General features: G+C 37.7%; 4 protein-coding genes and 1 non-coding gene across 7 annotated transcripts; 3 read left to right on the top strand and 2 right to left on the bottom strand.

The window, feature by feature from the left end:
• Positions 1-7,748: 7,748 nt before the first annotated feature.
• On the top strand, positions 7,749-9,421 carry LOC141696074 (uncharacterized). Its single transcript, XM_074500262.1, has 3 exons — positions 7,749-8,650; positions 8,889-9,026; positions 9,307-9,421. The coding sequence occupies exons 1-3, from the start codon at positions 7,749-7,751 to the stop codon at positions 9,419-9,421; spliced, it is 1,155 nt and encodes a 384-aa protein (XP_074356363.1).
• A 1,839-nt stretch (positions 9,422-11,260) lies between these two features.
• On the top strand, positions 11,261-11,917 carry LOC141696075 (uncharacterized). Its single transcript, XM_074500263.1, has 2 exons — positions 11,261-11,635; positions 11,747-11,917. The coding sequence occupies exons 1-2, from the start codon at positions 11,261-11,263 to the stop codon at positions 11,915-11,917; spliced, it is 546 nt and encodes a 181-aa protein (XP_074356364.1).
• An 8,000-nt stretch (positions 11,918-19,917) lies between these two features.
• Positions 19,918-25,135, top strand: LOC141697056 (isovaleryl-CoA dehydrogenase, mitochondrial-like). 2 transcript variants are annotated; one of them, XM_074501245.1, is made up of 15 exons: positions 19,918-20,136; positions 20,225-20,308; positions 20,453-20,510; positions 22,227-22,351; positions 22,459-22,503; positions 22,697-22,745; positions 22,919-23,028; positions 23,213-23,289; positions 23,503-23,553; positions 23,670-23,734; positions 23,942-24,096; positions 24,254-24,294; positions 24,464-24,518; positions 24,637-24,693; positions 24,764-25,135. In XM_074501245.1, exons 1-15 carry the CDS (start codon positions 20,032-20,034, stop codon positions 24,911-24,913), a joined length of 1,227 nt encoding a protein of 408 aa, XP_074357346.1. In that variant the 5' UTR covers positions 19,918-20,031; the 3' UTR covers positions 24,914-25,135. The 2 variants fall into 2 exon arrangements, with proteins under 2 accessions (XP_074357346.1, XP_074357347.1); XM_074501246.1 differs by lacking the exons at positions 22,227-22,351; positions 22,459-22,503; positions 22,697-22,745.
• Positions 25,136-25,247: 112 nt separating this feature from the next.
• LOC141697055 (auxin response factor 4-like) lies at positions 25,248-31,361 on the bottom strand. Of its 2 annotated transcripts, XM_074501243.1 has the most exons (13): positions 30,787-31,361; positions 30,636-30,692; positions 30,187-30,372; positions 30,003-30,087; positions 29,838-29,928; positions 28,860-29,024; positions 27,981-28,100; positions 27,831-27,906; positions 27,478-27,561; positions 27,220-27,382; positions 26,383-27,107; positions 26,118-26,308; positions 25,248-25,675 (listed from the first exon to the last, which is right to left on the bottom strand). In XM_074501243.1, the coding sequence occupies exons 1-13, from the start codon at positions 31,039-31,041 to the stop codon at positions 25,516-25,518; spliced, it is 2,358 nt and encodes a 785-aa protein (XP_074357344.1). In that variant the 5' UTR covers positions 31,042-31,361; the 3' UTR covers positions 25,248-25,515. The 2 variants fall into 2 exon arrangements, with proteins under 2 accessions (XP_074357344.1, XP_074357345.1); XM_074501244.1 differs by lacking the exon at positions 27,478-27,561 and having other exon boundaries at positions 25,249-25,675; positions 30,787-31,360.
• Positions 31,362-41,690: 10,329 nt separating this feature from the next.
• On the bottom strand, positions 41,691-41,797 carry LOC141699111 (small nucleolar RNA R71). Its single transcript, XR_012565597.1, has one exon. It is a non-coding gene; the product is annotated as a small nucleolar RNA R71 (small nucleolar RNA).
• Positions 41,798-72,089: the final 30,292 nt, after the last annotated feature.

The following is a 72,089-nucleotide window of genomic DNA, read 5'->3' on the forward strand; positions in this document are numbered from 1 at the left end:
TGTGAGGGTGGGGAGCCAAGGGGAGCCCTTGATGCCAAAAGAGAGAGAAAATGAAAGAAATGCAGGTACAGGAGAAATAAGGGTGGAATCCATTACAAGTGAGTCAATGAATACCAATGATGCAGACTTAGAGAAGCTATCTCTGCACAATCAAGCTGTTATAAGTTCATTCTATTTGGATGCTGAGGCATTTACTCATCCTATCCCAGCATATCAAATTTTGGCTGGCCAGGGCAATGAGAATGCAGAAAGGATGCTGAACTTGGTGCACACCACTCAGTTAATGCAAAGACCTAATGATACTATTACAGTTATGCCACCTAAAGGTGATGATGATGTTGACTATGGCACAGGTGAATCTGCTGATTTCTTTGGAGATGCTAGTGCAAGTGAGGAAATTATGAACATAGGGGGAGAAGTAGGCACCAACTCTAGATCTGGCCTTCCCTCATGGGCATTCTCCAAGGATTGTGATCTTCAACATTTTAAGGTCACTCTCATTCATCAAATCCAGGAAATACATAATGCTATTCAATTCACAACAGATAAAGGCACCAAGCATCTTCTACAAGCACATCTTAATTCTCTATATCTGCATCAAATCCAAGGCTTCCAACACAATCAGGATATCACTTCTATCAAAACAGAGATCACTCTAGTGAAGAAGGATATAGCTGATAGATTAGATGCAAAACTTCCAGAAGCTACAATGCTTGATATTAAAAGACAATTAAAGAAGAACACTGATCTTGCCACCAAGGTGGATTCCTTGGAGAAAAGAATGACAGCAATGGAAGCCTCTCTAACAGCTATACATCTACATCAGGCACACAAATAGACTTGCTTCAAAGGCTAGTGGCAGCACAAACCCCTTCTTCTACTCAACTTGCTGATAACAAAAAAGGGGAGAAAGAAACCTCTTCTAAGGGGGAGAAAGAAAGCTCAATTATCTTATTCAGCCAAGGGAAATCAAGAAGTGAGGGGGAGCAAAAAGTGCTAAGCATACAAGTCAGCAAAGTGATTGTGCCAACAATTGCATTCACAAAGCCACCAGTGTTGGATAGCATTGATCTAATCCATCTAGCAGCTGAAAAGCTTGAGTCAAAATCAAATTCTAAGATGCTTGATGTTACAGCTCTAGAGAAGGAAATAAGAGAAAAATGGATAAAAATAGATGCAGATATTCAACAAAAGTTTGGGCCAATTCAGAAGCCAGACAAAGTCTTCAATCATCATTCTAAAGTCATGAAAATTTCTGTGAATGACATAAGTATGAACTATCTGGAAAGAGGTCAAACTTCCTGCATCAAATCTCCAAAGAAAGATCTCATCATGAAGGCCAAAAGAAACTACTCTAAGTTTTTAGACAAGAGTCATATGGATACAGTGTTTGAAACACCTAGGCCAGATGAGAAGAAGCTGCTGGCTAGGTCTATTGCATTCTACAAGGATCCAACTGATTCAACGCTTAAAATGAGAATTGCTAAAATTTATAGAAATGGTAAGGAGATTTGTGTGGTGGTTAGACACCCACTGTATGTGGAAGCTAAGAAGGAAAAGAAAGATAGAATCAGGCTAGAAAAGAAGCAAGCTGCTTTGGATGCTAAGAAGCAAAAGAAAAAGAAAGAATAAGCTTCTATCTTGGTCAAGTTTCAAGCTATAAAAACCACAACAGAACTTCCTGTATAACCAACTGTAATTACTAAACCTAAGGATCTGAAAATGCAAGAAGAATCACAGCAGAAAAGAAGATTTAGATACAAACTCCATTCCAAGAGGAAAGTGAACTTTAATAATAAGGAATTGGAAGACCAATTTCCCCAAAAACCTACAACTACAACTCAGACATCAAAACCCTCAGTGGTATTTGAAGAATTCAAAGTGGTTGATCCAACAAGAAATATTCATGGTGAACCAATTATTCCTAAGGATGAGCCTGTAGACTGGGATAGTTTACCAATTCCTGAGCTAAATTTACCCATCTTCAAGACAAAGAAGACAAAGATTAGAGCTAGCAAGAAAGTGAAGCCTGTATCTCTCAGATCCCAAGCTCTAACCAAATCCCAACCCATAGTCAACAAGAGAGATCTCATGTACATTTGTGATATCAAGGAATTTTCAGACTTGAATCTCTACTTGGATGAACTGGAAGAAATAAGAGTAATTGATGCTTACAGACATCTTCCTGAAAGACTGGTATTTAGATACAAGGGAGGGAAAGAGGTGACATGGCCTCTTCACAGGATTCTCCAAGAAAGCCAATCTGTTCTGATCAAAGTCTACTCATCCTTCAAAAAGAACTTTGGATATAATGTGACTGCAAGAAGAATAGTTCTAAAGAGGATTGAGGAACTAAGGAGTTTTAGAGCCAAAGATGCACTTCCAAAAACTCTATCTTTTCCCTTTATAGGAAAAAGAGTGCATCTAAGGCCCTATTGGCTGATGGAATTCATGGATGACAAAGGTGTTAGAAGATTCTTCAGATTGGAGGATCAATTGAGTATCTCTAGCAATGAGACTCTTTTGGAAATACAGAAAATGCTAAATCTCTCAGAAGCTGATGAACTTAAATTCCACAGACAACTTCAGAATCAAATTGAAGAAAACAACAGAAGGCTTGGGAAGAAATCCAGACAATCAAGGAAATAGATATATCCGCTCAGACTAGAGGAGCATCTTGATAACAATTATGAGCAATTTCTTTGTGTACTTTGTATGTTCAACTTTCAGCAATTTGTAGCACTTATCAGTTTTATCTACTATTTTTCAATCTGTATCTTTAGGATGTTTTTTATCATCAAGTTTCTCTTAATTTATGGCTACAGTTCCAGTAGACATAAATTGGGGGAGATTGCTAGGAATATGTTGTGTACTTGATGATAAACTAAACAAAACACCTTAGTAGATTTAACTTAGTAAATTTTGTAGCACTCGACGGATGATCAATTATAGTCCCGACGGATGATTCAATATAGTCCCGACGGATGACTAATTGATATCCACCGGATGAGTAGCTTATGTAACAATAATTACTGTAGCACATTTCTACAAACAACTTTGTATAGATTTTTTAGTAGCTTATGAATCATGTAGACTGCTAGTAGATGTGTAGAATAGGTTGATTAAATGTAAATATAAGATGTCTTGTAATTCTGCATAAATGAAATAGAGTCAAGTGTTAAATGGCTACCCGACGGATGATCAACAAAGCTACCCGACGGATGATCAACAAGGCTACCCGACGGATAACAAGCATGTACCTGACGGATGATCAATTCAAATATCAGTTGACAGTGACAACATAGTCACATGCGTCGAGTGTTTGCAAAAGGAATGTGGCAGCCTGTTTAGCAGGGTTTTGAGAACAAAGAAGCATTACCATTACTTTGCTATTATGAAGATATTCAAAGATGCTGGAATAAAGTAATGAAGCAGCATGGAGTTAGACTTGATAGGTTTTGTTTTATTATCTTGTCTTATTATCATGTAAACTTGGTGATATATAAACCAAGTGTAGCTAGTAGAATAAATGAACGAAGCAAACACATTTTTTAGCAGAGAAACATTTGTAAGCTGTATTCTGTAGAATTTCTTTGTAGTTTGTTTGTTCACTTGTAAAGCAACTGTGAGCCAATTTGAGCTTCACAGAGTTCTCAAATTGATATATATATATATATATATATATATATATATATATATATCTGGCGGATACTTTCAAATCCACCAGAAAGTTTTAAAGACTTGTGTTTTTATTACTTTGTGTTTGATTTACTTAACTTGTCATTCCGCACTTTGCAAATCAAAACACATATATATACATTGAGTTAGAACATCTTTTGTAATTTAGAAAAAGTTACTAGAATTACATTCAACCCCCCTTCTATAATTCTTGTTGCATTGTTAGGGACTAACAATAACAATATTTGATTTGCTGTAATGTGGAATGAAAGAATAATAGAAATCAAAGGACTAAGTAATAAAACACAAGCTTTAAAACTTTCTGATGGATTTGAAAGTATCCACCATATATATATATATATATATATATCATATTGAGAACTCTGTGATGCTTTGAATAGCACACAGCTGCTTTACAAGTGAACAAACAAACTATAGAGAAATTCGTAACAAGTAAAGCTTTATCTATCTCTCTGAAAAATGTGCTTGCTTTATTAGTTGTTCTACTTGCTACACTTGGTTTATATATCACCAAGTTACATGACCGTAAGACAAGACAATAAAACAAAATAAATCTAGTCTAATATCATGCTGCAACATTACTTTATCCAGCATCTTTGAATATCTTCACATTTGCATGAAAATGGTAATGCTTCTTTGTTCTCAAAATCCTGCTTAACAGGCTGCCACATTCCTTTTGCAAACACCCGATGCATGTGTCTGTGTTGTCACTATCAACAGCTATTTTGAATATGATCATCCGTCAGGATCATGTTGAACATCCGTCGGGAATATGTTGATCATCCATCGGGGGCCTTGTAGATCATCTGTTGGGAGTCTATCTGTCACTTGACTCTATTTCACTTATACATAATTACAAGGCATCTCATATTTACAATTAGCCAACCTATTCTGCGTATCAATCTAGTAGTCAACGTGACTTTAAGAATCCTACAGAATCTACTAGACTAAAACAAGTTGTTTCCAGAAATGTGCTAAAGTACTTATTTGTTACATAAGTTACACTCTCGATGGATGTCAAATTGTCATCCATCGGGATTATAAAGTTCGTCCGTCGGGACTATATTAGAACATCCGTCTAGAACTACAAAATTCACTAAGTTAAACCTACCAAGGTGTTTTGTTTAACTTATCATCAAGTTCACAACATATTCCTAACAATATTCAATAAAAATATTTTATATTTATGTAAATATTTTAAGTAAATATTATAAATTAAAAAATATTATAATTATAAATATGTAAAATATTTAAAAATAGAAAAAATAAAATTAACAAACATTACTTATATAAATTCTATAATATATAATTAAAACATGGTTTATTATATTAGATTTTAAAATTTTTGTTAAGAATTAAATAATATTTGAAAATGATTTGAAGTGATATGTTATATTTTTTTTTTAAAAAGCACATTATATTAGGTTCACAAGAAATTTTAAGCAATTATGTTAGGTTTACAAGAAATTTTAAGCAGGAAAATGACGTGGATTATTTTAAATGATGGCAGTAGAGTCAACTAATGTAGCGTGTCATTTTTACTTAATCTAAAATTATACCTAACAAGAGTATCGTTGGAGTGACTAATATTTTACATATTATGTATATTTTATTGCCATCTAGACAGGGTATAATTTGGTTCAACGGTTATTCCCTAATTTTGATTATTACAAAAATAAATAAATAGTGTTATATATCCAATAAACTACTAGATTGTTAAACTACTAACCATAGTCTACTTATCCTACTAAACTACGAATACAACTTATCCTATTATTAAAAAATAAATAAATAGTGTTATTAGTGTTATATATATGCTAAACTACTAAATCGTTAAACTACTAGAAATAGTCTATTTATTCTACTAAATTACGACCACAAGTTATTCTATTATTTTTATTACAAATTTATAATCATTATATATTTATATAAATATTTTAAAAATATAATATAACGGAATAAATAAAAATTTAAAATATTAACCGGAACCGTGCATCGCACGGGATTTATGCTAGTTATTAATAAGACTTAATATGGATAGAAAATACATCCCAAAGACACATTAAATGTCGCATTAATTACGCTTTGGCTTCTTATCTGAAAAGTCCAATACAGACCTGTCTGGTCCAAGTTTCATAGCAGACCTATCTGGTCCAAAGCTTCGTAACAGGCCTATGACGGCCCAAACATCCAAGGCCCACCAACAGAGGTCGTCCAAGTCCATGAACCTGAGTTGTTCATGGACTAGGCCCAACATGGCTGGAAGAACAGATATGTGTGTGTTCTAAATGGACTCAAAGTCTTACATAGAAGGTTCTGGATCTCCTTCCTTAAGGGGACTCCTAATCACCATCTAAGTTCGAGACTTATCCACCAAGTCTCCTAACAGAAGTCTAACCCTAGACTCAACTCTATATAAAGGGCTCTACCCCTCAATCTAGAATTACATTTTTGGCTTGATTCTCTACAATACAGAGATACGTAGGCATCTTGCAAGGATTGATAGTCCCGAACGCAAGAGCAGCCATTAAAGCTCGAATCTCACCAACCCTAGCATTAAATACTAAAGTACTCAGGTTTTTATTCCACAACATTTGGCGCCATATGTGGGAATCTTACAACAACCATGGTGAACACACGGAGCAGAAACACTAGTGGGACAGACACTCCTGTCCCATCGCGAACAATCATATCAGCAGTAGAAGCAGCACCACACTCAACTTATGCCCCCACCCAAGAAGAAACCCTAGTAGGGGCAACTGAGGCTCAACCACAAGGGACGAATCCCCCGGCTCCTCAAAGGACGAACCCCCAACTTCAGCAGTTGCATGCACCTGTGAACTATCAACCCCTTGGATATGAGTACTCGACAATTGTGACTGTTAACCCCCCTTACGGGATGCCTCTATACCCCGAAGTTGGAGGGAGTAGACACCCTGGTAGGAGTGAAGCACAAGGGCGGACGCCCCAATACATATGTGGTTTGGCTCATATTCCAGAAGATCAAGAATTCTCTGGGCCTTATACTGAAAGAGACTCCGAGTCATCGGACGACGATGTTGCTCCAAGAAGAAGGCGTGCTGGCAAGGAGCCGATGGCTGACACTGAACAACGCTCTAGGAGCACACAAGGGATGAATCCCCAAGATGTTCAAGAGAGGATCAGAGCTCATGAAGCAGAGATCCAAAGGCTGAAGCGAGACCTGGAGACACATCTGGCCCCAAGACCCCCACTTGTTCCAAGGCGGAGAAATCCTCCTCCAATCATAGACCTAGATGGTCCAATACCAAGAAGAGCAGCTGCCCCAAGGGCTGATCCAAGTGATCTTATGCCACTAGGTGATCCTGATGATTCGAACCCACCATTCACTGATGAGATAATGAATGCTCGTATCTCAAGGAAGTTCAAGATGCCCACCATCAAAGCATACGATGGTACTGGCGACCCCACTAATCATGTTAGGACGTTCTCTAATGCCCTGTTGTTATAGCCCGTGAACGGCGTTATTAAGTGTCGGGCCTTCCCTCAAACCCTATCGGGCATGGCTCAAAGGTGGTACAGCCATCTGCCCCCAAACTCTATTGGATCCTTTAAGGACTTGAGTCAAGCTTTTATCAAGCAGTTCATGAGTGGCAGAGTGCACGAGAAGAGCTCAGCACCTCTCATAGGTATAGTCCAAGGAGCAAAGGAGTCCCTGAGAGAGTATCTGAATTGATTTACGAAGGAGGCTTTGAAGGTCCCTAATCTTGATGATAAAGTACCTATGATAGCCCTGCATCAGGGGACTAGAGACGAGTTCTTTAAGATGTCCTTGTCTAAGCGCCCTCCCGAAAGCATGTTGCAGCTCCAGGATAGAGCTGGAAAATATATTAAGGTGGAGGAAAGTATGAAGAAGATAGCTGTGAGTAACGAACCTACTGGAAACAAGAAGCGGAAGACGGATTAGGAGTATGATGCCAAGGACAAGTATCCAAGAATTGGCAAAAACTCTGACTCCTCCTCTTCTAAGAAGAATCAGCAACCAAGATTCGCTGAATATGCAAGGTTGAATGCTAATTGAGAAGGACAAGGACTTCAAATGGTCGAAGCCACTAAGGGGAGACCCCGAGAAAAGAGACAAGAGTCAGTACTGTAGTTTTCATAAGGATGTCGGTCATGATACCGACGATTGTAGGAAACTTAAGGATGAGATTGAGTATCTGATCCGAAGGGGAAAGTTTGGACGTTTCACCAAGGGTGAGGAGGCCGGAGGCCAAAAGAGAGATAATGATCGAAGAGATGATGATCGAAGGGGTAACGACAGAGATCGTAACCCACAGCCCCGAGGGCCAGTAATCAATATGATCTCAGGAGGACCTACAGCAGCTGGTACTACAAGGAACTCCCGAAAAGCTTATGCAAGAGAAGTGATGAGCATAGTTGGAGAGCCATCTAAGCGTTCTAAGTTAGAGATGACGGTTAAATTTGGTGACCCCGACCTTGAAGGTTCGAAATTTCCTCAGGATGATCCTCTGGTTATCACTCCTATAATTGGAAATTTCCCTGTTATGAGGGTCCTAGTAGACAATGGAACTTCTATGGATATTCTGTTCCATGACACATCCATAAGGATGGGCTACAATGATTCTCAGCTAACTCCATCCAACTCACCCATCTACGGGTTTAACCATGTGGACTGCAAAGTCGAAGGAGCAATACAACTTCCCGTAACTATCGGGGAAGAGCCCAGGGAGGCCACACAGATGTTGAACTTTCAGGTTGTCAAGGCAGCCTCTACTTACAATGCTATCATGGGTAGAACAGGGATCCATGCTTTTAAGGTTGTGCCCTCAACCTACCACATGGTACTGAAGTTCCCAACTAGGAATGGTCCTGGAGAAGCAAAGGGAGATCAGAAGATGGCCCATAGTTGCTATGTTGCAGCACTTAGGCCCGATGGAACAGGGGGCAGGTCCTCCCTATAGAAGACATGGATGTCCGAGAAAATGACGAACTACGAGAAAAGACAGCCGAGGACTTGGTCCCAATTCCTTTAGACCCCTTAGACCCAGAGAAGGTCACGTACATGGGGCATCTCTGGACAAGCCCTTGAAGGGTCGAATGACAACTTTCCTCCAGGAAAACAATAATATATTTGCTTGGACAACAACTGATATTCCTAGGATTGACCCAAACTTTATAACTCATAGGTTGAATATTGATCCAACTCGGAAGGCTGTAAAGCAAAAGAAGAGAACTTATGCCCCTGATAGGCTGGAAGCCATTAAGCAGGAGGTCGAGAAGCTTTTAGAAGCTGGATTTATTGAGGAAGTGCAATTTCCTGAATGGTTGGCTAACCCCGTAATGGTCAAGAAGGCCAATGGAAAGTGGAGGATGTGCATTGACTTCACTGATTTGAATGATGCTTGTCCCAAAGACTGTTACCCCTACCAAGGATTGATACCCTGATCGATGCCACTGTTGGACATGAGATGTTAAGCTTCATGAATGGCTTCAGTGGATACAATCAAATCAGAATGCATAAGGATGACACCCCTAAGGTATCTTTCATAACTGACTTTGGTGTATTCTGTTATCTTTTTATGGCTTTTGGACTTAAGAATGCAGGAGCTACTTACCAAAGACTGGTAAACAAGATATTTACCCATCTAATTGGGAAAACCATGGAGGTCTATGTCGAAGATATGTTAGTAAAAAGCCTAATCAAGGCCGATCATATTAGTCACCTCAGAGAGGCATTTGAAGTGCTAAGGCACCACAAGATGATGTTAAACCCATCCAAGTGTGCTTTTGGCGTTGGGTCTGGAAAATTTTTGGGTCACATGGTCTCTAAGAGGGGGATAGAGGCCAATCCCGACAAGATCAAAGTCATCCTACAGGGAGAATTGTAGCTCTAGGGAGGTTCATCTCCAAGTCTGGAGATAAATGCCTGTCCTTTTTCAAAACCCTTAAGAAGGTGAAGGACTTTGAAAGGACAACTAAGAGCCAAGAAGCCTTTGAACAACTGAAAAAGTACATGACTAAAGCCCCGTTGGCTAAACCAAGTCCGGAGGACATTCTTTACTTGTACCTCGCGGTATTTGAACAAGTCGTGGTGTAGTCCTCGTGAAGGAAGAGCAGAAGCTCCAGAAACCTATATACTATGTGAGCAAGGTGCTCCACGGAGCAGAGTTGAATTACTGCACCACGGAGAAATTTGCACTTGCTCTCATCACAGCCTCGAGGAAGTTAAGACCATACTTCCAGGCTCACAAGATCGAAGTCCTGACGGACCAACCCTTGAGGAATATACTTCATAGCCCGAAGGCCAGCGGAAGGCTCATCAAGTGGGCGATTGAGTTAGGAGAGTTTGATATCAAGTATAAGCCTCGAACGGCCATCAAGGCTCAGGCCTTAGCAGACTTTGTGGTCGAATGCACCATCAACAACCAAGAAGTCGGGGACAGGAGATAGTAACCCCAGAAGAAGGAGAGAAGGAGAAGGATGAAGAAACAACCTTAAAAGAGTATTGGGTTCTCTATTTTAACGGAGCGTCCAAAACAAAATCTAGTGGTGCGGGCCTAGTCTTGCAAAGCTCTGATGGGTTTATGATTGAATATGCTTTAAAATTGGACTTCCCAACTATGAACAATGAAGCAGAATATGAAGCATTGATAACTGGCTTAGGCTTAGCTAGAGTCGTGAGGGCCAAAAACCTGAAGGTCTGCGGAGACTTAAGACTTGTAGTTGCTCAAGTTAATGGAGAGTTTGAAGCCAAGGATGAAACTATGGCCAAATACCTGAGAGTCGTAAAGGGAATACTGACTCAGTTTGATGAATGGTATGCAGAACATGTTCCGAGGGAGGAGAACACTACGGCAGATGCCTTGTCCCAGTTCGCCTCGTCTGAAGTCGAGAACTATCCGAGAAGTATTTACTTCCAGGTCTTGAAGACCCCTACTATTCATGTCATAAATCTGATAGCACCGGTTGGTGTGGCAAGCTGTTGGATAGACCCGATCAAGACCCACTTAGAAATTGGGTGGTTCCCTGATGACGCCCAAGAAGCACACAAGCTGTCGGTTAGAGCGTTAAGATACTCGTTGATTGAAGGCCTTCTTTACAAAAGGTCCTTTGTTATTCTGTACTTGAAGTGCTTAAGACCTCTTGAAGCAGAGGAGGCACTTAAAGAAGCCCATGAAGGGATTTGTGGACAACACTTGGGGGGCAGGGTCCTCGCTCACAAGATAACTCGGTTGGGATTTTACTGGCCAACTATGCTAGCTGATGCAAAGGCTTATGTGAAGAAGTGCGACAGGTACCAGAGGCACGCTCTGATAGTACGACAGCCCCCAGAGAGGCTTACGTCGATCAGCACACCCATCCCTTTTGTATGTGGGGAATGGACATACTTGGACCATTTCCTATGGCATCGGGACAGAGGAAGTTCATTGTGGTAGCCATAGACTACTTTACAAAGTGGATTGAGGCTAAGGCACTAGCCAAGATAACCACCAAGAAAATTACCCAATTCTTTTGGGAGAATGTGATATGCCGATATTGAATCCCACGCATCCTTGTCATGGATAATGGGAAGCAATTTGATAATGGAGAGTTCAGAGAGTACTGCAACGATAACAGCATAGAACTTCGCTTCACCTCGATTGCACATCCTCAGGCAAACGGGCAAGCGGAAGTTGCTAACAGGATCATCCTTTATGGACTTAAGAAGAGGGTGGAACGCTCGAGAAACACTTGGGTGGATGATTTGTTGCCTATACTATGGGCATATCGTACCACCTGTAAAGTGACAACTGAAGCTACCCCATTCATGCTGGCTTACGGAGCCGAGGCAGTGGTGCCCCTTGAGATCACTCATGGATCCCCTAGGATCGAAGCTTATGAACCAGAGACAAAAGAGGAAGGCATGAGGCTCGCTCTCGATCTCATTGACGAGGTCAGGGATGAAGCTAACGCCCGCAATACAGAGCATCAGCGAAGAGCCTCCCTCTATTACAATAGACGGGTTAAAGAAAGGTTCTTTCAACAAGGAGATTTGGTTCTGAAGAAGATTGAGGCATCAGGAGTAGGGGAGAGAGGCAAGCTGGCCCCTAACTGGGAAGGGCCTTATAAGGTCAGGAGGACATTGGGACGAGGATCCTACAAGTTAAAGACCCTGAATGGTGATGAAGTGCCTCGCACTTGGCATGCTTTGAACCTGAAGGTTTATTATGTTTAGGACATTCACTACCTGTTCCTAGTACTTAGCATTAGTTATACAAATAAGGTCGACGAAACCATCTTATGTAAGGGTTGAACCCATTTCTTAGAGATATTATCTATTTATGCAAGTTTATTTCTATCATCTTGTCTACCAATTTATTTAAGTGCGAGCATCCAAAGAATCCAAGTCCCGAAGGACCAAATGCCGAAAATAAAAGACAAGAATGAAATGAAATTAAACATAGTGCATAGATAAAAGATCCCGAAGGATCATAAGTTAGAAGTCCCGAAGGACCAATAGGTTACAAACCAATAAAAGTTCAAATAAATAGGTTCTGAAAATAAAAGCCACATACGACAATCAAGGCCATGCAAGGCCATATCATTCACTCATCATAAGAATCCTCCCCCTCTCCATCCGACCCTTCCTCAGAAGAAGAACCGCTGCTCGCCAGAATTGGCTCCCTCATCTTCCCTCGAAGGGCTGCCCTGGACTTAAGGCTACCCGAGGGGGCTTTTCCCTTAGAGCCGGAACCGGAACCCGAGTGGCTGGAGCTTGACTGGGACCTCATACGAGGAGTCGAGGGCACCGATCCGGAAGGTTGCTCAGATAAGTCCATAACAAGCATCTGCCAAGGGCAAAAAAGAAGGCTTGGATCAACCACGTCCGGCCATACGCCTTGAGCATCTTTGACTCCCCTATTCCAACCTATTGCAATGTTAATGGGGCGCATCTCGTCATCATGCTCATCCATCATGGTAGTGAACCTAGTGGATCTATGATAAGCAGCCTCGAGGTCCTTCCATTCATTCTTTCTCTTCCCTTCCGAGCTAGCATACTTCTTCTCCATGATGGCAAGCTTTCCTTCCACCTCATGGGCCCTAGACTCCCATTCCCCTGAGGAAATAGTCATCTGTTTCATGGAAGCTTGCAATGCGTTGTAGTCACCTCTCATTTTCAAATCTTGAGTAGAGGACGCTGCGAAATAGGCATTGGCCTGACAAAGAAAACATGAGTTTAATTAAGAAGGGCCGAGCCCCCAAGGAATGATCCATACAATATTTTCCAAGTTCTAAAAAAAGAGAACTTAAACGAAAATTTACACAAGAAGAAACATACCTGACAGAGGGCTTGAGCTCCCAACATCTCAGCCTCAAGGAGTTTCTCACCAGAAGAGACGAATAATAGGTCGGGAGGAGTGATGCAGTTTTTCCACCACTCGAGAGCAAGGGTCGGGTTGCCGATAAAGGAGTCATTGGAAGAAATACCCCAACCGGGCTCGAAAGGAGTCCTGGCACTCCCGTCAAAATCCTTGGTCCTCTTAAGGCCGAATACTGACGCCTTGAGGAAGGCAGGGACCTTCGGGATATGGTTGGCCTTCTTGATGGCATCCCTAGCCATCCTTCCTGTAACAGCACCGCTCGGCTTGGCTTTGGCGTCGAGAGCCTTAGCAACTGAAATTAGAAGAAAATAAACAAATGTAAGAATAAACTTGTACAAAGTAAGGGAGAACAAAGATAAATACCCTCTACGGAGAGGCAGCTAAGGCCAGCCTCGACAAGCTTGACTTCCGTCACGAACTCCCAGTAAGGGGTTCTCCCCTCATCGTCAATAAGAAGATCTCGAGCATGAAGCTCAGCAGCAGAAAGGTTGAGAATAAAGTGGGAGCTATCGACTGGGCTACTAAAATCACGTCTAAAGTATACACCCCAATCTCCGTCCTTCCACTCAACAACCATGAACTTCTTATTCCAGTTATGGTTTAAGTCATTTAGGGAACTGGTGTTCACCATTTGAGGAATGTGGGCTCGATTTTGAATCACTACCCAACCAGGCCTAGTCATAGGAGACGCATTCAACATGAAGATGCTACGGAACATTGTTACACTCAAAGGGATGCCCAAGTCATGGCATCTCACTATAAATAGGATGATAAAAGACCACCCGTTAGGGTAGAGCTGGCACGGATGGATCTTCAGCTCGGCTAGAAGCCTCGGAATGAAGAGGTGTAGAAGGAACCTTAGCCCGAAGTTAAGGGCCGCCTTGAACACAAACAGCCTCTGGTGGCAAAGATTGCATGCCCTCTCACTTGGCTTGGCTCTACGAACCCTCAAGCAGTCGAGCCATGAGTAAGTCGACTTAATCTCCTCGACGTCCTTCTCACGAAGCACACTTCGGTGATGAAATGCATCAAAATGGACGGTACTAGGGTACTCGTCCGCTCTCTCGTCCAACATACTCTTCAAACTATTCGAGCAACGATTAATTGAGAAGGGGGAGACAAGAGCTTTACCTTGGAGTGAGCGTAGAGTAGCCCTCTTATGCATAGCTTCCTTTTCCGAGAAAGAGGACTTGACAGGGCCTTGTCCACCTGACATACTTGAGAACTTAAAGAGAGTTAAGAGCTTGAGAGAATTTGAGAATTTAAGAAGTTGAGAAATGAAGGTGTGAATGAAAATGAGAACTTCTCATCTCCTTTTATAGGAAAAAGGTCACCTGCTACATCAGGTCGTAAGTTAGCTTGGTTCGCGCTAGCAGGTACCCGTTGAAAAAAAACACCGGAAATGGTGAGGAAAGGCAATAAAAGATGACATGATAAACGAGAAAAGTGATGCAGGACGTCGCTTATCACATCAGTCTTCCGAAAAAAGCCTGGCTGAAACCAAATATGTCACTAGTCTTAACTAAAGGACAATTATGTTAATCATCAAGATTAACAAAATTAATGGGGTTTAAGACAAGATTAGCTTTTCAGTTGAACTCACGAGTACGAGAAGGAGACGTTCTCCTCTGTATCAGAGCCATGACGGCCACAATTTGTGCGCAGGGAAGCCCCGGCCGACCAGGCAACAATTGGAGGCTCTTTGGCCTACCAGGAGCCTCTGTATCAGAGCCATGACGGCCACAATTTATGCGCGGGGAAGCCCCGGCCGACCAGGTAACAATTGGAGGCCCTTTGGCCTACCAGGAGCCTTTGTATCAGAGCCATGATGGCCACAATTTGTGCGCGGGGAAGCCCCGGCCGACCAGGCAACAATTGGAGGCCCCTTGGCCTACCAGGAGCCTTTGTATCAGAGCCATGATGGCCACAATTTGTGCCCGGGGAAGCCCTGGCCGATCAGGAAATAATTGGAGGCCCTTTGGCCTACCAGGAGCCTCTGTATCAGAGCCATGACGGCCACAATTTATGCGCGGGGAAGCCCTGGCCGACTAGGCAAGAATTGGAGGCCCTTTGGCCTACCAGGAGCCTCTGTATCAAAGCCATAACGGCCCCAATTTGTGCGCGGGGAAGCCCCGGCCGACCATGCAACAATTGGAGGCCCTTTGGCCTACCAGGAGCCTCTGTATTAAAGCCATGACGGCCACAATTTATGTGCGGGGAAGCCCCGGCCGACCAACCATCAATTGGAGGCCTTTTGGCCTACCAGAAGCCTCTGTATCAGAGTTATGATGGCCACAACTTACCTCCGTAGTGGCCTTGGCCTACCAGCCAACAAATTGAGGCCTTTCAGCCTATCAGAAACTCCTGTAGGATAGCCATGAGGCCTTCAAAAGATACCTCAGAGACCCTCTAGAGAGATCCTTGGGAAATTTCTTGAAAATGATATTCTCACCGGAACCAAGTTTCGTGAAGACTAGAACGTCTACGAGAACGGGGAGGTTGAGGGGCATAACATCCTACAAGAGAAGTTTGGATTAGTTCAAAGAAGTATAAGGCTTCCTACAAAGGGAAAGTTCAGTAGAACATAGAGCGTTCAGCAAGAACGAGTACAGAAAATCCATCAGGATGAGTACAGAACGTTCGTTGAAACAGCCATAGTAGAACCCTGAGGAACGCAAAGACAACTATGAAATTAATTCCATAGAAAATCAAAGACCACGAGAGCATGATAAGATATGTAGAAACCTAGAACTCTTACTTAGAAGTTCAAAAAAAAAGTGGGGGGCAGGAACCCCTGGGCAACCACCTCCAGGCCAACCAAGAACTGGCCGACCAGGAGGGGGCCAACCAGAACCCTCTACCCCAAAGTGGCCGAGCAGCCCATTTTAGGGGCTTGAGGCCGAGTAGAGCCTCCTGCCCCAGGAGGTTCTGCTCGACCCCGAGCCCCCCTTTCGAATTTTTTTGAAATTTTTTGAAAAAAATAGAAAAAAATCAGAATTTTTTTTGAAATTTTTTAAATTTTCAGGATTTTGAGATTAAGCTTAGATTAGGGCCGATTAGTGAAATTAAGCCCAGATTATGGCTGATTAGTGTATATTAAGCATAATTAACCCAAATTAGGGATAATTAGTGATTTATGTGATGAAATTAGCCCAGATTAGGGCCGTTTAACCTATTCACTCTTGTAATTAGTGTGAATTAAGGATAATTAGTGTCTTATGCATACTGATTAGTCGTAATTAGCCCCGTTTAGGGCAGATTAGCCTCGATTAAGGCCAATTAGTGCATTATAGCTTAAAATTAGGCTCTTTTAAGCCTAATTAGCAACTTGTACATAGAAATTAGCCCCGATTAGGGTCAATTAGCCCTTATTAGGGCCAATTAGCAGCTTTCACCCTATAATTAACCTTGACGAAGGTTAAGGGGTGATAAACGCTCGTTTTATAGTCCCGATTAGGACCATTTAGTGTTGAACACCATTCAAATATCCTCTACGGGGGCCTTAAGTGTGTATAATCACACTCATAAGCCGTTGTAATCGTGTAGATCCCTCCACACGTTACGATAACGCGGTGATACCCACGAAGGGCCGATATCCATGAAGGGCCGACACCCATGAAGGGCCGACACCCATGAAGGGCCGATACCCATGAAGGGCCGATACCCGAGAAGGGCCGAAAGTACCCCGAGTCGCGATTAGACCATTGTAACTTCCACGAAAACTCGAGCAGTATTCACGGAAGTTGGGGGAAAATGATATGGATAGAAAATACATCCCAAAGACACATTAAATGTCGCATTAATTACGCTTGGACTTCTTGTCCGAAAAGTCCAATACAGACATGTCTGGTCCAAGTTTCATAACAGACTTGTCTGGTCCAAATCTTCGTAACAGGCCTATGACGGCCCAAACATCCAAGGCCCACCAGCAGAGGTCGTCCAAGTCCACGAACCTGAGTTGTTCACGGACTAAGCCCAACACGGGTGGAAGAGCAGATATGTGTGTGTTCTAAACGGACTCAAAGTCTTACATAGAAGGTTTTGGATCTCCTTCCTTAAGGGGACTCCTAATCATCATTTAAGTTGGAGACTTGTCCACCAAGTCTCCCAACAGAAATCTAACCCTAGACTCAACTCTATATAAACGGCTCTACCCCTCAATCTTGAACTACGTTTTTGACTTGATTCACTACAACACAGAGATACGTAGAAATCTTGCAAGGATCGATAGTCCCGAACGCAAGAGCAGCCATTAAAACTCGAAACTCACCAACCCTAGTATTAAATACTAAAGTACTCAGGTTTTAATTCTAAAATGAAGACTTTTGCAAAATCAATATCTAATAACCTTTTACTTTTCACCGGTTTGTAATAGTAAAGCAACATCAATTTGACACAGGAAATGGTTAAATAAACTCCACTTTTTAATATTTAGATTTTAATTTTAAATTTTAAACATTTTTATTAAACATTGGCCCATAACTTTTAATAGGGAAATTCTTGAAATTTATATTTATCATGGATAGTTATGTTATTTATAACATAACTAGAGTTTATATAATAATATTTGGAGTTTACTTATGAATTCTCCAAATATATTAAGAGTCATATATATGGAATGTTATGTTATTTTCAACCCATTAATTCCCAAGGTGCTTGGTTTAAATTTTTTGTTAAAAAATATTTGTTTTCTTCTTTCGGATGAACACGTGAATTTCCAAATAAGTGATCAAGTTATGAATTTTTCTCTTAACACGCTATTGCTTTTGCAGGAGTTGCTTAAAATCCATGCATAACAGCCGCTTCTCCTTGCGCGAGAAATGAGGAAATTATGGAACACAGAGAAGTAGCAATATGCGTGTGTTACTAATAATTTAAATCACTCACCCGCACTATGATTCCATATATGGAAAGAGTAGTGTCACAGTACCCCACTTTTCTTCAAAAAATATTTTTTTATATAAATATTCAAAATTTGATCCCAAAATAATTTAAAAATGTCATATAATATGTTCGGATTAATTTTCATATATTTAATAAAATGATTTTCACAGGTCATCAATTTTACCAATTAAAATATTTCAAATTGATGCATCATTCAGGATATGGCCAAAAATATTCCTTTTCTTAAAAAATATGACAAGAATATCACTTTCGGAACTGTTTGGTCAAAAATATTCGTCTAATACGCATTTGAAAATCATGTATTATATTAAAAAATTTTAAAAAAAATTTAAAAAAATAAAAGGAAAATAAAAGAATAAAAGATAAACATTTTTAAAATGCGTATCACCTTAGCTGAAGGGTTCTAATTTTTTTTCTTTTTGAAAGTTTTTTTTACACAAATTACCTTAACTTAGAAATGTGTATTAGGCAAATATTTTTGACCAAAATTTTTAAATGTGGTATTCTCATCACAAACTCCAAAAAATAGATATTTTTTTCATCATTCATAGAATATTATTTTGAAATTATTTTTATATCCAATTTTGTATTCGTAGCACTACTATATCGTAAATTATAACTTGCGAACCTATGCACGCGGATCTTTATTATAATTAGGTTAATTACCATTTATTCACATTATATATCTAACATTTTCAAGTTGGGTCTAGTATTTTTCCATTTGAAGAAAAGAAATCTAAAAGACATTATTTGTATAAACGAGTTTGTGTTATTGTGGCTAATAATCCGTGTCCAGTAAAAAAAAAATTATGTAAATCGCAATGATCGGGCTTGGGCGATCTCTTTTTTTGACAGAGATCGTGCATATCGAGTATGTGGCGATTGGCGAATAGCCATTAGGGATGTCCGGATGATCATGCTTCGAGTTAAACTGCTAAAATTGTAAAAATCAATCTCACTTTATTTCATCTGAACCGAAACCGGAACGAGATGCCCGGCTCCGGTTCACTTATTAATAAATTGAGGTTCGTGATTTGGTTCCGGTTATATCTTAAACCGTTGTCAAACTGAACAACATCTACCTAATAATAATTATTATATATTCTTTAAATTATTATTGGTTAGATATTATTCCATACTTGAACCCCGTCGAAGTTATTATTATTTAAATGAAATACTTAGGGGTTGTTTGGTTAGCGAATGGTTAGCGATGTAGTATGGGTTGAAATGAGTAATCGGGTTAAGGTGGTATAAGCTTGAGTTATCATTCTTAATATCAAACACTGTTTGGTTGAATTGTGGAATGAATATATTTAATTAGAATATAATTAATTTAATACTTTTTATTAATTTAGAAAATTAATATAACTTTAATTTTATTTTGATTTATCGATTTAATTTTGTATTAAATATTTACATAAAATTATATGCAAAATAAAAAATATATTACCCATGTTTCATACTTAACTTCTCACTAGAGTATCAAAAATCCATACTTTGGGAGTTTGAAGTATGGATTTGGAGAATTGAATTCGGGAACCAAATATCAAGTACGTATGGGTTTGCAACGACACCTTATTTCAATAGAGAGTATAACTTGGGTTAGATGGATTGACCAAAACCCATACTTGATACGTAAAAAATCTGAATCAAATCGATCCCCTTCGTTCAATAGAGAGTATAACTTGGGTTAGATGGATTGAAGATCCGGTGTTGTTTTAAAATTTTTAAAAATCTTAACATAAGATTTGATTTAGGTTTAAGCTCTAATCTAAAGCAAACTGGACCCGTATTAGCCATCACTTGTAGAATATTAGAAGATAAAAAAAAAATTATTAAAAAAATCGGAGGAGTTGTATTATTCAGAAGAACTCATATGGCGGGTCAGCAGCTGCTATCAATTTAAATACTGTGTTCTTGATTTAGTACCGCGTTGAAGTCATGGGAGCACTGAGCACAATGTCTATAGACATATAAAGAAAAAGTGAAGTAGTTGCTTCCCCCCCTCCATTACTGTGTACTACTAGTTCATTATTGGGTTTGGACAGGTTGAAAAAGAAAAATGCAGAGATTGTTTGGAGTGAAGAGATTATTAACATCCACAAAGTATGCAATGCATCAACGTGCTTCTTTCTCTTCCATGCTTTTCGATGAAACCCAAATTCAGGTTTGTTATCCTACACTCTATCGATCTTCTAATCTGGTTGTTAACTTGTTATATACAAGTATACGATGCATGTGTGCTATATGTGCAGTTCAAGGAAAGCGTTGCGCAGTTTGCTCAAGAAAACATAGCACCTCATGCATCCAAAATAGACAGAACTGATAGTTTCCCGGAGGTACGCATTCATGCAGAAATCTACATTCTATCGATGGTGTTTGATTTATTCTGTATTTGGAGAATAAGTTTTTCGATCATGTTAATCTCAAGACTGAAATCTTAATTAATATCTCTGATGCTATGCATTCTCGTATGTTGGTAGGAGGTGGATTTGTGGAAGTTGATGGGAGATTTCAACCTTCTTGGAATTACTGCTCCAGGCATGTTTACAATATCTTCAAATTCATCAATTCATTTGTAGCACCGGTTGTTGGCTTTAAGTGGAGCGCGGTTCGGTTCGGAGCAGTTTTTGGCCAAAACCGAAACCGAAACCGTATATCCTCGATTTTTAAAGTTGAAAACCGAAACCGCAACCGAAACCATCGGTTCGGTTTCGGTTTGAAAACCTCGATTCGATTTTTATCGGATCGGTTTCGGTTTTAAAATCACATCACTCGAAATTAACAACACAATTATAGCAAGCGGCTCTGTTTGAAATACAAAGCCCTTACCAGCTATAATACCTGGGTGCAAATACAAAACCCTTACCAGTAGTTATTCGGAGAGAGGAAATATATAATTAGAAATAATTTATTATAGGGACATATCGGAAGAAACCGGAAAAGTCATACAGAAGCAAGAAGACATCATAGTCGCACTCCTATAGCAAAAAGTAATAATAGTGGAGCAAAATGATCATTTTTGAAGCTCAGTTCTGCTTCAAACAAGCAGCACCATAAAAAGAACAGTTTTTTAATTGAGCAAATAAACATACGTAAATCACCAGTATGAGTACCTGAAGAGCAACGACTTCTGACGCCTTTTCTCTAGAGAATAATCCGATACCAAGCTAAACTTGTCCAGCTCTACAAAATCATTTTTGTTTTATCATCTTTCTTCATTCATAGAAGTGGGTTTTCCACACTCCGATTTTGCACACTGATAAGACAACCAGTGCCCTGAGTGTGTACTAAAAGTGTGTATTCATTTGATTTGAAAGAATTAAAAATAATTCATGAATTTTAAAAAAATTTCACTGATTTTAATTGTTCGTGGATACACCCCTCTAAATCAGACTTGTTTATTAGTTTTAGAAATTTATAATATATAAATATATTATTTATTTTATTTATTTTAATAATCGGATCGGTTTCGGGTTTTTACGGTTCGGTTTTAACATAAAACCGAAACCGCAAATCGGTTGCAGTTTGGGTTTATAATTTTTCAGTTTCGGTTTCGATTTCGGTTCGGATTTTAACGGTTCGATTTTTATCGGTTTTTAGCGGTTTCGGTTTTGATTTTTTTCGGTTTTTTGCTCAGCCTAATTGGTTTCATGGAAATAGCTATTATTAGTAATTGTACCACAAAATCATTCAGTAACTTTTTGACTGCCTTGACATCGAGTAATTGTACTATGCAAGTTGGGTCATAATCAACACTACTTTTTCAGGAAAAAGAAAAAGATAACCAAATTTAGGATGTTTTTTATGAAAAAGATAAATGATTTTTCTTATGTGTGCCATGTTGTAATCTAGTTATCAACTCTTACACATTTTTTAAGAGTTTCACCCTTTTAGTTGGGGGAATTTTTGCGTTGATTCATCTTTTTTGACTGTGTTCATCATTATTAGCTAGACTAAAACCAATCAAAATATGTCATCTAAGTTGTTAATACGTACGGCATACCCAGCCTATGGGCAAATATTAGAAAAATTAAAAAAAAAACATATTCTAAGTTTGGATGTTTCGGATGGTTATGTCACAACTCAGAACTTCCATAACACCCGTCATCAAGTACGGAATTTTAGCAAAAGTATTTTAAAAATCTGGTCCCGTCATTATGTACACATGACAGATTTCTGAGTGGAAAAATGTAGAACAGTGACTAAACAGGGGGCTAACATTTGACATGTATAATGAAACGAAGTGAATTGCAGAGGCATATGGAGGAATGAATCTAGGTTATTTATATCACACCATAGCAATGGAAGAAATAAGTCGTGCTTCCGGCGGCGTTGGTCTTTCCTACGGCGTCCATTCTAATGTCTGCCTTAATCAACTGGTAACTCAAATTTAGACAACCATTTTGGTTAATATGGTTAAAATGATATTTTTCGTAAACAATAGAAATATAAATTTAATATATGTCATGGTCTTCTTCGTTCGTAGGTGAAATATGCAAATCCTGTTCAAAAGGAGAAGTACTTGCCCAAGGTATGTGACATTTACAGAAATTTTTCAAGTTACTAGTAGTTAAAAACGGCCACAACTGATCGTTCTTCGCTGTTAGTCCCAGAAAAGAGCAACTGCAGGTTGACATTTGTCGACATAAGCAATAATATTGGTTGAATGAATTAATTTCTTATTTATGTGTTAATTTTTAAACTCTCTTAATTGCGTCGTTAAGTTGATCAGTGGCGAGCATGTTGGAGCTCTTGCGATGAGTGAACCAAACGGTAACTAATAATCCATTTTTCGTGAGTTATAGAATTACTACTGGTACATAACTAGTGATAATTTTATGAGAAATGATATATACAGTACACTATATAGATTCTAGCAGAGACGCTGCAATGCCAATCTGAAAACAAATAATGACATTTTTCATAACTTGTCAACAAAAATGCAGCTGGTTCTGATGTTGTTGGTATGAAATGCAAAGCTGATCGTGTTGAGGGAGGCTACGTTCTGAATGGAAACAAGATGTGGATCACTAACGGCCCTATCGCTCAGACACTGGTAATGTTACACACACACACAGATGAGTAATTACCCAACAAAATATTCGACATGTTTCAACGCATGACTGAGGTGTTACACTAACCTCAGTTACGCATGTATACAATATATTAAGCAGTCTTGGCTTTTTCAGAATGAAGTCTAATACTGTTACATATTTCTGCGGAACTATAATCTATAAAAGATTGTATACGCAAAAACAGACATGCCTGCTGGCTCCAAAGGAATCACTGCTTTTATCATCGAGAAAGGAATGGCTGGGTATGCCTTCTGCACCTTCTTCATGCACTTTTCCATGTGCACAAGCACAGGACAAAATTATATAGATTTGTAACGTCTCAAAAATATTCCAGATGCACAATTCGGCCTATATATACACATAAAAAATTAAGAATAGATACACGTGTTTATTGTTCGAATGAGCACTTGTGCCGTTCTTTCAGTTTTTACTGATTCCTTGCAAATTTGTTGCAGATTCACAACCGCGCAGAAATTGGACAAACTTGGAATGCGAGGAAGTCCTACGTATGTATACACAGCTAATAATGGTGGTTTAGTCGATTAAATTGTGTTTCTGTACCTGCTAAGTGCTGAAACAACACCCTAGAGATGATGTGTATTGAAATTTCTAAAATCTGCAGGTGTGAGCTTGTATTTAACAATTGTTTTGTCCCTGAAGAAAATATTCTCGGAGAAGAAGGAAAAGGTATACCTTATAGTTGTACACATTATCACCTAATCAAAACAATGGGAATAACTATAAACTATAAACTGGTAATCTATATTACCGAGAGCAGTGACTAATAATATTTATTAGTGTGTTGGGGGACACAATCCTAAATATATGTAATTTCACCTTGGCATTTCAACTTTGATGGTTCGATATCATATTAAAAGTTCTTTTCCTCTATAGGAGTTTATGTTTTAATGTCGGGTCTAGATCTTGAGAGAGTTGTGTTTGCTGGGGCGCCTGTTGGAATAATGCAGGCATGTATCGATATTGCTATTCCTTATGTTCGACAACGTCAACAATTCGGAACTCCGATTGGTCAATTCCAACTAATACAGGTTTGATTCTCTCTTCTTTTTCCGCTAAAGCTGAAGAGAGTGATATTGAGGGCTATTTGGGCCTTTTTCACTGATTCTTCACCGAGGAGTGTTAAGTACAAGTAGATAATATATATGTTTCTCATTTTTTTTCCTGCAATTAAACACTTGAATGCAGGGGAAAATTGCAGACATGTATACTGCACTGCAATCTTCAAGGTGTGTGACCTGATTTAATTTTTTGGCAACAAATAATGATATAATATACATTATTTGTCGACAAGGATGGATAAAATTTAAAAGACTTGAGAGGGAAAAAACCATTCAACAACTGTGTTACTTCTATTACATTGTTATAACATTATTATTTGTTTTAAACTGATTTCAGAGCATATCTGTACTCCGTTGCAAGGGACTGTGATAACGGAAAAACTGATACAAAGGTTATATTTATGCATATATCTAATATTTATTAGTAATTTTGTCATCAAAGTCTTTAGAATTTACCAATGAATAAACTTTTGTAATTAAATTAGATTATGTGAACTGATATGTTTGTAGGATTGTGCTGGTGTAATACTTATAGCAGCTGAGAGAGCAACTCAGGTTGCATTACAGGTATGCTACTAGTTTTTTTTAGAGTTGAGGTATCCTACTGATATGTTCTCACTTCAGTGGTTATATACAGGCAATTCAATGTTTAGGTGGTAACGGATATGTAAACGAGTATGACACCGGGCGTCTTCTTAGAGATGCAAAACTGTATGAGATTGGTGCAGGGACTAGTGAGATCAGAAGAATGCTTATCGGTCGGGAGCTGTTTAAAGAAACTAACTAGTTTAAGCATTTCCTATATGTAGTTGAGCAATCTAGTAAGATTTGTTGCACAATAAGTACTAATAACCTTATACTTTCCACCAGTCAGAAGCTGTGGTTAATTATGGTCTTAGACCACCTTAAAAAAATCCTTTCCCGGGGAGGTGTTTGGTTTAATATTATTGGATCTTAAATCGATTTCGTTGCTGTCTGGAAGAGAAATGTATCCTCAGATTTTCGGTTTCATTCTTATTCTCCCTCATCCTTATTCTTGCTGTTATTGCCTCCAACAATTCATCCATCTCCTCAATATTAAACTAAGAGTTTCATAGATTGACTAAGAGTTTCTTGTTAAAGATAATAGAGTTCTACAAATTCATCTAATGTTCATTTGTATACATTTATTTAATATTATTTAACCAGAAAAGATCTACATATTTATATCAGGATCAGATAACCATATATCAAAGCAGTATTTTCTGCTTTGAATGGTAAAGGTTACATACAGATTAGAAACTGTAATATAGACTATCAGATCTTAATTTCGAAACAGTAGCACACTAGAAGTAATACAACACACTATGAGCAAGCTGGTCTTGAGGTTCAAACACTAATGGCCAACAACTAACCTGCATGTCCAACAGATGGAGATTTTGAAGCATCCATTACTACTGGTGCTTCTTCCAGACAGCTTTGAGTGTCGTCACTCGTCATTCCTATCATCATTTTCTGCACTTCTTCTTGTGTGTGTATATGTATCTTAGACACCATTCTACAGAATTCGCTGTAATAGACATGGAAATATGTGTAAGATAAGTGGGAGATGAATGCCTACTAATGTTATTGCATAGTCAGTTCCCCTGTTCAGCAATATTTTCCCAATAGTCATTGTTTCCTATTCGAGAATGCTATTTCTTGTTAGATGTACCAATAACACAATACATCACCTACAAAAAGCCCAGTCGTTAAAACTTTGGAAATTTCGCAAACATGCATTATGTCTTTAACATGCCCAGTTCCTACTTCCAAGGGGGATATATCGTAGTTATGGTTTTTCTAAAGATTATTCGAAGTCAAAGGTATTCCATAAATAAAGTTTCGACTTATATTGAGCATGCTACTACTAATTAAAAAGACAGAGAACATGATAATGTATTGAAGAGAAGAAAGATATTCAAAGTCACATGAAAAAAGAAGGCAAAAATTGTATGTCATGAGTCACTTACTTCCAAGGATCATCGCCAACAACCATCATATCATTCTCATCATCAGTAAACAAAATGCGCCATCCTTTGGTCGGATTTCTTAGGAGGCCTTCCATACGGAAGAGCCTCTCTAGCTCAAGTAGTAGTTCATCATAATTATGCAGCTTCGAGAGATCAATAGCCCTACCCACCAGATTTCCTTGTTTGTGGACCTTAAGCCAATACATCCAACATTAGTCACAAATTGTCAAATAATATCTACTGTTAACCTTTTATGCAAGCTCACCTTTATACAGCTCCTTTTACATGCACATTGAGATATTGACGTTGATGTATTGCCGGTCAAAGGAAACCCAAAAAGTTTGCAGTTAGTCACCGAACCTTCATCTTTCTCATTGCTGGAGTTCACCTCAAAATTGTCAGAGGAAGGTATAATATCTACCATCCCTGGCTTGTGCGAAAGATTTTTCTTTGTTTCTTCATTGCTTGTAACTCTACAGTGAACAGAAGACTGATTGTGCGGCACACCTTCATTTGAAAAGTTGGTGTACAGCATGCCCGGTTGACCAGCTTTGTAGAGGTCATCATATGGATTATACATGTTTCTGATACCTGCTGAAGCTAGCGGATAAAAGTTGGCTGTGGGCCTATGATATACGTTCAGCAGATTGCAGCTGGTATCACCATTTCCCAAAGCGCTAAGTTCGACATCAGTTTTCCCAGTCAGGGATTTCAATGAGCAAATTTCTTGACCTTGCAAGACCCTTGGAAACCTATTGGATTCCAAAAAGCCTGTATAAGTAGTGAAGGGCTTAGTCCTTGTGAATTCAGTAAAATTGTTTTTTCCCATCACTTCTGATGCCCGATTCACTATTGATGGCATCTCAACATTGCGTGAACAGTTTCTCGTATCATATCCTTTAAGAGCCGATACTAAACCTACATTTTCTTGACCTTGCAAGACCTTGGAGGATCGTACAGACTCCTCAAAGTCCAGGAACCCAACTCTTGCTGCCACAATAAGTTTGAACACATTCAGGAGATTCGCTTCTTTTTTCCAAATCTAATGTGGAGGGACAAGAATGCTAGAATTATAAGTTCACTGAAATTGTTAAAATAGTACCATTGGTAGGGTTCTCATTTAGAGTTGCCTGAAGACTTGTCCGCAGTTTCTTCAGCCTCGGAGAGGACTGAATGCTCAGACTAGATGGAGAAACAGAAAGATCAATTTCCCAAGGTGAAACACGACCTTGATGATTATTGATATAATTTTCATCCCACCTAACCTGTTAAATGGTCATAGGCAGGGGCCTTATTTATACATTCACAATGACATTGAAGATTGGAAATAACAATTCAATAAACAAATCTAAACACTTGCATATTTAATTACTGATGTGCTAGTAGCAGTACCAGGTCCAGAAAACCTCACCCTGTGGATGAGAAGGAGATCTAGGTAACTTCGCTGCAGAATATGTTATAGCAGTGTGAACTTTTTAATTGTAAGAAAAAAATTGTTTTTTAGCTAATTTTCAGCAACAATAAGTTAAATCAGAATGTTAACCATGTAAGCTCGAAATTCAACAGAGCTTAGTTGGAAATTAAGGATATATTAAGAATAAATCTGTCAATGTTAATTATTGCTGAGATGTTTAATGTAAACCCTAATAACTACATTTAAGAAAAACGTAGTCCAAAATATGGAGGAAGAGATTAGAAGAATGCAAAATATACCATTAAACATCTCCATTTGGAGTCGGGCCATTTGTAGGGATCCAGATCGCCTACACCAGTAACCAAACCACTGAACCTGAAAGAAGATTATTATTTAAGTTGAATTGTATGCACTACCCATGATCGTAATAATATCTTTGTTAAAAATACCTTCTTTCTGGGGCATCATCAACATCACATTTCATCTTGAATCGTGTACCTACGAGAATCTGACTTTTGATGCTTTTCATATATTTTGGCTGGGCCACAACAAATTCTGCATGAGTAGCCCTGCAAATTTATTGATTTTCGTCAGCTCATAGGAGCAGACATGTGCATAGATCTCTAAGAGAAGAAGTAACAACTAAATGTAAAGCATAGAACTAGTAACAGAAGTTCTCTCTTTTCTCCTGCTTGATGTTTATGTGCATATATATATATAATGAGCAGCTATATATCTTACACATTCCATTGTACATTGCATTGTGGTATTCAACATAGTAGTAAAAGCATTCAAATCATTATTCTGCATCATACTCAGCAGTAACTCAATCTGTGGCTCAAAATGAATGGACAACACAGCATGCAGAACAAATTTTAACATACACTATTAAGTTTCTAAATTTTCTTAAGAAGATATATTTTATTTAATGAAACTAATCAGAGCCCATAGAATGCACTGAATAACAAAAATGAAAGCAAAAACGATCAAGGTAAGAACTGTTTTTTTCTTTTTTTTTCTTTGTTCTTTTTTTTTTCAAAGCAAGATACTGCTTTTAAAATAATACTACTACAATAATAACATAAAGTTTCAGGTCAAGGTAGCTCCGTGGTTGGAGCTACCCTTGCCGAGGAGAGGTTGAGAATCTTATTCTCATTATAGCTTCGCCCAGCATGGTCTTGTGTCATGGTTAGGTTAAATAGTAAATTAAATAGAAGCTCTATCGCAGTCTATTTAATAGTGCATGATTAGGTCACTAGGGACTAATGAACTTATTCCATACTAGAATTACTAACAATCCTACAACAAATGTTTTAAATAAACATTACCTTGGGCTGTAGAAAACATGGAACACACTCTTGGCAGATACAGCATTAGCAATTGCAGAAAGAATATTTTGGTTAGAGCTCTGGTTCTCAGTAACTCGGTCAGGAAGCCCATTTTTAGGTCGGGCAGCTCTTCTGATCCCCAGTCTCAGCTCTCCGCTTTCACCTCTATAAGTGGTTTACATTATTAGCTTGACATGCATTAAAAAATGTCAATGCTGGAAAATATTGTTTTAGCTTTCTCTGTTAGCTACGGTGCTATAATGTGTCTATTGGGAGATATTCTTTTAGCTTTCCAGGAGCAAACTATTTCCAAGATTACAATAAGAGCTAAAATACTGTCTGAATTTTGCAAAGTTTTCCTATATTTCCTTAGCGATGCAGAAATTATATTACAAGTGCTCATTGTTGGAAACAACCATCCATCCTCTTTCTCCTCAACTTTACATATTCAAAATTTTCATAACTTATATAGTTAAATTCCATTTATGATAAGCTAACTTGTTTTTAAATTATGCAGACCTACTGAAAACTGTCACCACACACAACCTTCTCTTTTAATGTTACTGATCTGCTGCATTTCTCTTATTGCTTCAATTGAATCTATCATGTTGGAAATATAAGGCTCCTTAATGAAAATTTATGTGTTTATGTAGCAATGAGTTATATCTACTCCATACTTGGGCACTGATTTAGATAAGGTGTGTTTGTACACCAAAAAAACTGGACTTGAAACATTTTAATTAACATGCTTCCAACCTGATATCAACATTAAATCATTATACAATTACAGATTACTCCTGCTTCTCTTCATTACCCCATCACAAGCTTAGGATTTTTATAATTATATATTTTGCGTCCTACCTTACTAGTTCTATAATCATGTGATTAAAACTTGTGTCAAACAGGGAAACCTCTAAAATGTCACCAGATCCAGCTAGTACAGTCAAAACTAAATAGCATCTCGGATAAAATTTATACCTTAAAAAGAGGACGGCATCTCCTGAAACAAGATTCTTTTGGCTTACAAAAATACTCCACCCGGTGGTAAGCAAATGCCGCCTTGGTTGTCCTATAATGACGATTTACCTCAATAAAAAATTTAAATAAAATAAAATGCAGTTTATAATTCAATCAATCACCTACCTCTATATATATGCCGAAACTTCCATTCAACCCCATGCAAATCCTTGGCAACAAGCTCCTGAGAGGGTCTTTGCTCTCTGTAATCCTGCAAAGGAAATGATCATCAACGGTTACAGAAGTTTTAGTAAAAATCCATCACATGTATGAAAATTTGGCTGCAAAATTTGTACAAAAAATAAAGTACCAAAGGTGCAAAACAGTCTTCTGCAGCTCTGCGGGGTACAGAAAATCCACCATGTGTGCTGGTATCTGATGCGGTCAAGGTTTTGCAAAACATGTGAGGGGTCGATTTTGTGGGTGTAAGACCAGCATCCTCCTCATCCATCCATGGATCTTCATTCTGTTTACCCTCTAAATTCATGCCTAACAACTACAAAGTACCCAAACACGAAACCTTTTAACAGATTCATTGGTAAATTTTAGTTTGCAAAACTAAAGAAAATTCCAAGGAGCAATATAATTTAATAGAAAGTATCATGAATATTCTAAAACCAAACAAAAACCCCTTCACTCCCAATCAGAAAATTAAAGTGATCACTTCAAAAATAAGGGCAATAAACAGGTTTATAAAGATAGCACTATTATTTCTTGAAATTCACTAGAGAAAGACTAACAGTCAAATAAAACTCATACCTCTGGTACAGGGAGTAGACTCAGCTGTGTATAGACCTCATCATTCTCTTTATTAGCCTATACAAAGAACACAAAAAATAAGACAAACATAACTACAAAAAATTAAACAAAATTATCGAAACTTCGAAAATGCACAAGAAATGTAGCATACCAGTAGTTGAACATCCATAACTCTGCAAAAGATCTGAGGAGTGAGATCAAAATTGGGCATTTGAGTAAGTGGAAACTGAGTAGCTTCCAAGTGACCTTGTGGAAAGTAAACAACTACATTTCCTTTCTTGGGTAGAGTGATTTGAGGACCAGCACAAGCATGCCAAAGCTCCTTATATGTTGAACAAAAATCATCTTTGTTACAATCTGCACCTCTTTCTACCTCACACACTACTTGGTTCAGATCAATTTCCATCAAAATATCACTGTGTGTTTTTTCACACACTAACTATGAATGACACAACCACTATACCAAACAAAATTAAAAAAAAAAATCTAAGAGCAGGCAATTAAGTGGTTCTTGAAAAGAGTACTTAAAAAAAACAAAAGGTAACTTAATAGTAGAAAACTGAAAATGACAAGAACTACACACACACAAGTGTGTATTAGTATAATATTGAGAAATACAAGAACTGGAGACAAGATGTGTGTAGAAGAAAAGTCATGGTTTATAGAAGAAAAAATGGTGTAAATAAAGAAAGAGTACTAAATAATAAACAAGAAATTCAAAGTTTGATACCCCATTTTAAGTGTTGAGAAAAGGGAGCAGAAGATGCAACAGACATAGACAGATGATACAAGTGTGGCTTAGGAAGCAGAGTTAAACAAATGGGAAGACAAGCCAATGGGTTGTGTTTTAAACATGATTGGCTCTCAACCTCAAGTGGGGTCTGGGGACTCTTGTCTAAAGTGAGCGAGAAAGTAGTAAAACTAATTTTAAATATTAATATCCGATGCGATTTGAAAATTGAAATACGATACAAATATTAAGATTTAAATTTAAAATTGGAAAATGACTTAAGGGATCTATGTTAAATTTTAAAATAATATAAAAGCTGATTTCTATTATATTTTAAAAAACAAAAAATAATTTTATTTTTTAATTACGAATACGAATATGACCCGAAACTATAAAATTAGTGTTTATGTGCGGGGGACAAATTTACAAAGACAGTACAGCACCCACAAATCAACTCACAGGCTCACACCAACCTTTCTGTGGTTTCTTAAGCTTTGCTTTGCCTTCAACTTTTTTCATTGTCTCCCCTTTAATTGATACTCATGGAAGTAAGCCCCTGCTCCTCCAATTAAAAAACAAAGTGGAAAATTATTTGATTGTATTTTCCCCTTGTTGCCATGAAATCCTAACTGTACTTTCACTTTAATCATACAAAAATGTTAAACAAACTCAATGGAAGACACACAAAAACATGCCAAACTACTTCCTTCCTTTGAAAATGTAAAGCTTCGTTTGATTTTTCTATTGATAGTCACTAATGTTGTGATCAAAAAATTAGAATAAGAGGGGTAAGATATTCATCCGCTACATTAAAATTGTTCATCTAATTTTATGGAAATTTAAATATATTTCTTCTTTTTCGATAAAATTTATATTTATTTCAATAACACAATAACTATAAAATTTTCGATCAATATATTTTCATTTCAATTTCGTTATATGCTAGAAGCTCACGATCCAGATTACATACAGTCTTTTACACCCGTATTACAATATTTCAAAAAAAACGAGATTCGAAAATAATCAACCAATTTTTAGGATTTCTATCACAAAATTAAAAAGAAATAATACTTTCACAAGAACACGACCACTTAATACATGTATTTGCATTTAAAATTATATTAATATCTACCATTTTTCTCGAAATTATAAGCTATTCGCCTTATTAACTACTCATTTTATTCTATTTATTTCTCCACAGTTATGTTTTGGGACATTTTTCTCAATTCTTTACATTTCAATAATAATATGGAAGTAATATCTAGGACTTCTATCATAAAATTATAAACGAAATCATATTTTCACAAGAATACAAGCTTATACATGTGCTTGCGTTTAAAATTAGATTGATATCTATGACTTACCTAGAAATAAACTGTGGTCCTAATTTGGTTTAGTTTAAAAATAACACTCCATGATACGAACAACGGTAGATAACTGTTTTCATATACGAAACGGAGTAATAACAAAATCTTAAAAAATGGAATCGTACAAAAATGTGCATGCATGTGAGGCATCTTTTTCTGCAGATAACATAAAAGTGGTAAGCGAATGGTTGTCAGCATATATAGTGGGGGCTTTGTCAGTAATTACAACTCTCACTTTCTTTTCTTTCTTTCTTTTCTTCTTACATCTACAGTTAATTATTTATAAAAAGACAACCAAATCTCACAAACACCCCCCACTCACCAAAAACAGTGATAATTACGCCACTTCAATGGTGTTCCCCCTTGAAAATGACCAATGCTGCCTTGTATTTATATTATGTAGGTCTCACAATGTACAGGGTTTTCGTTGCAATTATATAGGTCATGTTCCTCTCATCATTTTTCCTGCAAGATTTCGGCAAATAAATTGAACGTTAAAATTTCTAAAAGAACTCCGAAATGATTAGTACAGAAGTCTCAAGAGATCGACAAATCCTTTTCACATGTAGAGATCTCACAGATATCGACAAGTTATTTTTATATATAGAAATCTCAAAAATATCGACAAGTTATTTCTGCATGTAAAGATCTTAGAGATATCGACAAGTCAAATTCCTCATGTAGAGTACTGAAGACCTCGACAAGTCAAAAACCCATGTAGAGAACTGTAGATGTCGACAAGTCAATTTTCATGTAGAGAATTGGAAAACTCGACAAATCAAATATACCTATAGAGAACTCAAGATATCGATAAATCATTATACTTATTGATATGTCACTTCTCTATAGAATAAAAGGAGATCTCAACATACTACCTCAAATTCAGAATACAGACAAGTTTAACATTTGGAAAGTCTACAAAAACAACTTGAAGAATACAAGATCAATGGTCAAGATGCACTGGACAAAGAATGGTCACAGACCTGCAAGATTCTGCACAAATTTGTTAACACCACAAAAGGAAATAAACAAGGTTATTTTAGAAACTAGTTTAGTACATTTTAGTGTAAGTTTTGTAAACCTGTGTTGCTAGTCTATAAAACATGCACGGGTCCTTAATTTAGAAGTAACAAATAGATCGAGAAAATCTTTTATTCTCTCAATATAAAAGCTGAGTTCTTATTTTTCAAGAACACGGATTTGTAACAAGACAAACTTAATTAATACAATTAAGTGAGTTTTTGATATTGTGTTTTATGTGTTTTACTGTCAAGCATTTTATCTGTACATTAATAAACTGCTTTATTCACCAAAAATCCAAACTGTTTTAAAAGTCAAATAAAATCCAAGAAACACATTCATCCCCCGTGTTACATTTCTTTGCATTCAATATCTAACAAGTGGTATCATAGCAAAATCTAAAAGAAAACATATAAAGATCTTGGAAGAACGAGTACTCGGAAATTAAGCAGTATCAAGATATCTGTCTTTGACAAGATCAGCTACACACTTTGGAAAAAGAAAATGTTGTTATTCATAAAGATGGCCAACCCCATGTACATTCAGATTCTCAAAAATGGACCTTTCATTCATGTGGAAAGGGTTCCTGAAGCTACAGATGAAAACATGGTCATACCAGCACATTATACACCTAAAGATCCCTCAACCTACACAGAGCCTGAAGAAGAAAAGGTTGCACTGGATAGCAGTTTACAACTCATATTAATTGAGTCGCTTGATAATATAATGTACAACAACATTATCAACTGTGATTCTGCTAAACAGGTCTGGGAGAAAATTGAGATACTGTGTGAGGGAACATAAGAAGTTAGATCTAACCAAAAAAGGATCTTGGTGTCACAATATGAGGGTTTTATAGCTAAACCTAAGGAAAGTATAACTGATATTTTTGAGAGGTTCAATAAGCTGATAAATGACTTGCAGTTTCATGAAAAATACTATGAAGCTGAAGAGGTTAACTGAAATTCTTGCTTACTCTTCCTGACCAATTAGAATAAAAAAAATTTGCTATTAGAGAAGGAAGGGACTTAAGCAGAATGACACTGAAAGTCTTGTATGGAATCTTGAAGACTTATGAGCTGGAAATATTACAAAGAAAGTCATTGAGCTGGTCAAGGACATGTTGTTGATGGAACTAGTGCATTGGTTGCCAATGACAGTAAGTCATCTGATGATGAAGTAGAAGCTCAAACTCCAGTTGTTCAAACTGTTGAGCAGAAACATAAGGAGCCACAGAACCAAGTCATACTGGAAATAGAAGAGGATGAATTATACACCCTTGATGAACTGGATGTGTTGTGCAATACATGCATGTACAATAATAAGACTAAGTCAAATTGATAGCCCTAAGGTTTAGTTGGTTGATAATCAACTTTGTACTTTGTATTGTATTACTTGATTCTGTAAAAATGGTTTGAAGATAAGACTAAGGTATTTTTATGTAAACAGTTCAAGCCTAAGGAATAAACTCTAGAAGAAGTTCAAGATAGATCATGTCTCAGAGAAATAATGCAGAAGCTTGGAGTTCAATAAATCTGTTTTATGAAAAATGTTTTAAGTCAAGATATCGACAAGTCACAGACCAAGCAATATAGAGAAGTCACTCGAGAACTCCAGAATGACTTATCGAAAAGTCCAAAATGGCTTATAGAGAAGTCTCAGAGATATCGACAAGTCAAATGAAGATGTGAAGATTGGGGATATCGACAAATCATTTTTGCATGTAGAGAACTCAAAGATATCGACAAGTCAAATTGAAGAAGTGAAGATTGGAGATATTGACAAGTCAAATTATCATTAGAGATCTCAGAGATATCGAAAAGTCAAAATGTATATAGAGATCTCTGAGATATCGATAAGTCAATTCTACATGTAGAAATCTTAGACATATCGACAAGTCATTTAGCATTCAAAAATCAAGAGATCCCGACAAGTCAAATTCACCTATAGAGAACTCTGAGATCTCGATAAGTCATTATACTTATCGAGATGTCACTTCTCTATAGAACAAACTGGATATCTCGATATGCCTCTCAAATACAGAATGTAAATAAATGAAGATTCAATATCATCAGTCAACAAATAATTTATCACCTAGATTGAAAAGTCTACAAAGTATTTGGGGAGAATACAAAATCAAGGACCAGGATTAACTAGACAAAAGATGGTCACAGACCTGCAACATTCTGCACAGATTTGCTAAGCTAGAAATTGAAATAGAAAAAGGTTATATTAGAAAAGAGTTTATTACAGTATAGTGCAAGTTTTGTAAACCCGTGTTGCTAGTGTATAAAGCATGCACCGGCCTTTAGTTTAGAAGTAACAAACATATTTATAGTTCTTGTATTCTCTCAAGATAGAAGCTGAGTTCTTTACCTACAAAGAACCCAGGATTTGTAGCAAGGCCTAACTTAATTTTAATACAAAATTAAGTGAGTTTTGAAATATTGTGTTTGCTGTTTTATTTCTACTAACATAATATAACTGCATTTCTTATCTGTTTTGTTCACACAACCAAACAAAAAGAAAAAAGGCTTTAAAATATCCAAAACATATTCACCCCCCTCTGTGTTGCACTTAATATCTAACAGGATGGGATGGACCAGTCAATGGATTACCTTGCAAGAAAATTCTTTAACATAAGAGTTAAGAAGCCAAAGTTTTTCAAGAACAAAGGTCAGACATCCAACAACAACAACAATTGGAAAGGAAAAATACAGTTCAACTCAACTGGTAAAAAGTGGCTACTGAACAGGATCTGTTGACAGATCAAAAATAAGATGTTATAAATTGTGATGAGTTAGGTCATTTTGCTACTGAGTGTAGAAAGTCAAAGAATGTGAAGAAAGATAAAGCTTATTTGAAATTGGAAGTAAATTATGAAGCTCTTTTGAGAAATCAACAGTAAAATGCTTATATTGCAAAAGGCAAGAGTTGGGATGAGACAGATGAAGATGATGACAATGAAGAATTTGGGAATTATGCTCTCATGAATCTGGAGAAAGGAGAAACATCTGCATCTAAATCAGAGGTACCAACTCTAACCAAAATTGATTTAAATGCAAGCCAATATAAAGAAACTATTGAAAATATGAGTGTAGAGATGTTTCATATTCACACAAGAATGATTGCAGCTACTGAGGAAGTGAGTAGGCTGTCAAAAATTAATGAGAAGCTTGAGATAGAAAAACAGGAATTGGAACTGCAGCTTGTTGGTCTTGAGATAGTCAAGCAAGAAAATGAATATCTTAAGAACAAGCTTAAGTGTGCTAGTGAAGTGGAGGCAGTGTTAAGAGAAAAATTGGAGAAGAACGATTTGAAGCTCAAATCATATAAAAATGCATCTCAGTTGGTTGGACAGTATCATGAGAAAAACAAACTATGTGTTAACATAGCTATTGGTTTGGACTATGAGGCATTGAATTCTCACAAGAAATGTGAAGCTGGCAAAAGAAAAGAAACAGTGAACCATGATGTTCCTGTGATGCTAAAAAAAGTTAATTCACCTATGTTCAAAGCTTGTGATGTTGATTTTGGTGAAGTTGAGTTGGTCATTAAGCAAGAAATTACAGATGAAGATAATGAGAAGAACAACGCAGAAACCACTCCTACTGCTGAAAATAAAAAGAAGCCCATAGTAAATCAGACTACAAAGACGCCAACCAAGGAAGTCAAAACTGAGAATGATGGGGAAAAAAGAACAGAAATGGAAAAATAGGTGTAAACAAGAGTAACAACTATTCCTATATTGCAGATGCTCCAAGGAAACAATGGCAAAAATATGGCTCAACAAATCACCTAACTTACCTTTGTAGAAAGGCTGTTAGTGAGCCAAAAGTTGGAGCATAAAAATACAATGAGGTATTGGCTGAAGATCCCTATTTATTCTGTGACAAGTTTGATTGCATTCCTTGCAATATGAAGGTTATGACAAGCTATCATAAATTAAGAAAAGATCTCAAAGAAGTAAATCTTGGATCTACAGTTACAAAAAATAATTCTAATCAAACAATGATTGATGTTCTTTTTGAAAGCTCAAACTCTACTTCTGCAACTTCTGTGAAAAAATAAAGTACCCAACACTGCTTGGGTAGCTAAATACACTTAATTCTCATTGTTTGCAGGACAAGAAAAATAAATTTATATGGATCATTGACAGTGGATTTTCCAGGTATACGACAGGTGATAAAGCCCTGCTATCATAATTTGAGGAGATGGTTGGCCCATTAGTGACTTTTGGAGATAACAATAAATGATTCACAATAGGATATGGCAAGTTAATTTCTGGGAATGTTTTCATTGAAGATGTAGAACTAGTTGCTGGTCTTGAAGTAAATCTTCTAAGTGTCAGCCATTTTACAGATAAAAGTTTTAGGGTGATATTTGACGAGAAAGACTGCTCAATCACTAGCAAGAAAACTGGTGAAGTTGCTCTGAAAGGAGCAGGAAAAGGAAGCCTATTTGTTGCATACCTAAACTCAGCAAACAAGGATGGAATATATTACTTTTATACCAAGACATCCATTGAACAAAATAAGTTGTGGCACAAGAAACTCTCTCACCTGAATTACAAAGCAATTAATACCTTGGTAAAAAAGAAATTAGTGAGAGATATGTCAAATCTGAAATTTGCTCAAGATAAAGTTTGTGAGACTTGTCAGAAGGCAAAATGAAAAGGGCCAGTCACAAGAGCAAGACTGTTAATTTTAATAAGTGCACTATTGCAGCTTATTGACATGAACATATTTGGACCAATTAATGTCTTGTCTATTTCACGAAAAAATATGCACCGGTGATGGTGGATGACTACTCAAGATACACTTGGGTAAAATTTATGCATTCAAATGATGAAACTCCACACATTATTATTGAACACATAAAGAAAGTTGAGAAGTAGGCTGATGATCAAAATTGTGTTAAAAGATTGAGAAGTGATAATGGCATAAAATTCAGTAATGCAGCTTTAAGTGAATTCTGCAAAGACAAGGGCATTGTTCAAGAGTTTTCAGATGTAAGAACACCCCAACAAAATGGTGTGGTTGAAAGGAAAAATAGAACTCTAGTTGAAGCTGCAAGAACAATGCTGCAAGATGCCAATTTGCCAACAAGTTTTTGGGAAATACTGCATGCTACACTCAAAACAAATATCTAATCAACAAAAAACTTGGTAAATCACCTTACTCAATTTTATCAAAAAGAAAGCCCATTGTGAAGCATCTGCATGTGTTTTGAAGAAAATGCTTTGTGCTCAAAGACAACTCTGAATATGTTGGAAAATTTGACTCTAAAGGTTTTGAAGTTATTTTTTTTGGGATATTCATTAGAAAGAACTACCTACAGAGTTTATGTGCTTGAGCAAATGAAAATTATGGAATACACTGATGTGACCTTTGATGATGACAAGTGTCCGGACCTGGAATGCCTTGATAAAAATGAAGCTCAAGCCCTAAAATTTGAAAATCTGAACATTGATAATGATTCTGAAGATGAAGCTGAAATTAACACAGTCAACAGAATGAAGAAAGAAACAAATGAACCAGTGAACTGTAAAAATTAGAATTTATCTCAAACAAGAAGCTCACCTGAATTTGATGGCACAAACTCGGGGGGAGAAAGAGATGATAGTTCTGCAAGTCATGCCAACAATAAAGAAAATACAAATAATTCTAGACAACAAGATTACACCAGAAAAAAGTTATAGGATTCACATAAAAGATGCAATTATTGGTGATCCAAATGCTGGAGTGAGAAATAGAAGTGCAACTGCAAATGAATGCCTGCATGCTGATAAGTGGCATTTTATACCACTTAGAACATCTTAAAATGGCTTCAATTGGTGCCTTGAAATCAAGTATTTTATGTATTTGATGCGTTTTTCTAGTTTTTATGCATTTCAAGGTATTAGTTGCATTTCGGAGGAGTAATCATCATGAATAAGCCTTGGCATGTGTTCACCATTGCGAGAGGAAAGAAATGGGCAGATTACGGCGAAGAAACGGAGCAAACTCAGGAATTTTCCAGAAGGGTCCTGAGCGCCCGCTCAGGACCCTTCTGGAAAATTCCTGAGTTTGCTCCGTTTCAGCAATGCTGAGCGGCTGCGCAGAAAGCTGAGCGCCCGCTCAGCTATGCTGAGCGGCCGCGCAGAAACGGGAAAAAAGACAATTTATTTTATGACTTCTACTTCTGTTTGGCTTCCACTTCTATGTAATCTGAGTTTTATGGAACTATTGTATAAGTAGATTTGGAGACGTTTTCACGAGAGTTGATCGTGGTATTACGCAAGGAGCGAAGGAGATAAGGAAGAAGATCGTTTTAGCACACAGCAACGAATAGGAAGCATATTTTCTTGTGATTCTTATTTCGTTGTAATGTTGGATGCTAGTTTTCTTACTTTGAACCTATTTACTCTTGTGACATACTCTGATTTAATATAATTAGTTTAATTATTATTTTCTTGTGTTTGTTTATCATGATTTCATATGAACCCATGATGACGATAAGTGCTATTATGGGCTAATCGTGATCATGGGATTGCAACAGATTTACTATAGAATTCTTTAGTTAATTGTTTAATACTTTAGTGTGTGATGATTGTATGATATCTAGTATTGGTTGTGCGTATTCGTCTTATATGCGTCGCGAACATATAAGATAGGGTGTTAATCTCTTGTGAAGCGATGATGGATCTTGAGATTTAGAACTTGCCATGCTAGCATAGGTTCATGTATGTGATGTGCATGATTAGTGGGTAACTCTAACAGTTTTATTTGCCCTGTGTAATCAAAAGGAATAACTTGTGCTTAAATCGTTGTGTTGTCAATTTCTGTAGACATATAGGAACTCAACATAATTGATGACTATTCAACTTCTATCTTAATTGTGGATGTTTGGTAGAATGGTATTAGTATAATGAAAGTTGGCTTTTATCAGTTTTGTGTTATTCGATTAATATCATCACTGTCACATGCTAAAGGTAATAACAATAGCTATTGAAGGAAGTAGTAATGAAGTTGTGATCTCATGAGTGTTTTAATATTGTTAAATTGAAGTGTTAATTAAGTGATTAATTAAGTAGTTAATTGTAGTTAATGTTTAGTCAACAATTCTAAGTGTTAGTGTCTTAACATTGAGAAGTAATCATACATTGGTGCGTGAGTTATAATTAGACAATAAATTAGTCTGAGTCTCTGTGGGAATGAACTAGAAATTATTCTATATTATTTGTGAATGCGTATACTTGCGTGAATATTAGCGCGTGTTTTCGCCCTAACAAGTTTTTGGCGCCGCTGCCGGGGACTCGGCGTATTTGTTTAGTTTATGTACTTACCATCATTGGTCATTAGGACTCAGTGATTAGGACGTAGTAGTTACTTATTGTTTTCGGTTGTGTTTCAGGTACTTTAGCGAGCGTTTATGCAAACTCGTTCTCGTACTCGCAAGAGGACTTTAGATACAGCTGAGGAGACAGACGAAGTTCTTGATATTCCGGAGAAGTTAGATTTTGAAGATTCGGATTCAGGAACTGAGCGGAAAGAACCAGTAAACATGGGTGATCGTATTATTCAGGCTGATCCAGCTCTTATGGATTTTTCTCGGCCAAAAATTGATGACATTCAGTCAAGCATTCTTCATCCGGCTATTCAAGCTAACACCTTTGAAATCAAGCCGGGCACTATTCAGATGGTGCAGAATTTTGTTTCCTTTGAAGGAGCTGCGACTGAAGACCCCAACATGCATATAAGGAATTTTGTCGAGATCTGCGGCACTTTTAAGTATAATGGCGTGACTGATGAGACTATGAAGCTAAGGCTTTTCCCATTCTCACTGAGGGATAAAGCTAAGGACTGGTTACATTCTGAACCAGCTGGGTCCATCACTACGTGGCAAGATCTTGCGCAAAAGTTTCTGGTGAAGTTTTATCCGATGGCAAAGACTGCTGCTATGAGGAGTGCTCTTACTCAGTTTGCGCAGTAACCTACAGAATCTATGTGCGAAGCTTGGGAACGCTACAAGGAAATGTTGAGAAAGTGTCCACATCATGGAATGCCTGATTGGATGGTGATCACTGGTTTCTATAATGGTTTGGGGGCCCAATCTCGGTCCATGCTCGATGCAGCAGCTGGAGGCGCCTTATGGGCTAAAAGCTATACTGAGGCTTATAATCTTATCGAGACTATGGCTGCAAATGAGCATCAAAACCCAACTCAGAGGATGATGTCTGGTAAGGTAGCAGGTATTCTGGAAGTCGATGCAGCCACCGCTATTGCAGCACAGCTTCAAGCGCTGTCAATGAAGGTTGATTCTCTGGCTACATATGGAGTTAATCAAATAGCTATGGTTTGTGAGCTTTGTACAGGTTCTCATACTACGGATCAGTGTTCTCTTGTCAACGAATCTGTTCAGTATGTGAATAATTATCAGCGACAACAGCAGCCTGTGCCAGCTACCTATCATCCTAATAACAGAAATCATCCAAATTTCAGCTGGGGGAATAATCAGAATGCTATTCAGCCACCATATCAGCAAGGTGTGAGTAAGCAGTTTAACCCACCTGGATTCCAGCAACCACAGCAGTATGCTCAAAGGCAATCATATCCTCAACAGGGAAGTGCAGTTGCACCTACTAGTGCTGATTTTGAGGAACTTAAGTTGTTATGCAAGAGTCAGGCGGTTTCTATCAAGACCTTGGAAAATCAAATCGGTCAATTAGCCAATGCAGTGCTCAATCGTCAACCTGGCACTCTTCCCACTGACACGGAAGTACCAGGCAGGAAGGAAGCTAAAGAGCAAGTCAAGGCTATTACCTTAAGGTCTGGAAAAGTTGTTGATGCTGAAAAGGCAAAAGAAGGAGAAGCTGAAATTAGAGATGAAGAAGCTAAGCAAAAGGAGAAAGCGGCGGAACCAAGGAAGACTACTGTTGAACACACTCTGCCTGAGGGTAATACAGGGGAGAAACAGCTCTATCCTCCACCACCTTTTCCTAAGAGATTGCAGCAACAAAAGCTGGATAGACAGTTCGGTAAGTTTCTGGAGGTGTTCAAGAAACTTCACATCAATATACCTTTCGCTGAGGCTCTGGAGCAAATGCCTAGTTATGCGAAGTTTATGAAGAGTATTCTTTCAAGGAAGGTGAAACTGGATGACCTTGAGACAGTTGCTCTCACGGAAGAATACAGCGCTGTTCTGCAGCAAAAGTTACCGCCAAAACTGAAGGATCCAGGTAGCTTCACCATTCCTTGCACCATTGGCAAGTTGACTTTTGACAAGTACCTTTGTGATTTGGGAGCAAGCATCAATCTGATGCCGTTGTCGATCTTTAAAAAGTTGGATTTGCCTGATCCAAAACCCACATACATGTCTCTACAATTGGCTGATCGTTCCATTACTTACCCAAGGGGCATAGTGGAGGATGTGCTAGTCAAGGTGGATAAGCTCTTCTTTCCTGCAGATTTTGTTATTCTGGATTTTGAGGAAGATAAGAAGATTCCCATAATCTTGGGAAGATCTTTCTTGGCTACCGGCCGTACCTTGATAGATGTGCAAAAAGGTGAACTTACTATGCGGGTACAAGATCAGGATGTGACCTTCAACGTATTCAAGGCAATAAAATTCCCTACAGAAGATGAGGAGTGCTTAAAAGTGGATGTGATTGATTCTGCGGTTACTTCGGAGCTCGATCGCATGCTAATATCTGATGCATTGGAAAATGCCTTAGTGGGGGATTTTGACAGCGATGATGAAGATGGCAACGAGCAATTACAATATCTGAATGCTTCTCCCTGGAAGCGAAAGCTGGACATGTCGTTTGAATCTCTTGGTACTTCTGACCTCAAGAATGCTGAAGGAAATCTCAAACCATCAATAGAGGAAGCACCTACCTTGGAGCTCAAGCCATTACCTGAACACTTGAGGTATGCTTTTTTAGGTGATGCATCTACTTTACCTGTTATTATTGCATCTGACCTTTCAGGTAGTGAGGAAGACAAGCTTTTAAGGATTTTAGGGGAATTCAAATCGGCTATTGGATGGACCATAGCAGACATCAAGGGGATCAGCCCTTCATATTGTATGCATAAAATTCTGCTAGAGGAAGGTAGTAAGCCGACGGTTGAACAGCAGCGCAGACTGAATCCTATCATGAAGGAGGTGGTGAAGAAAGAAATTCTGAAATGGCTTGATGCAGGCATCATTTATCCTATTTTTGACAGTTCGTGGGTGAGCCCCGTACAATGTGTACCTAAGAAAGGAGGTATCACTGTGGTAGCAAATGAAAAGAGTGAGCTCATCCCCACTCGACTAGTTACAGGATGAAGAGTATGTATGGATTATCGAAAGTTGAACAAAGCCACAAGGAAGGATCACTTCCCTCTTCCGTTCATTGATCAGATGCTTGACAGGTTGGCTGATCACGAGTATTTTTGTCTTCTGGATGGCTATTCAGGGTATAATCAGATTTGTATTGTACCAGAGGATCAGGAAAAGACTACCTTCACCTGTCCATTTGGTACGTTTGCTTTTCGCAGAGTTTCGTTTGGGTTATGTGGCGCCCCGGCCACTTTTCAGAGATATTCTCTAACATGATTGGAAATAATGTCGAGGTGTTCATGGACGACTTCTCCGTCTTTGGAGATTCGTATGATGAATGTTTGAATAATCTTCGCGCCGTACTCAAAAGGTGTGTGGAAACTAATTTGGTGCTCAATTGGGAGAAATGTCATTTTATGGTGTGTGAAGGCATTATTCTTGGGCATAAGGTCTCTAGCAAGGGTCTGAAGGTGGACAAGGCCAAGGTGGGAGTCATTGAAAATCTTCCACCACCTATTTCTGTGAAAGGAATCCGTAGTTTTCTTGGTCATGCGGGTTTTTATCGGCAATTCATCAGGGACTTTTCAAAGATATCTAAGCCGTTGTGCAATTTGCTTGAGAAAGATGTGCCTTTCAAATTTGATGATGAATGTTTGGTGGCATTCGAGACTCTCAAGAAGAGTTTGATCACTGCACCAGTTATTACAGCACCAGATTGGACAGAGCCGTTTGAGATGATGTGTGATGCGAGTGATTATGCGGTAGGTGCAGTTCTGGGACAGCGTAAGAATAATCTCTTTCATGTGGTCTACTATGCGAGTAATACCTTAAATGGGGCCCAAATGAACTACACCACTACGGAGAAGGAGCTCTTGGCTATAGTCTTTGGTTTCAAGAAATTTCGATCTTATCTGCTTGGTACTAAAGTAACAGTATTCACTGATCATGCGGCCATTCGCTATCTGGTTTCCCAGAAGGATTCGAAGCCGAGACTCATTCGTTGGGTGCTCTTACTGCAGGAATTTGAGTTAGAGATCAAGGATAGAAAAGGTACTGAGAATCAAGTAGCTGACCATCTCTCTAGGTTAGAGAATCCCGATTCTACTTCACAAGATAGGACATTAATCAATGAATCTTTTCCGGATGAGCAGTTGTTTGTAGTTCAGGAGGAAGAACCATGGTTTGCAGATATTGTAAACTATCTCGTCAGCAATATAATGCCTCCTAATTTGACCTCCGCTCAAAAGAAGAAGTTTTTGCATGAGGTGAAGTGGTATATGTGGGATGAACCATATTTGTTTAGACAGGAAGCTGACCAGATCATCAGGAGATGTATCCCGTTCTGTGAGACGGAGGGGATATTACGAGACTGCCACTCCACGGTTTATGGTGGACACTATGGTGGTGAGAAGACGGCAGCTCGTATTCTGCAAGCAGGTTTTTTCTGGCCTACTTTGTTTAAGGATGCTCATCAGTTTGTTTTAAGGTGTGATCGTTGCCAAAGAGTGGGAAATTTGACAAGAAAGGATGAGATGCCGTTAAATGTGATGCTTGAAGTCGAGGTCTTTGATGCTTGGGGAATCGATTTCATGGGGCCTTTTGTCTCGTCCTGCAATAATCAGTATATCTTGCTGGCAGTCGATTATGTCTCAAAATGGGTAGAAGTCAAAGCTTTACCGACAAATGATGCAAAGGCAGTGCTAAATTTTCTTCATAAGCAGATTTTCACAAGGTTTGGAACACCTCGGGTAATCATAAGTGATGAAGGGTCACATTTCTGCAACCGTAAGTTCACTTATATGATGCAGCGTTATAATGTGAATCATCGAGTGGCTACTGCCTATCATCCGCAAACAAATGGTCAAGAGGAAGTGTCTAACAGAGAGATCAAGCGCATTCTAGAGAAGGTTGTTTGTCCGTCAAGGAAGGATTGGTCTTTAAAGCTCGATGAAGCTGTTTGGGCTTACAGAACAGCATACAAAACTCCACTTGGTATGTCCCCGTTTCAGTTGGTGTATGGTAAGGGATGTCATTTACCTGCGGAGCTTGAGCATAAGGCCTACTGGGCGTTGAAAAAGTTGAACCTGGATTTAGATGCAGCTGGTAAGAAAAGAATGCTTCAGCTTAATGAACTTGATGAATTTCGACTTCAAGCGTACGAGAATAACAAAATATATAAGGAAAAGGTGAAGAGGTGGCACGATAGGAAGCTACATCCTAAGTTATTCGTGACGGGGCAACAAGTTCTCTTATTCAACTCTCGTCTCCGACTTTTTCCTGGGAAGTTGAAATCGAGGTGGTCTGGACCTTTTATTGTCAAAACTGTGTTTCCACATGGAGCGGTGGAAATTTTTGAGAATGATCCGGACCAAGCATTCAAGGTTAACGGTTAGCGTTTGAAGCATTACTCTGGGGATATGGCAAACCGAGAAGTGGTTAGTGCCATTTTGTTGACTACTTGAGAAAGGTATGCAATGTCAAGCTAATGACGAAAAAGAAGCGCTGCGTGGGAGGCAACCCATGATTTGTTGTTATAGGAACCCTTAGAAGTTAATAACCTATCCAAAAACATAAAAAAATCAGAAAAACGGGGCTGAAAAAAAAAATTACAGTGACCCCCTAAGCGCCCGCTCAGCTTTGCTGAGCGACCGCTCAGGGGTCGGCTGAATGAATTTTTTTTAGTTCAGAAAAAAACAAAAAAAAAATCAGAAAAAATAAAAATAAAACCCAACTTTAGCCCATAAACCCACGATTTGTTCCTACTACCCCATGATTTTACCCCTCAATCCCCAACCCTAATCTAATTTAACCTATTCCACACCCTATATATACATACACATATCCTACATATCTCCCACAAACTTCCTACACTTAAACTCTCTCCCAAGCACCAAAACTCAGTTCTTTAACACTTTCATTCGAGATTCAATGGCACCCAAGAGAGCACGAACTATCGATAGCAGCAACACAGTCCCTACTGCTGATTCATCAAGGGGTACTGCTGCAAGGCCTCGGTTGACTGACAGAGCTGCGGAGGAGGAGTACACTAGGCTTTTGGGGAAGCCGATTCTGAAGGAGAGAGGGTTTTTACCATCGGGGAGGGATGGTGAGTTGCTACCCATGATTGCAGAGAAGGGGTGGATAGCTTTTTGTGAGTCGCCCGAAGCAGTGCCGATGAGCGTGGTTCGCGAGTTCTATGCGAACGTGAAGGCCAAAAAGAATGGGTTTTCTGTGGTCCGAGGGCTAACGGTTGATTATCACCCTGCGGCGATTCGCCGTGTGATTGGGCAATGAGAGAGGAAGCCCGAGGAGGAGAACTGGAATGAGAAGACTGCAGAGGATTTTGACTTGGATTTGATTTGTGCGACTCTCTGTAGGCCGGGCACAGTTTGGACCTTCAAGACCGGCACTAATGACTATCGTCACTTCCCGGCGATCACTATGAACAGGTATGCCCGTGCATGGAATGCATTTATTTGTGCTAATATTTTGCCTTCTTCGCATGCACACGAGGTTACAGTTGAGAGAGCACAGTTGTTGTGGGGAATTCTTAATGAGGAGTACTATGTGGACCTTGGTGAGTTTATCTACCAAGGAATTCTTAAGTTTTTGAGGGGAGCTAAGCATATGAACATCCCTTATGCATCCACGGTTACAAAGCTGTGCCGAGCAGTAGGAGTGAACTGGCCAGCTCATGAGCAGTTGCAGTTGCCGGCAGCTCCGATTGATTCTGGGACTCTGAACGGGATGCAGGAGTGGACCGGTGGTGAGCCCGAGGAGCATGGGCTGGGTTATCGTCTTCTAGGAGGGCGTCCAGCATGAGGTGCTACTATGGCTAGGCCTAGGCATAATGAGGCTGGTTCTTCGAGAGCTCATGAGGGTGCTGGGATGGCTGATACCCAGTATAGGAGGCTTTCACGGTGGATGGATGCAATGTACGAGACGCAGAGCAGGTTTGCTCAGGAGCTCACCCTTGCGTTAGGGACTGCTTTTCGGGGCCTTGGAGCTGATATCCAGTGGCCAGTTTTTGGTGAGGACTCTGCATACCCGCCGCCTGATACTCCACCCACTGAGGGTGATGATGATGATGATGACTCCGAGTAGGTATACCATGTGTTCCTTTCTACTACTTTCACTGGGGACAGTGAAGATTTTAAGTTTGGGGTGGTAGTTAAGGAATACTGTGTGTGTGTCATATAGCTGCATATTCATGATAGTTTAGTTCATATAGTTGCATAATTTATGCCATATAGTTTTTTTTATATAGCTTTATTTGTTATCATATCATGTAGCTCATGCATATACCATGATCCCTTTTGCGATGATTTATCGACTGAATTGTGATATTGATGCGATTGTAGTGATAGCATTTAGGTGATATTGAGTCGTGTAAGTTGATGTGCATGCTAGAAGCACTTGTATTTTCACTAAGTCTTAGAGAATGCTTAAGGGCTAGATTGTTTGTATGATTTGATTGTTTTCGAGGTTAATTTATTTATTATGCTTAGAATTCGATAATAGGTTCTTAGTGATAAAGGCATGAAAAAGAAAATTGGAGTAAAAAATGGAATTTGTTGCTAGTTGTGGCTAGGCATCAAATGGCTAGTAGCCGGCTCGCATGTTGTGCGAGTAGTCTAGGGTTGAGCAAGATGGAGCGAAACGCACTTGCTCAGAAATTTTATAAAAAAAAAGAAGAAAAGAAAAATTGTGGTGCTTATGCATAATTGATCATGAGTGGGCTCTTTGGTATTCGAGTTATTAAGTTCTTAGGGGACTTTGTGCCTAGTGACCTAAGGCTTTTAGAGTCTGGGATCCACTAACCTAACGCTCGCTACATGGATACCATTGTACAAGTCTTTTGTGGACCTCACTCATTGCACGGTCAAATAAGCATTTGTGTTGTGAATAAAAAGCATGATTCCGTAATAAGCTCCAGAATTCTTGTAGTGTTGTATGTCACTTTGTGCCTAGAATTTTTATTCTTTGTATAATCATGTGATTGCCTTGAGGATAGTCGAGTCATAATAATTGGTCTAGTTCTGAAGCATATCTGTTAAGCATCTGCACACACCACGTTTCTGGCTGTATGTTCGTTTGCATGAGTTTATTGATCCTTAGTCGCCTAACTGCATTTGTTGAGTTGTTGCAATTTGGTTGGTTTATTCGTAGTAAGGGGGATCGCTGCATTTTCATATAGATTGCATTCATGCATGTTTTTATTTATTTTTGAGTCTGTGACGCTTGAGGACAAGCATTGATTTAAGTTTGGGGGTGTGATAAGTGGCATTTTATACCACTTAGAACATCTTAAAATGGCTTAAATTGGTGCCTTGAAATCAAGTATTTTGTGTATTTGATGCATTTTTCTAGTGTTTATGCATTTTAGAGTATTAGTTGCATTTCGGAGGAGTAATCATCAAGAATAAGCCTTGGCATGTGTTCACCATTGCGAGAGGAAAGAAATGGGCAGATTACGGCGAAGAAACAGAGCAAACTCAGGAATTTTCCAGAAGGGTCCTGAGCGCCCGCTCAGCAATGCTGAGCGGCCGCGCAGAAAGCTGAGCGCCCGCTCAGCAGCTGAGCGGGCCGCGCAGGGTCGGGAAAAAAGACAATTTATTTTATGACTTCTACTTCTGTTTGTCTTCCACTTCTATGTAATCTGAGTTTTATGGGACTATTATATAAGTAGATTTGGAGATGTTTTCACGAGAGTGGATCGTGGTATTACGCAAGGAGCGAAGGAGATAAGGAAGAAGATCATTTTAGCACACAGCAACGAAGAGGAAGCATATTTTCTTGTGATTCTTGTTTCGTTGTAACGTTGGATGCTAGTTTTCTTACTTTGAACCTATTTACTCTTGTGACGTACTCTGATTTAATATAATTAGTTTAGTTATTATTTTCTTGTGTTTGTTTATCATGATTTCATATGAACCCATGATGACGATAAGTGCTATTATGGGCTAATCGTGATCATGGGGTTGCAACGGATTTACTATGGAATTCTTTAGTTAATTGTTTAATACTTTAGTGTGTGATGATTGTATGATATCTAGTATTGGTTGTGCGTATTCATCTTATGTGCGTCGCGAACATATAAGATAGGGTGTTAATCTCTTGTGAAGCGACGGTGGATCTTGAGATTTAGAACTTGCCATGCTAGCATAGGTTCATGTATGTGATGTGCATGATTAGTGGGTAACTCTAACAGTTTTATTTGCCCTGTGTAATCAAAAGGAATAACTTGTGCTTAAATCATTGTGTTGTCAATTTCTGTAGACATATAGGAACTCAACATAATTGATGACTATTCAACTTCTATCTTAATTGTGGATGTTTGGTAGAATGGTATTAGTACAATGAAAGTTGGCTTTTATCAGTTTCGTGTTATTCGATTAATATCATCACTGTCACATGTTAAAGGTAATAACAATAGCTATTGAAGGAAGTAGTAATGAAGTTGTGATCTCATGAGTGTTTTGATATTGTTAAATTGAAGTGTTAATTAAGTGATTAATTAAGTAGTTAATTGTAGTTAATGTTTAGTCAACAATTCTAAGTGTTAGTGTCTTAACATTGAGAAGTAATCATACATTGGTGCGTGAGTTTAATTAGACAATAAATTAGTCTGAGTCTCTGTGGGAACGAACTAGAAAGTATTCTATATTATTTGCGAACGCGTATACTTGCGTGAATATTAGCGCGTGTTTTCGCCCTAGCACATGCATGCTTTCTTTCACAAATTGAGCCTAAGAAAACCGAGGAAGCTCTACTTGATCCTGAATGGATATCTGCTATGCAAGAAGAGCTAAATCAATTTGAGAGAAATAAATTTTGAGAATTGATTCCTGCACAAAAGAACAGAAGTATCATTGGAACAAAGTGGGTGTACAGGAACAAGATAGATGAAAATGGAATTGTGACATGAAACAAAGCAAGACTGGTTGCCAAAGGCTAATCACAGAAGAATAAATTGATTATGATGAACTTTTGCTTTAGTTGCAATACTTGAAGCAATAATAATTTTTCTTGCATTTGCAGCACACTCAAATTTCAAAGTGTATCAAATGGATGTGAAGAGTGCATTCCTTAATGGTAAATTGGAAGAAGAAGTCTTGTGCAACAACCACCTGGGCTTTGAAGATCCAGAATTTCCAAATTTTATTAAAAAACTGTTAAAGGCTCTTTATGGATTGAAGCAAGCACCTAGAGCATGGTATGACACATTATCCGATTTTTCACTCAAACATGGATTCACAAGAGGCATGATTGATAAAATCCTATTCTACAAGCAGCATGGTGATAAAATTATTCTAGTTCAAATCTATGTGGATGATATCATTTTTAGTTCTACTAATGAAAATTTATGTCAAAGATTTTCAAGACTCATGCAGAGTGAATATGAGATGACCATGATGGGAGAATTAAGTTACTTCCTTGGTCTTCAAGTTAGCTAAAGAAGTGATGGAATATTCATCAGTCAAACCAAGTATGTAAAAGATTCATTGAAGAAACTTGGAATGATTGACTGCTCACCTGCATCAACACATATGTCTACTGCTACCAAGTTGGATGAAGATAAGAAAAGAAAAGTGTAGACATTTCAGGTTATAGAGGAATGATTAGATCTTTATTGTACTTAACTGCTAGTAGACTAGACATCATGTTTACAACATTTCTGTGTGCTAGATTTCAATCAAATCCTAAAGAATCACATTTAATGGCTGTCAAAAGGATTTTCAGATATTTGAAGGGGACACCAAACTTGGGATTGTGATATCCTAAGAGAACTGGTTTTGAAGCTGTTAGATACACAAATACAGATTTTGCTGGATGCGGGATAGACAGGAAGAGTACAAGTGGAAGCTGTCAATTCCTTGGTCAAAAACTTGTATCTTGGTATTGTAAAAAATAGTAATTTGTGTCAACTTCCATAACTGAGGCTGAATACATAGCTGCTGGAAGTTGTTGTGCTCAAGTGCTTTGGATTAGAAATCGATTAATGGACTATGGCCAAGTGTTACACACAATTCCTATCATATGTGACAATACTAGTTTTATATATATTGTTGTTAATCCAATTAATCATTCTATAATAGGTACCATTTTATTAGAGGACATGCTGCAAATGGTACCATTGAGGTTATTTTTGTTCCAACAGAAAAATAATTAGCTGAAATTTTTACTAAATCTTTGGATGAAGCAACTTTCACTAAACTTGTAGGTGAAATTGGTATGCTAAATTCTTCATCCTAAAGGCAAGAACTCAGTTATTGTGTTGTAGCAGATTAATTTATGATAAATCAAAATTAATTTGATTTAGTTGGAAATTAACTGGAATATGATCTATAAATACTTCAGAATTCTTTGTATAATTATTTTTCATATTTTTTTTAATCTTAACATAGAATTTTTTAAATTCTGAGAAAACCTGTCTAATTGTTAATCCATATTTTTAATATGTAAAATTAATATAAGACCGAACTGAAAAAGGATCAAAAGTATGTAGAGAACTGATTTCTCGATCAGTCTAAATGATTCCTCGACAAGTCATTTTGAGACTTCTCGATAGAGTTCTCGATAAGTCTTTTTCATGACTTCTCGAAGGACTTCTCGACAAGCCTCATTATGACTTCTCGATAAGCATTGTAGAGATCTCGACATATGTTTATACATGGAGTTCTCTACAAGTAAAAAATTTTAGACTTCTCGATAACTCAGAACTAAAATAATTTAAATCAATAAATTATTTTAGTAAAATACTTTTGATACAAAATAAATTCTAATTTTATATTAATTCATTCAATGTAAATTGGAATAATTCAGCCCAATTAGGATAAACTGGGTATTTATTCCACATCTCGATAAGTCACTATCTATTTCTCGATAAGAGTCTGGATAGTGACATCTCGATATGAGTTTTCTAAATCACGTGACTTCTTGATAAGCAAATATCAACCGTTTATTCCTACTTCTCGACAAGTCACATCTCTAGCTTATTAATACCCAGACATCTCTACATAACCCCTCTTTACGCTTTTGAGATCTGAATTGACCTAGCTTTTGCAAATCTTCACTTCTTTCTCTCGTTTCAAACTCTTTCTTTCTCAAATCTTTTACCCATTCATACTCAAACACCTACAATGGTTGCCAATAATGTTAAAGCCGTTATCCCAAAGGATGGTACCAACTACTTGGCGTTCACAGATATAAACCAAGCTCTTGATAGTTTCAAGTATTTTGTCAAGTTTTTGTCTGAATATTATCTTGCAGGAGCTTTGACTGCTAATCATGTTCTCTACTTGGACGTGCTTAACGAGTTTTGGAACTCAACTGTGGTGAATATTGTTGTGCATGAGAACCAATCAGTTTCTTTGGTGGTTAATTGCTCAATTCAGGGTAGATAGGTGGAGTTTGATGTCAATGATGTCAACAAGGCTTTGGGCATTCCTACAGATGGCATGGTGGAGGTACCAACATCATAAGAGTTGGCTGAGTTTATGGATTTCATAAACTACAGTGAAAAAGATCAATCTTGCCAGCCTGAACAAGAAGCATCTAATGAGGGAATGGTCTTTCCTATTTGATTCCTTGGTGAGAGCTTTCACATGCAGGAAGACTGGATATGAAAATATATCCAATTTTGTACAAAAGCTGGTGTTCTCCCTGGCTTACAACATGCACATCAATGTTGGACTATTGATCCTGAAAGAGATAAGCACCAGGCTCACAATGCCATTGGTAAGCAGAGGTAAGGAAATTTTCTTCCCTAGGTTTATAACATCTACTTTAAACTAAAAAGTTGCATACATTTATTTACTTGGCGGAACTGATAGAAATAAAATAGGCAATTATAAATAGGTGTCCAAAATCTTATTTGGGTCACTCATTACAAAGAATCAGGTGAAGGTAGTCCTAAATGTCACTAACTTTATGTTGGAGAGATTTATGAGCTACCCTTATCCTATGCCTGACACGAGATCTAGTGCTCTTTCTAGTTCAGTTATGGCTCCTACACCTATAGTATTACAAAAATAGGATAACCAACAGGAGCCTTCCCAAACTGAGACTCTTTCTTCAAAACCACTAGAAGCTAGGGAACCAACTACTTCATCCTCTCAACAGGGTGGAGTTAGTAAAAAGAAAAGAAAGCAAACACCAATGGTTACTATTTCTGAGAGTGGTGAGGACCAAACAATTATTGAGTCAAACCTGGTCAGAAAGCCAAAGAAGTCTAGGAAGGTTGAGTTGACCACTCAAATAGCCACCTCCGCGTCTTCTCAAAAAGATGCAGTTGTAATAAAGGGCATGAACAGACTCTAGAGGCACCTTTTCAACAAGTGTCACTATTGAACAAAGCAGTCTCCCCACTGCATCCTGTAAAGAGTTTACACCACCTCTTGAGCACTCTCAAGAGGTTGAAAGAAGAAATTTGGATGGCACACACCATGAGAGCACATCATTTTAAACTCCCTCATCCATTCAGGGGGAGTTTCCAAAAATCAACTATGAAATTTCTAATCTTTTTTCTAATCTTATTTCTCAAATTTCTTCTTATTTTAATGAAAGGCTTGAATCTACTTCTCAGGCCTTGCCAAAATCAAGTGACATAGTTCAAGAAACTGTGATCACCACTCAGACACAACATTTTGATGGTGAGAGACTACATGCTGAGGTAGACCTTGATGATATCATCACAAACACAGGGGTTTCATCAGTTTTTACTGAAGACCCTGTGCATGTTACTTTAGCACCTTCATGTACACCACAGTCTTCACAAACTTCTAGGTTTGAGAGTAGTCCTCTTGAGGGGGAGCTATTGAAAACCTCTCCAATTCCATTGGAGATTTCTCAAGTAGGAACAACTCCCCTCACAACCCTGGCTGAAATTGTTTTGTCAATTGAGGCTAGGAATACAATTTCAAATGATCCGGTCATTGAGGAGGCAAGTATAGCACATTTAAGTGCCAGTTCCTTGCAAGAGGAACAAGGGTTTGAGTCCATGATACATGATAATAACCTGGTCAAATCCCCTCCAATTCAAATGGAGGTTCCCACTAGTGGTGAACAACACACTATCACAACCACAACTCAAGCTGTGAGTTCAACTGTGACCCCTGTCACAGGTACAACTACTACCTTCATCCCATACACCTCAAACACAACAGACCAACCTTCAACCTAAGACACTATTCCTCAACCCTCACACCTCATCTCTCAAAGGTTGCAAGATGTTCAAGCCCAACCTACCACTATAAATAATCCTTTGGTTGACAAGCTTGCAGGCCTAGCCAATATCACCCAACAATTCTTTACTACAGATATGTCAAACCAAGACTATCAAGCTATTCATTTTCTTACAAGGAGGATGTTGAAGAGCAACGGTAGAAGATTGTAGATGAAGCAGATGGTAATGTGAATGCATGGCTTTCCATAGACTTCTCAACTATAATGGAGGAGGCCTTAGAAAAGTTTAGAGAGGAGTATGCAACCATTTTGGGAAGCAATACTAAGATCCTTAATCCTAAAAAGGTCTATGATGCTGTGATAGAGATGTATAAAGCACAATTGAAGGCCTTTCATCACATTGAAAGAGCTATGGAACATACCCTGGACAAGTATCAACTTGCTGTGAAGAAATTGATCAATGGCAAGATTGATGAACTGATTCCCACATTTCAAGATATCAAATCCAAGTTTAACAAGTTTTCTGAAAAGCTTCAAGCTTTCTCTCTCACACCAGTGGAAGAAAATGTATCCAAGTTGAGAGAGTCTTCCATAGCCTTGCATGAGGTGATCCAGAAGCAAATCACTCAGAATAATTACTCAAAGGTCAAGCTAGATCAGTTATACAAGGATAAGTTTGAACCTTCATCTTTGGTCATGGTGGAGATCAAAAATGATGTGCAGAATTCTTTTGGCACTTTAGTTGCATCCAATTCACAACCCATGTCTACATCCACAAACCTTCAAATACAAAATCAACAGGCTCAAGTATCTACTCTACAATCTTCCAATGACTCTCTTACATCTCAAGTCTCTCAGTTGACCTCACTTGTGCAAAGTCAGGAACAAGACATAAAGTCCCTAGTAGACTCCCAAAAACATTTACAAACACAGAATTCAGTATCTTTGGGGGCTATTATTGAAGCTTTAAAATACCTCTTCCAGAATCACCACATACTGTAAGGACTACTCTCCCTCTACCTACATTATCTATGTCTGCTACCAAGACTAAGGGGGAAATGGAGTCACAACTACAACTAAAATCATCAAGCCAAACCACAACTCGAATTCAAAAGAAAGGTGATGTTGGAATGGATAGACTTTTGAAAGCAGCTGAAGTACCTTATCTTGATAAGGAATTTGATGAACTGCTTAAAGCTCTCAGAATCTCCCTAAACAACAATCATTTCACCTACAAGAAGGCTTTAGACAAAAATATAAATTTTCTAAGGGTGGTGATGGTGATCAATGACAACTTCAGAGAAAAGAGGATTGTTGCAAACATCAACGATTCAGGTGTGGACAGGTGTATGCATGTGTCTCTTTCTTATCTCCAATCTAGAAGAGCATCTAGGATGGACATCCTAATCAACAAAGTCAGTAGGGTATTTCATAGGACACTCTCTTACTCAATGAACTCAAGAAGGGTCAAGTAGTTGCATTTCCATAAGCTTACCTTCAACCTAGAAAGAAAGTAGCCTACATTTGTCCATCTACCAAAATGACTTGTAGAGAAGTCCCAAGAGACATCGACAGATCATTTCCATATGTAGAGATCTCAGAGATATCAAAAAATCATTTCTACATGTAGAGATCTCAGAGATATCGACAAGTCAAAATATGTATATAGAGATCTTAGAGATATCGACAAGTTATTTCTGCATGTAGAGATCTCACAGATATCGACAAGTCAAATTCCTCATGTAGAGAACTCAATATGTTGACAAGTCAAAAGCCCATGTAGAGAACTGGAGATATCGATGAGTCATTTTTCATGTAGAGAACTGGAGACCTCGATAAGTCAAATATACCTATAGAGGACTCAAGATATCGATGAGTCATTATACTTATCGATATGTCACTTCTCTATAGAACAAAAGGAGATCCCGACATAATACCTCAAATTCAGAATACACACAAGTTCAAGATTCAAGTTTATCAGTCAACAATAATTCATTCACGAAAAGTCTACAAAAGCAGCTTGAAGAATACAAGATTAAGGGACAAGATTCACTGGACAAAGGATGGTCCAGACCTGCAAGATTCCGCACATATTTGCTAACACCAGAAAAGACAATAGACAAGGTTGTTTTAGAAATTGGTTTAGTATATTTAGTGCAAGTTTTGTAAACCCCTGTTTCTAGTCTATAAAACATACACGGGTCCTTAGTTTAGAAGTGATAAACGGATCTAGAAAATCTTCTATTCTCTCAAGATAGAAGTTGAGTTCTTATTTTTCAAGAACACATATTTGTAGAAATACAAACTTAATTAATACAATTAAGTGAGTTTTGATATTGTGTCTTGTGTGTTTTACTGTCAAGCATTTTATCTCTAAAATTCTAAACTGATTTGTTCACCAATAATCCAAACTATTTTAAAAGCCAAATAAAATCTAAGAAACACATTCACCCCCCCCCCCCTCCTTGTTACATTTCTTTGCATTCAATATCTAACTGTATGTATTCAATTAAAATATCTTCATATAAATATTTTCTAGTTAAATAATTTTTATCATAAAAAATTAAACAGAAAATCTAAGAAACAAAAGGAAAACTTATGTTACTCTGATTCGGTTATAACATAGACACGTGTCAAAATATCAAACTCGATAACATTTTGAGAAATATACATGTTCTTGGCATAAAATAAGTGTCTAAATCTGAGTAGTCATGTCCGTATATCTAGTGTTCGACACCAATACTCAATAATAAAATGAAAAGTCAAAGTAAAATAGATGGTGAAATGTTTGATGGTGAAATTAATATTTATTTCCCGCAAAGCTGAAAAGCAGCTTTTCTATAAGTGGGGGACTTGCTTTCTGTCACAGCGGCTTTTAGGTCAAAAGCATTTTTCCGAAAAGCAATTTTTAAATTTTACAAAATAATTTTTAACCATTTTTCAACAAAAAGCTGTTATTGTTGTCTGTAACAGCAATATCAAATACATCTTTAGTAGAAAGTTATTTCTAGATAAAACACTCAAAAGACAGATACTATTGCATGTCTGTATAATATAATTACTTACGGAATTTCCAGCTTTGGGCCCCCGGCTGCACTGGGCCCAGTGTGAGAGCACTGGTGGCACTGGGTCAGGACCGCCCATGTTTAAATTATCGTAAACAATTTGAAATCCGTATGAAAGATATGTTAGAGTAAGTTAAATAGTTTTCTTAAATAATCTGTTAAGTTTAAATATAAAAAATTTGATGAAAAATGACACTTCAATTGTGTATTAGTGGTTCACTAAATTAATAAACATTCTTCCCATACCCTATTTTTAAGATATCACAGGCCATATCTTATATCATATTTATTAATAAAAAAATCTTTTTTCTCTTTTATTTTTTTTATTTCTTTTTTCTCCCTCATTACATTTCTAATCTATATCATTTCTATTTTATTATTATCATATTAATAAAGAAGGAGTATAAGAAACATTATTTAAGTTGAAATGTAGTATTAAATTCTAAATTACTAAAAATTAATATTTTATAATATTTATAAGACATTTTTCCCACGAGTCTATGCAAATCTAAGAGGAGTTTGTGGTGAACAAAATAAAAGCTTTAAATTAAGGGAATTGATAAAAAAATAGATTTTTTTATAAAATTAATTCTGATTTTACCAACTTATAAAAAAAATTACAAAATTACTATTTTATTTTAAAAATATTTACAAAAATACGATGTTGCATAATAGTTGCATTTAGTCTGAATTGTGCAGTTACTTTAAGTTGTATTTGAAGTTGCATTCTATGTTATATTTTAAGATGCAAATTATGCAAATATGATTGCAAATTTGTATAACATATTTTCACAAATATTTTTAAAAATTAAAGTTGTAAACGTAGTTGCAAAATGGTTTAAAAGTTGCATAATGTATTTTTATCAGTATTTTTAAAAATAAATGGTATTTTCTAAAAAAATTGAAACTCTGATATTTATGAGAAAAATCAATAAATTAATGCGATGTTTGTCGGATAGTTTATCACCCGCATTCGTCGTACGATTTAGCACATATCCTTGTCTTCCTCCGTGTCTCTACTTTCCTTATCACTATTCTTCTCTAATCACCTGCGCGGATTCCTGCTTTGTCAGTGTTGCAACTTTTTTGTACACGATAATAAATAAATAAATAAGTGATACTCGATAACATTTTTTATTTCAAAATAAGTAAAATTTTGAGTTTTAGGGTGTAAAATATGTTCTTTCACATTTTTTTCTTTTAAAAAAACAAAAAAAAATTAAGAAAATGTACATTCTATAAAATATAGCCAATCGGATTAACTATACGAAAACTTAATATTTTATGAACTTCGACCTTTGGGCCTCCATCTACCATTCATCCTCGAATATAAGGATATGTTTTCGTTCGACCAGATCTAATATTCACCCCGTTCAAGCGTGAAGTTGAAATTTTTTTCCTTGGATATTAGACGAGTATTGGAGACAAATATATAATAAATTCATAAATCGTGACGTGATCAACAAATAACGATTCCTGCTCTAAAAATAGTAAAAGTTATATATATATAAATAAATTAAATCAATTTCCAAGAATATGTAAATTTAAAGTTATTTTTTTAATAATTTATCTGCCCATTAATTTAAAGTGTACATATTATAATTACTCAATAATAATGTTGGGGTATAAAATTAGGTACAAAAAATTATTACGTTACGTTATAAAATATTTATATTAGTTGATAGTGTTGACGAAAGAATTTGGTAGCAACAAAGTTTGAGGTTAGTAGCCGGAAACAAGATCTATGACGGTGGTTCTTCGTCGAAAAACGTGAACAGTAATCGTCAGATTTTATGAATAGTGTTTGTGATTATTGGTGGTTAGGATTGCTTAGGGTTAGTGGTGGCTCCTTTGAGATATCGCTTCTGATCCCTTGTAATTTGCCTACATAACTCTATTTATAGGGAATCAAGCCAACGTAGTTCTTGGGGAACAAGAAACCTAATGGGCTTAGATCTCTTGTCCCGAGGCCAAGTAGGAAACCTACTGGAAACCGTCTTCTACTAGTTTTAAGAATGTCTGCCGATGAGGCCCAACCACAAAGGCCCAAGGCTCGTCCACGGCTTCAATACTTCGCGGATGAAGCATCTCCCTGGCCAAGGATAACCCTCCGCTACCAACTATTTCTCTAGTCCGTGGACGCAGGTATAACCGTGGTTCACCCCAAATGTTGGACACATCCTTGTCCCCCGGATAAGGAGCCCCTACCAAATTGCAGGACAAGTGATCCCAAGCTTTTGGGTGCAAAGTGTAGGATACTCCGAAGTCTCCCAACGAGGACACCTATTGACTACAGAGACAGAACTCCCAAAAGCACACACCGGAATTACCCCACATCCTCAATAAGGACACTCATTGACTACAGGAGGAGACCTTCTATCCAGGCATACCCCTGGAGGTCTCTGACCACGGACACCGGCTTCATGTGGTTGCATTACAGGAAGGAGTTCTTCAATAGGGTACCTGCAGCAAATAGGTTAATAATAATAATCTCCTTCTTCCTTGAATCATCCAAAGAATCCATCTAAGTAATCATGTTGAAGTCCCTTCCAAACAACTTCTCCTTCTTAGGGCACACCCTAATACCTTCTCAAGGTTCAGAGATCGGCTTATTGAGGATTATCCAAAGTCTCATTTTCATTAACGGGGTGCGCCTTCCCTTTCATATGGAGGCGCGCCTGCATATATTAAGTAATCAACTTATAGATAATTGTTCATATATGGGCGCGTCCACCTGAAACGGCGGTGGGCGCGCATTCTTCCTTTTTTAGCAAGGAGTGCTTGCCTTATCATATCTTCAGTCTTAAACATAAATTGCCCAATTAATCACAATTGACCCGGCTCTGACTCGAATAATATTTATACCAAATTTCGGGCATAACAACTACCCCCCAAATTCCATATGCTATTGAAAATGGGATTGGAATTTCTTGCCTTCATTAAAATTTGTATAAACTTATATATTATCAATATTATCTTACAAGGCGCACCTTTAACAGGGCTCGCCTTTAGAACATATTATTTTATTTTTATCCAAAATTCGTATAACTGTGATTATCAGAGAGGGCGCGTCCTTTGGCTTTCAAACAGTTCAAAAACAGTTCCCATCCTTTCTCAGGAATAGTGATCGACGTGATTGATTTGATATGATTGACAGCTGTCTCCTGTTGACTTCGGCTATAAATACAAGTAACCTTTCATCTTTTCACTTTTTACTTTTACTCCTTTTATCTTCTCTCTTTCTCTCTAAAAAGGCTCTCACACCTTTTCTTCACAAGCACCGAAATCCGGCGATAGTACCACCACCATCTCCTCTATTACCGGTCCGGTTGATTTATCTCCTCCAAAGGTATAAAAAGGGTGGAAGGAAAAATTTTTCTACGATTATGATATCCCCAGAATCCGGATCCAGTTCAACAGAGAACCTAGTAAGAATGTGCCCTTACCTTTGTGAGATTCTTATTTCCAGTCCTTTTTCCTTTTTTTTATTCTTCTTATGTCATTTCTTCCTTATGTGTCAGACAAACCATCTGTGCGAGAGCTAGAGGGCGTGCCTAAAGCTCGTGCAGAAGCCATACTTAGAATTGCTTCAGAAAGATGGAATTTGAAAACGCTTGTTACGGAGTCGAACTTAATGCGAGTCGGCATACTGTTCGATCTTGTTGGGACTAAATGTAAGTATACAGAATTTAGGAAAGGCGTCCCCATCGCTCGTGCTGTAGAAGTTGATAGCGATGATGAGGAGGATGAAGAGGAAGATGAGGACAGTACTACTCAGAACGAACCTCCATTAGGTTTGAATAGCACTAGTACCCGTTGAGGCGCGCCTTCTTGTTAGGACGCGACCTCTTTATACTTTATTTTCCTACCTTTACTGTTGCCTTTATTAAGTATTCATATATAGCACGTTGCACTTTATTCACCTTGTATTTGCATTATCTGCTATTTCTGCATATCATAGAGCAAAAGTGCATCATAAAAGCATATTTGTTACTTCTTTAACAGTCATTTTACCCTGGATGAGCGCACCATACACTCTAGGCACACCATTTTACTGATTTTATTAATACTTTCAATATGTGTTATGCAGAAATGGCTCCTCCTAGAAATCCCAAGTCATTTGGGGCGCGCCCCGGTGACAAGCCTAAAGCCAGAGCACCAAAGAAGGACACTCCAAAAACTCAAACACCCATCCCAACTCCTGCTCCTGTCTTACAATATACCCCTGCCCTATAAATCTTTCTGATAATGAGGGCGCGCCCAAAAGGCCCTGTTGTACATATGTTGTGTAGTTGATGATTTCATAAACAAAACACCTAAGTAGATTTTACTTAGTGAAATAATGTAGCACTCGACGGATAAGAATTTTAGTCCGGACGGATAAATCTATAGTCCCGACGGATAATGATTTATTATCCATCGAGTGAGTAGCTTATGTAATAATGAGTCTGTAGTACATTTCTGCATACACCTTTGTATAGAGTCTGTAGTAGCATATAAGTCATGTTGACTTTAAATAGATATGCAGAATAGGTTGATTAATTGTACATAAATGATGTCTTGTAATTCTGCATAAATGAATTGAAGTCAAGTGTCAAAATAGCTACCGGCGGATGATTAACAAAGCCATCGACGGATGATCAAATGGATATCAACGAATGTTTTTATAGCAGTCGACGGATGATCAATGAAGCCATCAACGGATGATCATAAAGTAGACGGATGATCATGTACCCAACGGATAAAGAATTTAAACATCAGTTGACAGTGACAACTTGTCACATGCGTCGGGATGTATGCAAATGGAATGAGGAAGCCTATTAACTGGGTAATGGAGAACAAAGTAGCAAAGCATAAAAAATGATAGTTTCTATAATGATTCTATCTTTTGACTTTGTAATCTTGGTAATATATAAACCAAGAAGTAGCAAATAGAAACTAAGATCTGAGATACAAAAAGTGGGAAACATTTGTAAGCAGAATTATTAGCATTTCTCTGTATTCTCAGTAGTTCAAATTTGTAAGCAGCTGTGAGCATCCTTTCACACAGAGTTCTCTCGATATAATATATATCTCTGGTGGAATTGTTTAAATCCACCAGAAAGTTTTTAAAGACTCTTGTTTTTAATTACTTATGTTTTGATTCACTTAAGTTTTATTCCGCATAGTGCTAATCAAAACACTTATATTTGTAGTGGAGTTTGAACATTTTTATTTTAAGAAAAAGGTTCAAGAATTCCATTCAACCCCCCTTCTGTAATTCCTGCTATATTGTTAAGGGACTAACAATTGGTATCAGAGCGAGCTCTTAACTTACAAAGAGTTTAAAGATCAAAACAATACAGCAAGATGAACAAGAAGGATGTTGGAGTCAAGATCCTTTATCTGGATAAAGATAATTACCATCATTGAAAGGTAAAGATGCATCTTCATATACTTTCTCAAGATGAGGCCTATGTGGATTGCATAGAAAGAGGCCCTCATGTTCTAATGAGAGCTGTAACAGGAAACGAGCCATCAGTTCCCAAGCCAAGGCATGAATGGTCTGATCCTGACATTGAACAAGTCAAGAAGGATAAAAAGGCCATAAATATTCTATTTAATGGAGTTGATGCAGACATGTTTGACAACATTATCAACTGCAAAACTGCCAAGGAAATATGGGATACTATACAGATAATTCAGTGATGGCACTGAGCAAGTTAGAGAGAATAAGATGCAGCTCTTGATTCAGAAATATGAGCATTTTCACAATGAGGAAAGTGAGTCTCTCACTGATATTTTTAGTAGGTTTCAAAAACTACTAAATGCTCTTAATTTACATGGAAGAGTCTATCAGACTAAAGACTCTAATCTGAAATTCCTTAGATCTCTTCCAAAGGAATGGAAACCAATGACAGTCTCATTAAGAAACTCATAAGATTATAAGGAGTTTACTTTGGAGAGACTATATGGCATCTTGAAAACCTATGAGCTTGAAATAGAGCAGGATGAAAGGATGGAGAGAGGAAAGAAGAAAGGAGGATCCATTGCACTAGTTGCTGAGTTAGAAAAGGAGAAGGAAGTGAAGATGGAAGTTGTTGAATCAACTTCAAAGGTCTGTGAGAACAAGGGCAAGGGGCTTGCAGTAGAAAGTGAAGATTCATTGAGACAAGATGACATGGAGGACATTGATGAGCACCTAACATTTCTTTCCAGGAGATTTGCCAAGCTCAAGTTCAAGAAGAACTTTGGAGCAGCCAAGCCAAATAAAAACATGGTGGATAAGTCAAAATTCAAATGTTTCAAATGTGGCTTGGCAGGGCATTTTGCCAATGAGTGTAGAAAGTCAGATTCCAGTAAGAAAAAGTTTGAGTCTGTGGATTATAAGCAAAAATACTTTGATCTACTCAAACAAAAGAAAGGGGCTTTTATTACACAAGAAAATGACTGGGCAGCAGATGGTCTGGATGAAGATGAAGATATCAGCTATGTCAATCTAACCCTAATGGCCAAGTCTGATGAGACAGAGACAAGTTCCTCAAGCAATCAGGTAATTACCACAAACCTTGCACATTTATCTAAAGCTGAGTGTAATGATGCCATAAATGACATGTCTACAGAGTTATATCACTTGCGTGTTACACTTAAGTCTCTTACTAAAGAAAATGCTAAAATCAAAGAAAATAATTTGTTTTTAAGTGAGAGGAATAATGTGCTTGAGTCTCAGTTTATTGATTTTGAGAAATTAAGAATTGAGTGTAAAATTGCTAAGGAGGAATTAACCGAGTCCTTGAAAAAGGAAGAAATTTTAAAGAAGTAGCTCGAGTGTGAACAAGAGGTGATTAAAGCTTGGAAAACATCCAGGGATGTCCATGCTCAAATCACCAAGGTTCAAGGAATCGAGTCTTTCTGTGATGAAGCCTGGAAAAAGAACAAAGAGAAAATAGAACTTAGTTTGGTAGATGGATTGCTAACAGATGTAGACTTGACGGATGATGAGGACTATCCGTCGAATAACAAAAAGTGTTATCCGTCGAATGATGAAAATCCTCATCCGTCGGCTATGAGCAAGCCCATTAGCAAAGCCAAACTAGTTAAGCTGAATGAGAAGTATGGGTCTGTTTCCAAGAACTTTGTTTTAGGAGAGTCAAGTCAAGTTAAGAAAGGGAAAAAGGCTAATGTTGGTCACATGACTGTCAAACAGTTAAGTGACAGACTTGAGAAAATTGAGGTAAAAACAGAGACTAAAAGGAAAAACAATAGGAATGGTAAAGTAGGGATTAACAAACACAATAACTACACATATGATAAATATGCTCCTAGAAAAATCTGTGTCAAGTGTGGTAGTGTAAATCATTTATCTGTTAATTGCAAATCTGCCATGCCTACTTCCATGTCTGTTCAGTCTCAATTTCCTAACATGAATGTTATGCCTCCCATGCCCGTTAATGCTATGCCTACACAGAACATGAATGCACAGTTTGCTAATATGCCATTTGCACCTAATCCTTATTATGCATAATATGCCACAAATGCCATTTAGCATGCCTTACTGATATAACATGTTTACACCAAGCATGCCATTTCCTGTTAGTCATAATATGCATGATAATTCTGTTACAATGAATGGTTTCAAAGGCTCAACTAAAATGACTAAGAATGAATATGAAATTTCTGAGTCAAATGAGATAAAGCCTAAAAAACAGAAAAAGAAGGCTAACAAGGCAGGACCCAAGGAAACTTGGGTACCAAAATTAACTTGATTTGATTTTGATGTGTGCAGGGAAATAGAAGGAATCTTTGGTACTTAGATAGTGGTTGTTCAAGACACATGACTGGTGATTCTACCCTGCTCACAGAGTTTAAGGAAAGAGCTGGCCCAAGTATTACTTTTGGAGATGACAGCAAGGGTTATACTGTGGGATATGGCTTGATTTCAAAGGACAATGTCATCATTGAGGAGGTTGCCTTAGTGGATGGTCTCAAACACAATCTGTTGAGTATCAGCCAGCTTTGTGACAAAGGCAATTCAGTAACCTTCAACTCAGAAGTCTGTGTTGTGACTAATAAAAGAAGCAACAAAGTGGTTCTCACTGGTGTGAGAAAAGGAAATATGTACCTAGCTGATTTCAACTCATCTAATGCAGAATCTGTAACTTATCTTCTCAGTAAAGCAAGTCAAGATGAAAGTTGGCTATGGCACAAGAAGCTATCTCATTTAAACTTCAAGACCATGAATGAGCTGGTAAAAAAAGAACTGGTAAGAGGCATTCCTCTAGTGGAGTTTTCAAAGGATGGACTGTGTGATGCCTGCCAAAAAGGGAAGCAGATCAAAGCATCATTCAGGAAGAAACTTGATTCAACAATTGAAGAGCCTTTGCAACTGCTTCACATGGATTTATTTGGACCAGTCAATATATTGTCCATCTCAAGGAAAAGAATTTGCCTAGTAATTGTAGATGATTTCTAAAAGTTCTCTTGGACATATTTCCTAAAGTCTAAAGATGAGGCTAGTGAAATCATAATCAATCACATAAGGTAAGTCAACAATCATCCTGATTTCAAAGTTAGAAGAATCAGGAGTGATAATGGAACTGAGTTCAAGAATTCTGTCATAAGAGCATTTTGTGAGGAAAATGGGATTCTGCATGAGTTCTCAGCAGCAAGGACTCCACAACAGAATGGAGTAGTGGAAAGGAAGAACAGATCACTTATTGAAGCTGCAAGGACAATGCTTGAAGAATCTAAACTACCAACATATTTCTGGGCTGAAGCTGTAAATACTGCATGCTACACTCAGAACATTTCTCTGGTTAATCAAGCAAGATGCATGACTCCCTATCAATTTTTCAAGAACAAGAAGCCAACTCTAAAATTTCTTCATGTCATTGGCTGCAAATGCTATATCCTGAGAAATTAAATTGATCAAAATGGGAAGTTTGATGATAAAGCAGATGAAGGAATTTTTGTTGGATATGCTGTTGGTAAAGCATATAGAGTCTACAATCTAAGAACCAACATTGTTGTGGAATCAATACATGTTGTGTTTGATGATAAAAAGATTGAAGGACTGAAAGATGGAGATTACCATGAGAGCCTCAAATTTGATAATGTGGAGATGGTTAGTGATGACAGTGATGATGAAAATGATCAAGAGAATGTATCTAAGGATAATGCAGACAAATTTACTACCAATGAAGCACAAAACTCAACATCTGTCGAGTTGTATAATGCTTCATCCGTAGGAAGGCAATCTGCATTATCCGTCGGGAGACAACCTGCCTCATCCATCGTTACTCAAAATTCACCATCCTTCGGGTTATCAAAAGGAGCAGGAGGTCAAGACAGATCACCTATAGAAAATTCCCCTCTCTCAAATTAAAGATCCACAAACTCAGGGAGAGTTCCTAGCAATCAAAACTCAATCACACATCAAGACAACATTGAGGTCTCTTCATCTAGAGCTAATCTACCTCAACAAAGGAAATGGACAAAAGATCTCCCCTTTGAGCTTATCATTGGTGATGTTTCTTCTAGAGTTCAAACAAGAAGAAAAACTCAGGAAGAATGTCTATACAGCAGCTTTCTGTCAAAGGAAGAACCAAAGAAGGTAGAAGAAGCTTTATTGGATCCTGATTGGATTTTAGCTATGCAGGAGGAGCTAAAACAATTTGAAAGGAATAATGTATGGAAGCTGGTACCCAAGCCTAAAGGAAAGAATCCAATAGACACCAAGTGGGTATTCAGAAACAAGATGGATGAAATTGGCATAGTAGTCAGGAATAAAGCTAGATTGGTTATTAAGGGCTATTGTCAGCAAGAAGGAATTGATTTTGATGAAACATTTGCTCCTGTTGCAAGACTTGAAGCCATCAGAAACTTCTTAGCCTATGCAGCCCATGCCAATTTCAAGGTCTATCAAATGGATGTCAAAAGTGCCTTTCTGAATGGAGATTTGGAGGAAGAAGTATATGTCAGTCAACCTCCTGGTTTTGAAAATCCAAATTTTCCAGAGTATGTCTATTATCTTCTGAAAGCACTCTATGGACTGAAGCAAGCACCTAGAGCCTGGTATGACACTTTATCAAAGTTCCTTTTGGAAAATCACTTCACAAGAGGTACTGTAGATAAAACTTTATTTTTCAGAAATGTTAATGGCTCTAGTATACTTGTTCAAATTTATGTAGATGATATTATATTTTGCTCTACAGATGAGAAACTTTGCAAAAAGTTTGTCAAATTGATGCAAAGTAAGTATGAAATGAGTATGATGGGAGAACTAACTTACTTTCTTGGTTTACAAGTTAAGCAAGTTAGTGATGGAATATTCATTAATCAAACTAAATATATTTTTGATCTTTTAAAGAAGTTTGATCTAATGGATTACACATCTGCAAAAACTCCCATGGCTACTGCAACTAAGCTTGAATTAAACACTACTGAAAAGTCTGCAGATATTTCAAGTTATAAAGGCATGGTTGGCTCAATTTTGTACTTAACAGTTAGTAGGCCAGATATGATGTTTGCTACATGTTTATGTGCTAGATTTCAGGCTGATCCTAGAGAATCTCACTTGATAGCTATTAAAAGAATTTTCAGATATCTCAAGGGAACACTAAACCTTGGCATTTGGTATCCTAGAGATTCTGGTTTTGATCTAACTGGTTATTCAGATGCAGATTATGCAGGTTGTAGAATTGATAGAAAGAGTACAACAGGAACCTGTCTATTTCTAGGAAACAAGCTTGTGTCCTGGTTCAGTAAAAAACAAAATTCAGTTTCTACTTCTACAGCTGAAGCTGAATATATTGCTGCTGGCAGTTGCTGTGCACAGATTTTATGGATAAAAAATCAATTGCTAGACTATGGTTTGCAAGTTGAGAGAATTCCTATTTTCTGTGATAACACAAGTGCAATTGCCATCACTGAAAATCCAGTGCAACATTCAAGGACAAAGCACATAGATATCAAGTACCATTTCATAAGGGAACATGTAATGAATGGTACTGTGGAACTACATTTTGTTCCAAGTGAGAAGCAACATGCAGATATCTTTACCAAGCCACTGGATGAATCCACCTTTTCAAGGTTGGTAAGTGAGTTAGGTATGTTTAATTACTCTTAAATCTATCTGAGTTATTTTGCAAGTTGTTATGCAGCCAGAAATTTAATTGATTTTTCAGTCTTGGATGAAATTTTGGCTAAGTCAAAATTTACATCTCGATGGATGATCCTTATCCATCGAGTTTAGTCATCCATCGATATACTATTTGCTAATGAAAATCAATTATTTTTCTGGAATCTTTTAAAACTCGACGGATAACAGTTTATCCTCATTCGTCGAAGTGTCTTAATCTCAGCCGTTAATTCCCTGTACATTATCCATCGATTATACTTATAGTTTGTAAGCATTACACGACGGATAATGGGTGGAATTTTTACAGTTTATTTTTAAACGACTATTTTAGGCAATTTTCTATTGGTTAATTTACTTTACTTTATTATTTTTATCAGTTATTCTTGAGATAGTATAAAAGCTTATTTCATTACAATTGTTTTCTTTTATCATTCTCAAATTTAACTGTTCCAATTTTATTCTCTCTCAAGCAAATACTCTCCTTCTCTTCAAGATTTCATTCTCTAACAATGGCACCTGTAGTAAAGATTATGTCTCAAACTGGGTTCATTTATGAGAAGAATAATTTCACTGCATTGGTCAATAAGGGTATTCAGCAATCAGAGGACTACCACAAGATGATGGACTTTGTGAAGAATTGCAAGCTCAATTACGCCATGCTAGAATCACCCACAATCTTCTGTGAAGTTGTTGAAGAGATGTGGACCACTGCTACCTACAACTCTAAAGATAAGACCATCACTCTAACCATTAAAGGTAAAGAATTCTGTATCAATAGTGATGTGATAAAAGCATGTTTCAAAATACCTGATAACAATGTGACTTCACCACACACTGACACTGATATAATCAATATGCTTAATTCCATTCACTATGCACTTTCCACTTCTAAAATGAGTGATATTAGGAGAATGGGTCTTAGGAAGGAATGGAGTTTCATGTGTGATGTAGTTACAAAAGTTTTCTCTGGAAAAATTAGTAATTTTGATTCAGTGAACATTTTCATGCTTAACATGCTATACATGCTAGTTACAGATAAATTTTATAGCTTCAGTGACCTTATCTTGTTTGAGTTAGGTTATAAATTAGGAGAGTTAAATAAAAGAGGGAAGAATGTTTATTATGCCAGATTTTTTATGTTATTGGCTAACCACCTCTGTGAAGAAATAGTTCTTGAGAACCCTAACAACAACCTAGATTGTTGGGTTCAAGAGAGGAGGATCATTGCAGATTTGAACAGGGCCAATCATCACAAGGATGTGCAAATGTTCTACTTTCCTGTAATGTAGGCACCTCAGGTAAGTGAGGTAAGTTCATCCATCCCTACAACTATTCCAACCCCCACTATTTCTTTGAATTCAGGAGTAGCTATGGCAACTGTGCCAATGACCAAACAGTTTCCTACCAAAGCCTCCAAACCTACTACTATTTCCAAATGTAAATCAAAGAAAACCCCCCTGGTATCTCTCAAAAGATGCCAGTTGAAAAATCCATAAAAGCAAAAGAGGGGAGTGTGAAGGAGGGAAAGTCAGGTGAGGGAAGGGGTGAACATCAAAGAAACCCCAAGAATAAGGTTGGAGAGTTGAGTGAATCCCAGCCTAGCCACACTGTAGTTTCCCAACAAACTGCAGTGCTTAAAAAGGACAAAAGCTCACTTCTAGCTCCATCCTCCCAAAAGAATGTGGTTATTGAACAAAGCTCTCAGCCAAGAGCACAGGCCAAAAGGGTTAGGGACACAAGCTCACCCCAAACTTATACAAGAAAGAAGAAATCTAAAACCTCTGGGGATGCACATGGCACACACACAGTGCAAACTGGTGCTAAAGACACAGTCCCTGCACTCTCTCAAATTCAGTTTGATGTGGCTCCAATAAATGTGGAGTCACAGCCAAAATCTCTGGTTATAGAAGCACCTCATGCACCATACTCACCAACAAACTCTCTGGATGTGGATATGATACACACATCAATTCCTGATTCCCCTTCTTTAACTCTGTTGGGAAAGTCAAAATCTAGTACAAGTGAGCATCATCTTTTAGATGATCTGTTGGCTCACTTGCCAATTCTTTCAGAAACTATTATGACATCTGTGCCCCAAATATCTTCAATCAACATAGAGTCAATAATAGTTTCTCTTCCCAACTCATTCATTTCTACTCTTTCGATAGATATTGCTCATCCGTCGAGTAGTGATTGTATCCCGACGGATAAGCCTAACAGCAATTATCCGTTGGATAGCATTACCACTCACTCGATGGATATCACTCATCCGTCGAGTATCTCTGCATAACTTAAAACTTCAATTATTTCAAGTGCAGAAGATTTAGTGGTTGTACAGTCACTCTTAGGATTGAGAGAGGAGAGTGTCTTGAGTGAGAGGTTGGGTTACTCCCAGGAAAAAGGAGAGGAAATGAGTGAAAATCAGCAATCCATTTATTCAGGATTGGAAAAAGGGAGTGAGAGGAGTCCCACCTTAGTAGGTGAAGGTGAGGGTGTGAGGGTGGGGAGCCAGGGTGAGACCCTGATGCAACAAAAGAGAGAACATGAGAGAAAAGCAGGTACAGAGGGTATAAGGGCGGATCTAGCCATTGCTCATGAGTTAATGATTGTGGATGATGCTGAAAAGGAAAGACAATTTCAGGAACATTACAAAGCTTTAAT

Source organism: Apium graveolens, chromosome 11 (assembly GCF_009905375.1).
Source record: "Apium graveolens cultivar Ventura chromosome 11, ASM990537v1, whole genome shotgun sequence".
Classification (NCBI taxonomy): Eukaryota; Viridiplantae; Streptophyta; class Magnoliopsida; order Apiales; family Apiaceae; genus Apium; species Apium graveolens.

Excerpts from the sequence above, each read along its gene's own strand:
- LOC141696074 (XM_074500262.1), top strand. The coding sequence starts at position 7,749 with ATGCTAATTGAGAAGGACAAGGACTTCAAATGGTCGAAGCCACTAAGG. Across the intron at positions 8,651-8,888 it reads CCCGATGGAACAGGGGGCAG|GTTGAATATTGATCCAACTC; the intron begins GTCCTCCCTATA and ends TATAACTCATAG. Across the intron at positions 9,027-9,306 it reads GAAGTGCAATTTCCTGAATG|GAGCTACTTACCAAAGACTG; the intron begins GTTGGCTAACCC and ends TTAAGAATGCAG.
- LOC141696075 (XM_074500263.1), top strand. The coding sequence starts at position 11,261 with ATGGATAATGGGAAGCAATTTGATAATGGAGAGTTCAGAGAGTACTGC. Across the intron at positions 11,636-11,746 it reads CTCTCGATCTCATTGACGAG|AAGATTGAGGCATCAGGAGT; the intron begins GTCAGGGATGAA and ends TTGGTTCTGAAG.
- LOC141697056 (XM_074501245.1), top strand. The coding sequence starts at position 20,032 with ATGCAGAGATTGTTTGGAGTGAAGAGATTATTAACATCCACAAAGTAT. Across the intron at positions 20,137-20,224 it reads TCGATGAAACCCAAATTCAG|TTCAAGGAAAGCGTTGCGCA; the intron begins GTTTGTTATCCT and ends CTATATGTGCAG. Across the intron at positions 24,519-24,636 it reads ACGGAAAAACTGATACAAAG|GATTGTGCTGGTGTAATACT; the intron begins GTTATATTTATG and ends ATATGTTTGTAG.
- LOC141697055 (XM_074501243.1), bottom strand. The coding sequence starts at position 31,041 with ATGGAAATTGATCTGAACCAAGTAGTGTGTGAGGTAGAAAGAGGTGCA. Across the intron at positions 27,383-27,477 it reads GCACATCAGTAATTAAATAT|GTTAGGTGGGATGAAAATTA; the intron begins GCAAGTGTTTAG and ends ACCATTTAACAG. Across the intron at positions 26,309-26,382 it reads GTAAAAGGAGCTGTATAAAG|GTCCACAAACAAGGAAATCT; the intron begins GTGAGCTTGCAT and ends TATTGGCTTAAG.